At 49.5% G+C, this 70,908-nt stretch overlaps 2 protein-coding genes and 1 pseudogene across 2 annotated transcripts; 1 reads left to right on the forward strand and 2 right to left on the reverse strand.

Moving 5' to 3' along the window:
- Positions 1-9,834: 9,834 nt before the first annotated feature.
- Positions 9,835-14,897, reverse strand: LOC130844539 (myeloid-associated differentiation marker-like; annotated as a pseudogene).
- Positions 14,898-15,111: 214 nt separating this feature from the next.
- Positions 15,112-53,395, forward strand: LOC130844540 (myeloid-associated differentiation marker-like). The gene is made up of 3 exons (XM_057720733.1): positions 15,112-15,157; positions 16,034-17,049; positions 53,357-53,395. The coding sequence occupies exons 1-3, from the start codon at positions 15,112-15,114 to the stop codon at positions 53,393-53,395; spliced, it is 1,101 nt and encodes a 366-aa protein (XP_057576716.1).
- LOC130845530 (myeloid-associated differentiation marker-like) lies at positions 44,697-45,635 on the reverse strand. The gene has a single exon (XM_057722871.1). It carries the CDS (start codon positions 45,570-45,572, stop codon positions 44,697-44,699), a length of 876 nt encoding a protein of 291 aa, XP_057578854.1. The 5' UTR covers positions 45,573-45,635.
- Positions 53,396-70,908: the final 17,513 nt, after the last annotated feature.

Consider the following 70,908-nt stretch of genomic DNA (forward strand, 5'->3'; position numbering starts at 1 on the left):
GGGGACTGTCTCTGCTCCAGGGCAGGAGGCCCCGGGAGTGACTCTGCTGTCCTGGGTGGTGAGGACCAGGCCCTGAGACCATGATAGACCCCGGCAGGATGGCAGCGTGAGGAGGGGGAGGAGGAGCAGGCAGTGGGGATTCCCAGCTGGGGTGGCGGTGGGGGGGCATCGGACATCCCCGTCCTGGCAGGGCACTCGTGCCCTGTGCTCTCACCTGAGCCCGTGGGAAGGTCCTGCCGCCTCCCCTCCTGCCCTGGTGGGCCTGCGGGTGAACCTAGAGGGGGAGGGTGATGAGTGTGGTCAGGGCCTCTGCTCCCAGGCTCATGACCGAAATACCTAAGAGAGGCCCGTCCAGGAGTAAGGAAGTCACTGCGGCCTGATGTTTGTCAGAACCGGGAGTGCAGGCCTGGCTGCACTGGGCCGTTGCCACTCAGCCCATCTGAACTTGGCTGTGCAGAAACGCTGGCCCATGGGAACATCTTCAAGGCTGTGTCTGGAGCACAGGCCACCAGGTTGAGACCTGAACCCTAGTCCACCTCCCATCTGCCACGTGACTCCTTTCACCTGGGAGCCATGGACCCTTGGCCTGAACGTGTCCAAGGACAGACGATTCATGGTCTGGAAAGCACTCCTCAGAGGGTTGGGGTCCTTGATTTACACACACAGGGCTTTCTGCGTTGAAGTTTCCACCCAGGATAAATCCAGGGTCTCCTCTACTTGGTGACTGTCACCCATCTTCATATCACCTTCATGTTTCTCATCTCAACCCTGAGTCTCTGACTTTCCAGTTTAAATGTCCCCAATGTCTTCAATGTTTTCCCCTTATGTGGAGCCTGACCCGTTTCCCCTCTGCCCCACCACCCACCCCAACACCCTGGCCTCCCCGTCCCTTCTCTGCCCCCGTCCCCAACCCCATTCTCAGTGGATTCTTAACAAATGAGTCAAATAGACACCAGGACTCAGCTGAGCCAGGGAACAAGCAGCGTCCTCCAGCCCAGGGCTGGCTTTGGAAAGACCTGTGTGTTCACGGGGCTCTGGCAGAATGAACTATGACACGGGGACGGGGTCACCTCCTGCCACCTCACCCTGAGGGCATCAAGGAGAATCCGGGGTGTCTGGAAAGGACAGTCCAAAACGGCCCTGCCTCGCTGAGCACACCTGAGTCACCTCTGACTCAGACCTGTTTGCTGCCAGAGGGAGAGGATTAGAAAGGGTGCCCACCCCTCTCAAACCCCATAGCCTTCCCTCCTTCCCTCCCTCCTCTGCCCCCAGCCCAGCCCAATGCAGAAAAGAGCTTCTATTCAGGGAAAGGATTCTCTAGCCTGACCTGCTGTCTTCAGGCACACGCCCCGTGCCTGCTCCCCAGCGCCCCGCCCCATCCGAAGGCCCACTGTCTCCAAAGGTGAGGATGCAGCCCAGCCTGGTCCCAGGAGTGGGAGGAACGCTGACCGCTTCCTGCCCAGTGTGCGGTGGGCTGGCCTGGGCTCCGCGGCCAAGATGCTTACCAACTCCTGGAACAATTCCTCCTCTATATGGAAAGAATATATGTATTCCTGCTGGGGGATCAGAGGGTTTGAGTAGCTCTGTGGAGACGTGGAGGAAAAGGGAAACACTGGCCTGACCCCAGCACCCTGAGCTCAATCGTTGCGCTGTGTCTCCTGATAGAACTGCTGGCCTCTATTCCCAGGTGCTGGGGAGCCCAGGGGACGCTGGTCGGGACCTTGGTTTAGGGCTCTGAGCTGGTCCCTCGCTCAAGACTGTGCATCCTCACCTCTTCATTGTCCTGCACATCCCCCAGTGTTTAGGGCTCAGACACAGGGAGAGGGATGCAGACTCCGCCCTGCCAGCCGGTCCCAGCTCTGCCCCCGTGGTGTCCTCCAGTGGAGGCTGGGGCAGTTCTGCTTGACGGACCCCCATCCAAAACTCTCCGTCTGGAGGAAGAGCTCAGGCTGAGGGGGAGCTGGCAGGGCCTGGTGGTTCAGATCTCACTGCACCTGGGACTCAAAGGATTTTACAGTGAGGAGGGGCAGATTTTTAATGAAAATTCTTTCTATGTGAGCTAGCATCTTTCCTCTAAGGGACAGGAAAAGGCTGGAAGACAGCGACCATGGCTGAAGCTCCCCTGCCATTTGGAAGCCCCAGGAACCTGGCCCGAGGTGCAGCCGAGGGAAGGGCAGGACCTGGTGGGCAGAGGGCTGGAGGCCATGCCCCCACTCAGTGGTTTCGGGGCTGGCAGGTCCTGAGCTCTAGCCCCGCTGAGGTCCTGGTTCCTGATCTGTAGACGGGTGGTAATAATAACCCTCCCAGGGTGAGTGTGAGGGTCAGAGACAGTGAAGTGAAGGGCCAAGCACAGAGGGGGGCCCAGTGAAAGGCAGCCTGGAACACACATGCACCTGTGGTCCATCCCTCCCCTCACCTGTGCTCCTGCCATAAGCTGCCAGCTGATGCCTCTGTTTCCATTCGTTCCCTCAATGTCTGCTTGGACTGAACTGAAACTAAGATACTTTTGAAGGCTTCTCTTAGGATGAAACCTAAACTCCAAAACGTCCCTCCAAAGCCCTGCCAGCTCTGAGCCCTTTCTCCCCCTGCAGCCTCATCACCTCCCTCTCCAGCCACTGAGAACTTCTTCCCATTCCTCTTTGTCATCTCAGGGCCTTTCCCCTAACATGTCAAGCCCACTCCCATCCCTGAGCTGAGACCAGAGCACATCCTGGTACATGGTAGTCCTGTGCTCAGTCAATGCCACTCTAAGCCTTAGTTTCCTTAGCCAGAAAATGGAGATAATAATGTCTGTTTTTAGTCATGAAGATTCTTGATCACACCCTGAAGAGACCATCTCTGGCACCTTAAGCAGAGGACAACTGTACCAGAAGGATGCTGGGTAGCTTGGAGAATTTTTACAGAGGGACCAGGCTCAGAACAGGCTCAGACCAGGAGGAAGGGGTGCTGGGCAGCCAGGGCACAGCCAAGGGCAGCTGGTCCAGGCACCGTGGCCATTGGAAGCACACACTGGATGCTATTGCAGGTCCCAGTAGAGGGAATTTTGACTTGACCTGGTGTCTCTCTGTCACCTGCTCCTTAATAGTGTGTCCAAGCCTCATCTGTGGGTCAGGTCAAATATTTTTCTGGCCTTTTAATTTTGTTATTAGGGTGAGGCCCAGTCTCTCATCAAGACTCACAGGAGGGGGGACATCCTCAAATGTGGTGGGGAGTTCAGGTTCTCAGTGCATCCATGCAGGGAGGCGTCCATCTCACAGCACCTTGGAGGTGTTAGGAGGATGAAATGACATAACACACGAATCACTGATTCTCAAACATTTCCCGTAAAGGCGGAAGGGATGGAATGTATTCAGGTCAGGAGGTCCAGCCTGGAGCCGGAAGCTGTAAGCTCTTGTAATATTCATTCAACAAACACCTCAATGTGCCAGGCCCTCTTCTCAGCACTGGGAAAACATCAGTGAACAAATGTAATGATACCTCTGCTTGGTTGATCTATATTCTAGTGTTTATCCTTGAAGGCTCGTGTTTTACTTGAAAGCGAATGTAGAGTTTTGCATTTTATTTTGTAATAGGGTAATAATGATGTTACAGGGAGGAGCTAAATTGGACTCCATGTTAGATCTGTTTGTTTTACATTAACCTTTGTATTCTATTGCTTTTGTTACAAATACAGAATGTTACTTTATAGCCTGAAATATGCAGGATAGCCCATTCTCAAACCTCTGACCTTTAAAATTGCAGAACAGAGAATAACATTTGCCTTGTTGGAGGTTTACAAGAACACTGTGACCTGACCTACGTGGACAGCTGCAAGAACAAAAGATTCTGGCACTGAGAAATCTGCAATAACCAATAACACCCCCTCCCCTTCTTAGTATAAAAGAAGCCTGAATTCTAACTCAGGCAAGATGGTTTTTTGACAGACACGAGTCTGCCATCTTCTCGGTCTGCTGGCTTTCCAGATAAAGTCGTATTCCTTGCCTCAACACCTCGTCTCTGATTCTTTGGGCTGTCGTGCGGCGAGCAGAGTGAGCTTGGACTCAGCAACAATAATATCCCCATAACATGTTAGGGCTTGTTTCAATACAAAAGTTATGACTTCCTACTAATGGGCTGGTGGCTGTGCTGCCACCAGAAGATACAGAAAATTGTGTCTTTATGTGCCTATATTTAAGCAAACTCTGGTTGACACCAAGAACAAAGCTTAAACTGAGTTTGGGGTGGAGGAGTAGAAAGTGAGGGTGCCAAGGGCCTGCGGGAGGGGTCAGAGGGTGAGAGGGATGATGGAGAGATTTGGGGCCCTGCCAGCCTCTGCAGAGTCCAGGAACAGAATATTCTGGAAGTGCCTCCTCCTGCCTGAAACACCAGAAAGCATCACAAGCTCTTTCTTTTCAGAGATTTGCACAAGGAGTGGTCAGACTAGCAACAAGAGTGTCACTGGGGGCAGTGGTCAGGGCTGATGGGCAGCTGGCCCAGCTCACCACGGACCTGGACCACTGTGGTCCCCAGGGGGCCTGAGGGATGGCGTGCTGCTGGCAGCAGTGGGCAGACGGGAGCCCGAGGGGCAGGCGGGCTGCAGCTGGGACAAGGGGAGTGACTGCCCTTGGCGGTAGTGCTAAGAGGGTTTGTCAGGGTCAATGCAGGGAGGGAAGGAGGCCCAGAGGGACCACCCACACCCACCCCATGAGCAGCCTCATTTCCCAGATGGGTGGTTTTGGAGAATTTTGTTGCCTAAGGAAGTTCACTCTCCTTCCAGGCAAAGCACTGGAGGGATATATGGGAACAGATGCTGGTTGGAGTGGGAATAAAGGGATGGCCTTGATCTAAGTTCCGCATCCCCGTACCCTTGGGCAGGAGCAGACCCAGAAAAGACCTGATAAGTAAATCCTCAGCAGCCCAGCCTAGCTCCAGAAGAGGCCTCAGGTTAGAGCACACAGGTTTTCTCAGCTAAGAAAGGGTCCCTGAGGACTTGCGCTGTAGCGGGGCAGGTGTTGACCCAATTCTGAGAGGTCACACGTGTCGTGCTCGCTGCAGGTCAAGCACTGCTCTGGATGCATTTGTCCCTCCCAGCAGCCCTATGAGCTCTGTGCTCACTGTCCCCATCTTCACAGGCACAGAGAGGGTAACTGCCCAGGATCACACAGGTAGTAAGAGGCAGAGCTGGGATTTGAATCCCTCATGTGGATTCAGAATCTAAAACTCTGCTTGTCATTCACATTGCACCTTATACTCAAGAGAGATAGAGTAGCCAATATTTTTTTCAGCAGCAACAGTCTGACTAGGTGACATATTTCATTTCTCTATTTCATTTCATCTTCAGGAACATTGTTATTGTCATTCCCATTTTATAGGTGATGAAACTGAGGCTCTGAGTGTACATTATGTAATTTAAACAAAGTCACACAGTTACTCCCTGGCAGAGCCTGGATTTGAATACAGGTCTGTCTCACTGCAAAGCTCAGAAGGTAAATGCTAAGCCCCTTCCCTCCTCTCTTGGGTCCTGGAATCATCTCATGGCTCCTGTGAGTCCTGATCTGGCTGCAGCACCCCCACCTCAGCCAGACCACATCACTAGCAAGCCAACGGAAAGCGCCAGAGAGAGCTTGGAGACCTTCGGCAGGACCTGATGGAGACTTGACACTCTCTCCTCGGCCCACCAGCCTCCTTACAGGGCCCTGTGGACGGGACTCAGTGGCACAGACAAGGGCCACATTGATTAAGAGCTGAAGCTGTCCCCTCCCAAACCCAGGCTGGTAGCCAGGTACCTGAGGCCCCAGGAGGGAAGGGCCCCTCCTCGCTCCTCTCAAAGGTGGATTGAGGAAGGCTGGCTCTGATTTTTCCAAGAAGCTGGTGCAGAGCCAGAGAATGGGAACACCTGTGCCCTGGGCTCTGTTCTGGTTGCGGCTCAGGCCACAGTCTGGGGGTGGCGTCAGCTGGAGTCACCCCTGCGTGGAGGAGGCTCTGGCTGGCTGATGAGGGCAGCCTCTGGCTTCTGCCCTGGGAGACAGGAAGTCCTGCCAGGCAGGGAGCACTGAAAAGACCTGAGGCTTGGGTCCTGGGGACTGATTCATTAACTGTGTGCTAAAGGGCGGGGGGAGGCCCTGACCGCCCAGCAGGTGGGCTTGGGGGCCGCAGCTCCCCTCCCCAGACCCCTGGACCCAAGGCACCTCCCTTCCCTCTGCCTTTGGAGACAGACTTGTGTGGGCATCTCTCAGCTCCTCCCCCAGCCTGTCCATCAAGGCTGCAGGGAATATGGAGACCATCTGGCCAACTCTCCCTCCCCTGACCCTTCTTCTCCACTTGGTATATTTTTCAAACTTAAACTTTATTTTCTTAAAAAGGTAATATATGTTCATGGTTCGAAATCTAAATGCTCTAAAAAGCCACACATTGAGAAACCTCCCTTCTACGTGTGGCCCCATCCACTCTCCCTGCAGCTCCCTGCCCCCATCAGTACCAGGTAACTGCTCCACTGCACTTACCTGGGCCCTTCCTGTGCTTCTTAATGCAAATCAAACATATACAGATGTCTTTAATTTTATTTCTCCCCCTTTAATTACATAAAAAATAGCATCTTCTACATTGATCTGTATCTTAGTGTTTTCACTTAATATATCCTGCAGATATTTCCTTATCATTACTTGAGAGCATCCTCACTTTTTCCAGCTGTACAGGATGGAAACCCTCTTATGGCTCCACCATGGTTGGTTTGTTAACTGGAATCCTGAAGATGAGCACTTGGGTTTTTTCCAATTTTTCCAAACTTATTTTCAAATGAGATCTTGAGTGGAAGCTTGATGCATGCCAGGCTGCTCTGGTTACAGAAAGTGGTTGGTGACACCAACACACTACTTAAAATCCCCACCAGCGCACCAGAACCTAGGGCTTCAGATAGCACAGCTCAATAAATTATGATTTTAGCCTAATCTTTTTGGATGGAAAACAGCCTCAGATAAGGGACAAGACTCACTTGTGGTCAGGAGTCATCTTGTGCCAGCATTGCAGGTAGAAAGCAGATCTCTTGGGCTCTGCTCTGCATGCTACTCATGGTTCATCCCAGGGGGACCAGACCAGGGCTGTCGGGCCACGTGACTGGAGAGTCAGGACCACATGTGACTGTGGACCCAGCCGTGGTCCCAGATCTGCCTCTCTCTCACTCTGGGCTTCCGTTTCCTCTTCTCCTGCTTGGGATGAGCTCCTCTGTAATTGCAGCACAAAGAACTTTGCATTTCCTAAAGGAAACACGAGCTCCCCAAACAGGGCGAGAGCATAGAGGCTGCTGAGCTGGACTCTGAAGAAGTGGAAAGTCAGGAAAGTGCAGGAACAAGGGTGTCTGGGAGACCTTAGCCTGTGGAGGCACCTGGAAGCAGTCTGTATTTTTTTTTTTTTTAATTTTATTTATTTATTTATTATTTTTGGGGGGGTACACCAAGTTCAATCAACTGTTTTTATACACATATCCCCGTATTCCCTCCCTTCCTTGACTCCTCCCCGCCTCAAGTCCCCCCAGCAGTCTGTATTTTTGAAAAGCATCACTGGAGAGTTGTACCACTGATAAGGGACTGAGGAAACCCATGTTATGAAAGACGAACATATTTACTGTCAAGCAGAGGCTATGGGGAAGGAGGGTCTGTCTAATCAGGAAGGATGGAACCAATAAACCGGACTCAGCAGGCAAGAGGGAAACAAGCAGAGAGGATGCACAGAGGGGAGGGACCAGCGTCCATCTCTGCATCTGTCTCCAAGACGGGCACAGTCCAGGGGCACCGGGAAGAGGCAGGGTTGGGGGGGGACCAGGGGTCTCTGGCACCCCCTTCCCCATCTTGTAGATGAGGAAACTGTCTCACCCAGCAGTGGGTGACCTCCTCAGGGTGACGTGGCAGAACTAGGGTGGATGGGGCAGAGTCCCAGCCTGGAGGATGCTGCTGCCACACTTGGAACAGGCAGCGTGGGTCAGAGGGAAGACAGCCGGCCTGGGAACCGGGAAACCTGGGTCCTGTCTCTGACTCTGCCAGACACAAGGTGACTCTGGACACGTCCTGCCCTCTCCCTGGGGCCCAGCTGCACCTCCTGTATGAGGAGAGGGTTGGACTAAGCAGAGGACTTTACACTTTCTTTTGAGCTCCAAAGTGCAGGGACTGGACTTTGCCTTGGAATTGTGACTAATGACCCTTAACCCCCCAAACAGGAGGGGTGGAGCAGCTGCCCTCAGGAACCACGGGGCTTGGACAATGGGCACCTCAGGTGAGCCCTTTACTCAGCAATTCTTTTACTAAACCTCAGAGGCATGTCCATCCTCCTGGGAAGTGGGGTCCATGGGTGGTGTTCAATTTGATTCATGAACAGGTTAGAATATGATATTCCTGGCACCCAGGCTTGCGGAGGTCAATGAATACCTGCTTTTGTGGATGAAAATTTAGTCAATAGTCAATCTAAGAAAGAAATGGAAATCTTATTGGAGCCAACCTGAGGGTTATGGTCAGGCAGGCAGTCTCTCAGGAAGCTCTGAGGACTGTTCTGAACAGGTAAGCAGGGAGGCCAGCATGTGTGTGTCTTGGGGGAAGGGGTGCCTGCAACCAAGCACACAGCCTGGGACAGGTTACTGCCCTTCAGGAGGGACAGGCATCTTAGTTAACGGTTTTAGTGCTTTTCTAAGTATGGGAAGATGCAAGAGACTGTGTTCATAAAAAATTCTCCTGCAAATACTTCACTGTCTGAGGGCCGATTCTGCCAGTTTTCCCGGAGCACAAAGTGCCTTATCTTGATATTTTCTGTGAATTCCTTTCACGGTGGACTGTAGGTCAGCAACTGCGGTGGCTAATGCCTTGATTCTTGTAGGACTGGGTGGTGGGTAACAGTCTTTATTACACAATCCCCTCCATTCCTGTGTTAATTTCAATCAAGGTTTGGGAAGCATTTTTGACCATTTTGTGCCAGGGCTAGGAATGCTCATTCCCAGATCGGGCGAGGATTTCACTGCTAGGCCACTCAAGTGCTGTTACTCGGCAAGTCCTGGTAACAGGAGCCAAAATCCTCTGGACCAGCTGCCTTACTCGTCTGTCACCTCCAGGAAATGGTTCCCTCCTGTTGCTTCTTCCCATGTCTAGTGTCACACTATTACAATCCTGGGTCTTATACATCAGGTCAATGGTTTCAAGTCGCTTGGTCATCGTTATTTTTATTGGAGGCTCAACCACAGACTTTTTAAAGCAAGAAACAATAATCTTAGAAAAAACACACAGTACAAATAATATAGCCTGTGACATGAATGAGGTCATAAGTGTTATCTTCTAAGGATTACATGGCTGGGGCCAGAAGAAGAAAATTCATCTTTATGGTGGAGCAGGTATTTCTGCCCTTGGGAGGCCTGGTTAACACACACTGCAGATGCACACTGCACGCTAGAGGGGAGGGAGGAGGCCCAAATGGGCAGAGAATAGTTTTATGTTTAAATTTTTCTTGTGTTGCCTTAAATATGAATTTTATTTCATTCCTTCTTAAGATTTTCCTGCCACAGTGACCTCCTGGGAGCCCTCCCCATCCACCCAACCTGCCACTGGGTGAAGGTCCCATGCTCCGTCCCAGTGCAGGAGTGAGTGGCAGCAGTGGGCGTCCTTCCCCTGCCCCTCCCCCACAGCTCTGCTGGCCTGGCCCCTCTGGCCCTGGGGACACGAGGATGCTGGGCTCTGAGCCTTTGTGGCTGAGATTAAATGAGGAAGGAGGCTTCAGGTGACTTCTGGGCCATCCGTTACTGGAAAGTGCTGCAGGTCTCAGGGCACACATGCACAGGGACACACACGTGCGCCCACATACAGCGTGCACACAGGCACACCTTTAACGAGAGGCATCCAGGAGCTCACGGGGCCCCTTCAAGATCTAGGGGGCAGGATATTGGGCATTGAGGGGACCCAACCTCTGCTCTCCTAAGGCTGGGACACTCCACAGGCTCTGGCTGAGGTGGGGGGGAGGCGGTGGGCTGGGTCACAGAAAGGGCGGTTTGGGTGAGGAGGGAAGGCTGCTGGGCTGCCTCTGAGCTCTAGGCAAAGCTGAGGCAGTTACGATTAGGGGATTCTGTGGGTTTGTGTTTCTTTCTTTCTTTTATCTTTAAAAGCTTAAACAAAAGAACATTACGGATTTGGGATAAGGGACAAGACTTTATTATGACTGGCTGAAGGGGCTGATGGGAAACAGCAGTTCTGGGGAATTAAAAATATATATACACATTTCATAGATCACATTGTACTTGAGTCCCAGAGAAGCAGGAAGAGCAGCAGAAAGCAAGAGGCCGGGACACACTCAAGCAGGGCGGTTCCTCTGACTGTGGCTGCAGCAACACCCACCCCCACCCCCACCCTGCCTGCCCGAGAAAATATGAAAAGAAACCTCCCCTTTAAGAACAGGGTCTCCCAGGGACTTCCCTGGTGGCACAGTGGTTAAAAATCTGTCTGCCAATGCAGGGGACACGAGTTCGAGCCCTGCTCGGGGAAGACCCCACATGCCGTGGAGCAACGAAGCCCGTGTGCCACATCCACTGAGCCTGTGATTTAGAGCCGCACAAGCCACAACTAATGAGCCCGTGTGCCACAACTACTGAAGCCTGTGCGCCTAGAGCCCGTGCTCCCCAGCAAGAGAAGCCACCCAATTGAGAAGCCTATGAATCACAATGAAGAGTAGCCCCTGCGCGCCGCAACTAGGGAAAGCCCATGTGCAGAAACAAAGACCCAATGCAGCCAATAAGTAAATAAATAAATAAATTTAAAAACAACAGAGTCCTCCAGTAATTTTTGCCCTAGCGATCAGAAAAAAGAAAAGGAAAATAAAACACCCAGGCTGACATCAGCTTTACGGCTGGCAGTGGCCATGTTCCTCTCCCTGCAGAGGCAGGACATGCTGTTGTGAACACGGAGGCAGGAGGGCCGCATCGCTGCGCCTCACCAGCACTGCAGACTGTGGTCTTCAGGACCCTGGGGTTCTTCGCCAGCTCCTTTCTGGATGCCCTAGAGAGTGTTCCCTTTCTTCCTTTAAGATGCCCTCTAGGTGGTGGGTGTTTAGGAAGCCTGCAAACATCCTGGAGCCCATCTCACGTGGGGCTGAGCACCAGGTGGGGCCCCGGGACCCAAGGTCTCTGCTTTAATCCTGCTGCGCACTGGAAATTGCTGACCTCCAGGGATGTTTTTTAATTAAAGGGGAAGCGCAATGTACACACCCCTCCACTGGGAGAAACTGAGGCCCAATGCCTAGCTGCCCACCCCTACCAACCCCCGCGCCCACACCCACACACACCAGCTAACGCACCACCAGGGGGACAGCAATGCTTTGGCAATGAGGCCCCTCAGAGGCCCAGGGTGTGAACCGCTGCACAGAGGGCTGTGTGATATGGAGTCAGCACCTTAGGAGGTGGGAGGGAGGCGGTGGGCAGAGAAGGAAGACGTCTCAGGGTCCCGACTGATCAGAAGAAGGAAAATAGGAAGTGGTGGTCAGGATACAGGAGAGGAGAAAACAAAGGATGACCAGAAAAGGGCCAAAAAGCAGAAAATGTAAAAAGATGGGAGCAGCAAGAGAAAGACGCAGAACAGGGTATGGGCAACTACACACAACAGAAAGGAGACAGGGCAGAAGGAAGGAAGCAGGAAAGAAAGCAAATGAATGGGGAAGGATGTGAGGAGAGAGTGGAGCCAGGAAGAGGACATCAGAACTTGGTAAAGAAACTTCCAATTAGAAAAGGAATAGGGAGCCCCGGGTCAATCCTTAGTCCCTACAAAATCCCTTTGGGCCAAGTATGTCCTGTCAGCCATGTAAATCAGCAGGTTAATGGCTGTCAAGATCACCATGGCTAACAGCCAGTTGTTGGTCCCAGATGTACAGCAAGGAGGTGAGCCTGTCACAACAGCTTATGTCTCTGGACCGCTGGGGCTGCCCGCCAAACTTCACATCAAACTGGTAGAGGGGCCAGAAGACCACGGCAGTGGCATAGAAGAAGATGGAGAGCACAGTCTGCTCCGACAGGAAACGGGGGAAGGAGACAGGCAGCTTTTTATCTTTGTCGCAGTTAGACCTGTTCACCGTGAAGTTCACAGCCCCCAGGATGAAGCAGATGGAGTACACGGCCACACTCCACACCAGGGACGGCTGGTGCAGGTACAGGCAGGGGCTGCTGATGTAGGTGAAGACGACACAGGCCACAAAGTTCTCCAGCATCCTCAGCGTGCCTGGCAAGGTGGGCACAAAGCAGACCATGTCTTCAGGCCGGACACAGCCCCAGGTCACTTCGGTGGCGTAAAGCGCAGCAGCCACGCAGGCGAATGCAGTGGTGGTGATGGCGTGGTTTCTGGTGGTGCCTGGAGACAAGAACCGGATGTAGGTGGTGCCGAAGATGATGGAGGCTGAGAGGCAGACGATGGCGAAGTAGAAGGCGTGGGCATAGAGAAAGGCATCCCAGGAGCAGGGAAGACGGGGCTGGAGCCCACATAACGCCACTGTGAAGATGAGGACGGTCACGGCGAAGCAGAAGCACCAGATGAACGTGCACCAGTTAATTACGCCTCCACTCAGAGTGTCCTTACTGGCCAGCAGTGAGAAGGGCACGCAGGTGGAGAGCAGCTGCCCCAGGTGGAGGAAGAAGCCCACGATGCGCGTGGAGCCCAGGCCTGAGGACGCGCACATGGTGATGGGGATGGTCAGGCAGGGCTCCCTCAGGGGTGTTGTAACCTCGCTTGTTTCACAACCAAAGGCTTGTGAAGAGTTAAGCATGTCTCCGGGGTTTGATGGACTGGTTCCTGTTTTGCTTTGCCTGTTTTGACTTGTTCCTCTCTTTGTCCTTTTTTCTCTAGAAATACATGATCACTGACCCCTAGAACATCGACCCTCTGATCAGGACAATGTAAGGACCACACTCACGTTTTCACTCCAGCAGGGTGCGTTGTGATTAATGTAAACTTCTCAAACATAGAAGAGCAGGGCCAGCATGCAGCCTGCATCCTTTCCCGCTTCCCTTCTTGTGTATGTCGTGGCTAAACCTTGAGGTTTGGGGAGCTGGTGCTTCTGAGCAGTAAATCACCTTCTCCCTTGGTTGCTGGCTTCCCTAAGATAAAGCTACTTTTCTTCTAGTCAACCCTTATCTCTCACCATTGGGTTACTCGGGGACAAGCAGCCGAGCCTGAGCTGGGTGACAGTGTTGTGCAGCCGGGCACAGTCAGGTCCCCAAAGCCCTGGAACTCCACCTGGTCCTGGGGCGCGGAGGGGAGTGCGGCTGGGAAGGTCGGGGCGCCAGCTGCTGCCTGGGAGCATCTACAGGTATGTTCTAGCAGCTGCTGAACTTGTTAGTTTCAGGAAGTTTCCCTCCCCACTTACAGCCCCTCCCCACTCATAGCTCACAGCCTGTTTTTGCTTTCTGTTGATAGAAGGCAACTGGCCTTCGAAGGACCAGCTGAGCCCTTGACGGAGTGAGTAGAGGGGTGTGCCCCCCGGGAGCCCCCTGCCCCCCCGTTTGGGCATCTTCTTTGTCCTTTGGAACTTCGGGGTCATTCTGGACACCGCAGGAGGGGGAAGTGACTTGTCTGGGACTCTGTACCAGTCTCTCCCCAGGAGAGAATTTGTTTGTTTGCTTGAAATCTGTTCTGGGGAAGCCAGTGAAGTGAAGTGGGGGTCTACATCCATCTCTTCTCGAAGTCCACTGGGCTGGACCTTGGCAGACTGGCAAAACTATAGCTATGGCCCTGTCACCATGGAAGAAAACTTCCTTTTCTTTTTTTTTTTTTTTAATTATAAAACAACCTGGCCCATGTAAGTTTTCGATTCTGAAGAACGGTGAAGAATGGGTCTCTAAATGATGCCACTATTTTGCAGTTAGAGCTGTTTTGTCAAGGACCAGGTGAGTGGGAGGAAATTCCCTGTGCAGGCCTTCCTGGTGCTCCCTACTGAGTGTTCTTCCAACTAGGGCACTAAATTAATGCTTCAAAGGGAGAAACTGAACTGTGAAAAGCCTACCCCCTTTACAGATGAGTCTCTGCGGGCAAGGGAGGAAGAAGAGGGTCAGCTTCTTGGGAATTGAATCCACCCCAGCCGCTGTGGTTCCCATCCTGATGCCCCAGGCAGGGGCTACCCAGGGTCCGCGGCCTCCCTCCCCCCAGTCTCTGGAAGGAGGCGGAGTCCCAGTGCACCAGGCACAGCCTCAGCGCCCCCACAGTATGAGGAAGAACGTGGTCTGAAGTAGCCTCTCCCTTTAAGACCCTACAAGGCACTCAGTTTGGCCAGAGTGTGTCCCCTACTGGGGGAAGGGGAGGAGTGGGGATGGATTTCCACTAAGAGAATTCCCCGCAGGAGGTCTGAATGCACAAGGACAGTTAGTTGACTATTACAGGACTTATACTCTGTTTTCCACCTCACACCTCCTAAACTGGAAAAACGCCCATCCTGCATACCCAGGTGATCCACAGTAAAGGGTGGAAACGTTCATTAGCATTTTTTCACCCACCGCCCAACATGGGCTGATGCACGGACGCTGGTGACGATTATGTTGGCAGTGATGAAGGGCGCCCTGTTCTAGACAAAGCCCAACACCTGTCTCTCCGTGTTTGGCTTCTTGAGTGAAGAGCAGGGAAGCCTGAGTTGGGTAACACTGCCACAAGCTAAGGGGCCCCCAGAAGCTAAAAGGGGCAAGGATGGTCCCTCCGCTGGAGCATCAGAGACAGCACAGCCCTGCTGACACCTTGGTTCAAAATTCTGGCCTCCAGACTGTGAGGGAATAAATTCCTCTTGTGATGAGCCAGGAGGCTTGTGATAATTTGTTGCAGTAGCCCTGGGAAACCAAGAGGAATTTCCAGAAGTGAAGAAAATATTCTTTGACATATTTTTAAAAAGTTTCCAAGAAAGTTTGCTGACCTCCTGCTCCAGAGCATGGTGGGCACATGGATCCAAGGACCCCTTGTCATAACCCTGTGGTCCCCAGTGTCTGAGACTCACGGGGGAGGATCCACTGATCTAGAGAAGGGTGGTCAGTCCATGCACAGGAGCCAGGAGGGAAGGTGATAAGGGAAGGGGATGGAGAGGACTAAGGCCCCCTGGAGAGGACCAGCTGCATCTGTCGGGGGTGGTAGAAAAGCAAGATGCAGTATGGGTGACACGGTCTCGTGTTTATTAAATGGGAAAAAATCTACAGGTACCCCTAAAAACATGTGTACATATATCTACACACATGTATAAATATGATGTGAGAGCATGTGAAGTGTGCTGAAGGCTGTATGTGAAGTTGAGGACATGGATGCTCCCTGGATGGAGGGGTGGACGCTCCTGTGAGCAGGCAGGAAGGCTGGCCACGCCACAGAGGGGAGACCGGGCACATGTGAGATGATCAGAGTCCTGCTTTATGTCAATTATACATGAGAAGAAGAAATTATAGAAAATCCTAAACACAGATGAGAATGGAAAACAATGTAAAGTAAAGGGCATAGCAGCTGCTCAGCTCCAGCCACGCCCCCTCCTAAGGGAACACATTCCAGGGACACCACATCTCCTGAGGCTTCAAAAGGAGCTGGAAATCTGGGTTCTCAAATGAAATGAATACACTGAAGCTACCAAACACTTTAGAAAGAAATGTTATGGATTCTACACCGTCTCTTCCTGAAAATGCTGTGAAGGAGCATCAAACACATCCCTGGGCCACCTCCAGTACAAACTGGTTTGCAACCCCTGACCTGGAGCAAATCAAGCTTGCACATGCTTATGTCCAGAGTGTGGCCAGGGCCTTCTGGGGAACCTTTTGAGGGGGAGGGGGAGGGGGAGGGGGAGTGGAGGGGGAGGGGGAGGGGGAAAGGTAGCTGGTATGAACTGTGTCCCATGTGCCAGTCTCTCTGATGAGCCCTTCACATGCTTTTATTCATTCAATTACCACAAAGTAGGTAACAAGCCCATTGCACAGATGGAGAAACTGAGATACTGTTAAGTAACTTGCCCAGGATCATCCAGCTATGAAGTGTCTCCTCCAGGCCCCACAGCCTCCTTATAACTCGCCTCCTCCTTTTTTCCTTTGTCCCAGCCATAAGCTTCCCAGCTTACTGTCTTCCGAGTCTGCATGCCTGGCTGCTGGGCAGGCAGGGCTCAGCCACATCAGCGAAGACCACTGCCATTGCATTGAAGGAGACGCTCACGACCATGTCCACTGCCACCCCCGCCACAGCATCTGCCTCCGGTCTGTGCTCCCCCATCCAGATCCTGAGACTCTTCCGCGTCCTGCAGCTGCTCTCCACCTGTGCGGCCTTCTCCCTGGTGGCCAGCGTGGGCACCTGGAGGGGTGCCATAAGTAACTGGTACATATTCACCTGGGCCTTCTGCTTCATCGTGACCCTCTTCATCCTCATAGTCGAGTTATGTGGGCTCCAGTCCTGCTTCCCCTTCTACTGGTACAACTTTCCCATCAACTATGCCTGCTTTGCCACCCTCTTCTGCCTCTCGGCCTTCATACTCTTTGGCACCACCTACAACCAATTATTGTCTCAGGACCACGCCATCACTGCCACTGCATTCTCCTGCATCGCTGCTGTGGCTTATGCCACTGAAGTGGTCTGGACCTGGGCCTGTTACCTGCCAGGTGATGTCACCAGTTTTATGGGCACCATGTATGGCTCGCTCAAGCTGCTGGAGAACTTTGTGGCCAGTCTCATCTTTGCCTTTATCAGCGGCCCCCATGTGTACCAGCCCCAGCCGGCCCTGTTGTGGTGTGTGGCCGTGTACTCCATCTGCTTCATCCTGGGGACCGTGGCCCTCCTGCTGGGCCTGGTTGACTTCGACAATAGGCAGCCTGTCCTCTTCCGCATTTCCCTACTGGGGCTGAGCCTGCTCTCCGTCCTCCTCTACACCAGCGCTGTGGTCCTCTGGCCGCTCTACCAGTTCAGCGAGAAGTTGGGTGGCCAGCCCCAGCGGTCCAGCGATGTGAGCTGCAGAGATGAGCTCCCCTCCACGATGTGCATCTGGGACCAACAATTGGCTGTGGCCATCCTGACAGCCATCAACCTGCTGATTTACGTGGCTGACACGGTGTACTGGGCCCTCCAGGTATTTGTCAGGGACCGAGGATCAGCCCAGGGGCTCCCAATTCCTGCTTCCCTCTGAGTTCTTACGTCTTCTGATGTCCTCTTTCTGTCCCCTCTCTCCCTTCTCACATCCTTCCCCACTCATCTCGCTCTCTCTTCAGTTTCCTTCCCTCCTGCTCTGTCTGCTTCCTGTTGTGTGTGGGGCCCACATTCTCTTTTGCCTCTTTCACTTGCTGCTCTTCAGTTTTTCTACATTTTCTGCTTTTTGGCCCTTTTCTGGTTGTCCTTTGTTTTCTCATCTCCTGTGACCTGACCACCTCTTCCCATTGTCCTTCTTTTGATCAATTGGGACCCCGAGACTTCTTCCTTCTCTGCCCACCACCCCCTCCCACCTCCTAAGGTGCTGACTCCACATCACGCAGCCCTCTGTGCAGCTGTTCACACCCTGGGCCTCTGGAGGGACCTCATTGCCGAAGCATGACTGTCCCCATGGCGATGCCCTAGTTGTGGTGTGTGTGGGGATTTGGGGGTGGGGGTGGGTAGCTAGGGATTTGAACCTCTTTCTCCCAGAGGAGAAAAAAAAAAAATCTCTGTAGGTCAATGATTTCTAGTGACAGGAGGATTAAAGCAGAGACCCCGGATCCCTAGACCCTAACTGGTGCTCAGCCCCACCTGAAATTGCCTCCAGAATGTTTGCAGGCTTCCTAAACCCCACAGCCTAGAGGCCATCTTAGAGGAAGACAGGGGTGGATGCCTTCCATCCTAACTGGTCTCTGGGGAGTCAGAAAAGGAGCTGGCAGAGAACATCATGGTTTTGTGGGTATATGTCTTGCCTTGTGTGTGTTTGTTTGCGTGCAGTGTGTGTGTGTGTGTGCACGCGCGCGTGCCCCTGTGCTCATGTGCATTGAGACCAGCAGGCCTTTACAGTAACTGGTGGCCAGAAATGCATCACAAGCCTTCGTCCTCTCTTATTCTCAGCTGGCATGCTTCAGAGCCCAGCATCCTCGTGTGCCCAGGGCCAGAGGGGCCAGGCCAGCAGAGCTGTGGGGGAGGGGCAGGGGAAGGACCCCCACTCTGCCACTCACTCCTGTACTGGGATGACGCATGTGATTTTCATACAGTAGCAGATGGGTGGATGGAGAGGGCTCCCAGGAGGCAGTAAGCATGGCAAGAAAATCTAAAGAAGAAATGAAATAAAATCGCTTTTTAAGGCAAGAAAAATTTAAACATAAAAATTTTCTCTGCCCATTTAGGCCTCCTCCGTCCCCTCTAGTGTGCAGTGTGCATCTGCTGTGTGTGTTAACCAGGCCTCCCCAAGGGCAGAAATACCTGCTTCACCATAAAGATGAATTTTCTTCTTCTGGTGCCAGCCATGTAACTCCTAGAAGATACCAATGCTGACTCATGACTTTACTACTATGACTAGCTACACTACTTGTATTCCGCCTATGTTACAAGGTTATTGTTTCTTGCATCACCAGATGTGTCACTGAGCCTGTGATAAAAATGATGATGAGGAAGTGACTTGAAACGATTGACCTGATGCATAGTCTCTAAGACCCAGGACTGTGATAGTGTGACTCTAGATATGGGAAGAGGCAACAGGAGGGAACCTTTTCCTGGAGCTGACAGACGAGCAAGACAGCTGGTCCAGAGGCCCTTGGTTCCTGTTACCAGGACTAGGTGAGTAACAGCACCTTGAGCGGCCTATCAATGGACTCCTCACCTGACCTGGGAATGAGCGTTCCTAACCCTTGAGACAAGTTGGTCAAAGATGCCTCCCAAACTTTTACTGAAACTAAAACTGAAAGGGAGGGATTGTGTAATAAAGACTACTGCGCACCACCCAGTTCTACAAGAATCAAGTCCTCAGCCACTGCAGTCGCTGACCTGCAATCCACCCTGGAAGGAATTCAGGGCTAAGAGCAGGATGGGGCACTTTGTGCTCTGGGAAAGCTGGCGGAACCAACCCTCAGCTAGGTATCCACGGGGGAAAGTTTTATGAACCCAGTTTCTTGCATCTTCCCAGACTTAGAAAAGCACTGGACCATTAACTAAAGTGTCTGCTCCGAGCAAATAACGGTAACCTTCTAACAAGACGTGTGCTTGACTGCACGCGCCCCTCACCAAGGTCACAGACATCCTGGCTCCCCGCCCCTTCCCTCTTCCGAACTGTGCTCAGAGCTTTCTGACAGGCAGTGTCCCAGGTTCTGATCCTCAGGTTGGCGCGCATAAAATTTCCATTTCTTTCTTAGATGGAGTATTGATTAATTTTTTTCATCGGGAAAGCAAGTATACATTGATCCACAAGTCTCCATGCAAGGAATTTCACATTCTTATATTTCCCAAATCAAATTGAACACAACCCTGGGACCAAATTCCCAGGAGGAGGGAAATTCCTCTGTGGTTTAGTAAATAATTGCATAGTTGCCCAGGAAGGGCTCACTAGAGGTGCTCATTGTCTAAGCCTTATGGGTCATCAGGGCAGCTGCTCTATCCCTCCTGTTTGGTGGGGATTAAAGGTCATTTGTCAAATTTAAGACAAGGTCCAGTCCCCTCACTATGGAGCTGAAAAGAAAATTTAAATTCCTCTGCTTAGTCCAAACTTCTCGTCATAGAGGAGGTGCAGCTGGACCCCAGGAGGGGGCATGACGTGTCCAGAGTCACCCTGTGTGTGGCGGAGTCAGAGACAGGACCCAGGTTTCCCGGTTCCCAGGCTGGCTGTCTTCCCTCTGCCACACGCTGCTTGTTCCAAGTGTGGCAGCAGCATCCTCCAGGCTGGGACTCTGCCCCATCCACCCTAGTTCGGCCACAAACCTGCCACGCCACCCTGAGGAGGTCACCCACTGCTGGGTGAGTCAGTTTCCTCATCTACAAGATGGGAGAGGGGGTGCCAGAGACCCCTGGTCCCCCACCAACCCTGCCTCTTCCCGGTGCCCCTGGACTGTGACCGTCTTGGAGACTCAGATGTGGAGATAGAAGCTGGTCCTCCCCTCTGTCCACCCTCCCTGCTTGTTCTCCTCTTGGCCGCTGGGTCCTGTTTATTGGCTGCATCCTTCCTGATTAGACAGATCCTGCTTCCCCACGTCCTCTGCTTGGCCGTAAATGTGTTTCTCTTTCACAACATGGGTTTCCTCAGTCTCTTAGCAGTGGTCCACCCTCCAGTGATTCTTTTCAAAGACACAAACTGCTTCCAGGCAGCTCCACAGGCTGAGGTCTCCCAGATGCCTTTGTTCCTGCACATTCTTGACTTTCCTCTTCTTCAGAGTCAAGCTCAGTGTCCATTAATAAAAGCCATTACTTTTTTATTGAAACAAGGCCTGACATATTAGGGCCCTATTACAAAGTAGAATGTAAAATCTGATTCACTTTCAATAAAACATGAAGCTTCAGAGATAAACACTATAAAAAGATCCACCAAGTAGGGGTATCTTCCCCTTTGTTCACTGATGTCCTGCCAGTCTGAGAAGAGGGCCTGGCACATGGCAGGTGTTTCCCAGGCCCAGGTCCTGAGGACCTGAGACACTCAGACGATGGGAGAGGAGGAGGAGGAAGAGGGAGAGAAAGATGGAGGAGAGGCTGAACAACAGGAGGTGAATCATTCCAGGGAAGGTTTCCTGACTCAGGTGAGTGATGCTGAGAGACCTAGTGATGAGAAGGTACATACATCTTGAGTTGCCAATGTGGTACTCACTGGTGACTAGTGAGAATGGTTCCATGGAGAGGTGGGAACAGAAAGCAAAGATGGGGTTAGAGCCAATGAGAGGAGGGAAAATGGAGAGGGAGGTGTAGGTCATGTTCAAGATGCTTGTGTGGAAGGATGCAAAGGAGGATAGCTGGGTGAGTGTAGGTTAGAGAGTTTGCTTTTGTTTTGTTTTAAACTGCAAGATACTACAATGTGACTTGCACGTGATAGGTGCCAATATATGTTGGTTAAATTCCATTTTCTCATGTCTGGGCTTGAAACTCAGGCCCACTGAATGCTGACCCTCACTCTCTCATTGTTCTGGGATACTTTCTTCTCCAAGCCAGGGATGGGCCTTGTGCTGCTGCAGAAGGAGAAGAGATTTGAGTTGTCAGTTCTCCTACACAATGAGGAATTCCCAAGCATCTTTTCCCCTAACAGGAATTCAAGTCCTGGACCTACCACTGAATCCCTCTATGGCTTTGGCCAAGTAACTTAATCTCCCTGTACCTCAGCTTCCTCATCATAAAATGAGCAGAAAAATTGCATTTTCTGTAAATGACATCATACATGTGATGCATCTAGAACTGTGCCTGGTGCCCAGCAAGCCCTTGATAAATGTTGGCCACTGTGTTATCTGGTCCTCATGCTGTGCTGGGGTGTGTGACATGTACTCGCTCAGGGAGGAGAGGAGCTCTGTCAGGTGGGGGAGCTTAAGGAGGAAGGATGCTTAGCTCAGACACGAGACCTCTTATTCCAATGTCAAGTGAGAATGGTTTCATCCCTCGTCCGTCCTTCCTCCCATCACTCCATCCTTCTCCTTCCTCACCGGCAGAGCACCAGGGCCTGGGGCAAGTTCTGGGAATAATGAGATGAGCAGAGGAGCAGCCCCGACCTCCAGGACCTCAGAGGAGAGCAGCGGAGGAGGAGAGAGGGAAACCCAGTAGCACAACCCAGAGAGGGCTACGTCGGGAGAGAGGTGGGGGCAGCCTGGGGAACAGCCAGCTCCTCCTCCTCCTCCGTGACTCCCCAGGGCCCGGGACAGCCCTCAGCACCCAAGAGATGCTCCGTAAACATGTGCTGAGGGAAGAGAAGCTTGATCATCACACTTTGACGACTGTCTTTCGAGCACTTGCTGTGAGCCAGGCCCTGGTGGGTCAACTCATCCCCATACCTACTCTCTGACGAGGCCCCGTGAGTGCCGTGCTGAGAGGAAGCAAAGGCTGGAGAGGGTCTCTGAGATTCTGCTTGTCTGAGACAGGCTCAGGGAGGTGAACTGACGTCCCCAGCGTCTCGGAACAGAGGCGAGTGGTTCTACCAGGAGACACAGCAAGCACATCGATTGAACTCAGGGTGCTGGGGCCAGGCCAGCATTTCCCTTTTCCTCCACGTCTCAGCAAAGCTCCTCACAGCCTCTGATTCCCCATCAGGAAAAGCATATATTATTTCCATATAGAGGAGAAGTTGTTCCAGGTGTTGGTGAGCTTCTTGGCTGCAGAGCCCAGCCCAGCCTGCAGCACCCAGGGCAGGAAGCGGGCAGCGTTCTTCCCGTTCCAGGGACAGGACCGGGCTGCATCCTCACCACGGAGAGACAGCTGGACTTTGGATGGGGCCTTGGCACTTGGGAGCAGGGGCGGGGTGTGTGCCTGAAGACAGTTAGCAGGTCCGTGCACAGAATCCTTTCCCTGAATAGAAGCTCTTTGCTCCATTGGGCAGGGCTGGGGGTAGAGGAGGGAGGGGAGGAGGGGAGACGGTGGGGTTTGAGAGGGGCAGGCGCCCTTTCCAGTTCCCTCACTCCACCAGCAAACAGGTCTGAGTCAGAGGTGACTCCGGTGAGCTCAGTGAGGCAGGGCCACTTTGGACTGTCCCTCCAGACACCCCAGATTCCCCTTGGTGCCCTCAGGGTGAGGTGGCAGGAGGTGACCCCGTCCCCTTGTCATAGTTCATTCTGCCAGAGCCCCATGAATGTACAGGTCTTTCCAAAGCCAGCCCTGGGCTGGAGGACGCTGCTGGGTCCCTGGCTCAACTGAGTTCTTGTTCTCTTCGCATCTTTTCCTCATTTGTTAAGAATCCACTGAGAATGGGCCTTAGGGGACATGGGTGGAGAAGGGACGGGAGCCCAGTGTTGGGGTGGGTGGTGAGGTAGGAGGAAATGGGGTCCACGTGGGGGAAAACATTGAAGAAAATGGGGACATTTAACCTGGAAAGTCAGAGACTCAGGGTTGAGATGGAAAACGTGAAGATGATGTGAAGATGGGTGACAGGTCACCATGTGGAAGCTGGATTGTGTTTACCCTGGGTGGAAGCTTTAGTGGGAAAGGCCTGCGTATATAAATCAGGGACCCTAAGCCTCAGAGGAGCACTTTCCAGACACTGAATCGTCTGCCCTTGGACACATCCAGGCCAAGGGTCCATGGCTCCCAGGTGGAAGGAGTCAGATGGCAGGGGAGAGGTGGACTAGAGCTCAGGTCTCAACCTGCTGGCCTGTGGTCCAGACACAGCCCTGAAGATGTTCCCATGGGCCAGCATTTCTGCACAGCCAAGGTCAGCTGGGCTGAGCGGCAAATACCCAGTGCACCTGGGCCTGCATTCCCAGTTCTGACAAACATCTGGTCTGGGTCACTCACGTGTTCCTGGAGGGCCCCTTAGGCATTTGGGGTGTGAGCCTGGGAGCAGAGGCCCGGACCACACTCATCACCCTCCCCCTCTCTAGGTTCACCTGCAGGCCCACCTGGGGCAGGAGGGGACGTGGCAGGACCTTCCCACAGGTGAGAACACATGGCATAAATGGCCGGCCAGGACTGCGAGGCCAGATGGACCCCACCTGGCTGGGACCCCCACTGCCTGCTCCTCCTCCCCCTCCTCACTCTACCATCCTGCCAGGGTCTATCATGGTCTCAGGGCCTGGTCCTCACCACCCAGGACAGCAGAGTCACTCACGGGGCCTCCTGTCCTGGAGCAGAGACAGTCCCCAGGGTGTTGGGGGCCCAGGAAGGGCCCCAGGGCAGGTGCTCTGTGAGCTGAGATGAGGGACAGCGTGAGGATGTGCGCCCTCCCCCTGGCCCAGGAGGACGGCCCAGGGCAGGATGCTGACAGCAGAGGGGCAGAGGGAGGGTGGGGTAGATCAGGGGACAAAGGGGGCTGGACACTCACCTGGGGAAGCACAGTGGGGCAGCTAAAGGGCTTGGGAAGAAGAGACTGGAAGGCAAGGTGGTGCTGAGAAGCCCAGCTCTCCCCACTCCCTGTTGCCTGGGGTGGACCCTGACCTGCACTTTTCAGAACTGAGGGCAGAAGCCCAGGAGGGAGGGGCCTCCATGGGGAGGAGATTCCAGCTGATGCCTGAACAGGCTGGGGCAGGTTTCACCCTGGCCCCATTTGTTTCTATGACAGCTCCGGGAGTTGGGACTAATACCCCCATTTCACAGAGGAGGAGACTGAAGTGGGAGTTTCCCAGGGAGGAGTAGAGCCACTAGATAAGAGCAGGGCTCCCGGATGTGCCCCAGGTCTGCTCTCCGAGAAGCTGATCCAGGCCACCAGGAGGGGGTCTACTGGGGAGCACAGAGCTTGAGCTCACTGGTCAGACTTGGTTCCTATTTGGTAAGATATGAAATAAACCAGCCCCCGGCAGGGTCCCTGGAGGACAGTGTAAGATGACATGTGTGAAGCACAGAGCCCAGAACTACTCACACAGCAGCCACTCAGCAAACAGCACCTTCCCTGCCTCCTTCCTTCACAGCCTCGGTGAGGAAACCCATCATTTGCAGGCATCAACCCCAAGTGTGTGGGGACCCAGGTAGGTCAGGCGTCTAGAGGGGCAGCAGGAGCAGCTCTTCCTTTCATCGGGGTCAGGGGTGACAGTGCTGTTTATGGGTCCCCACCACCCCCAGCCTGGTGCTGGGCCCCCTGCCTGTGGGATCTCAGCCCCCTTCTCAGCCCCTCTGATGGACGGGGACCCTGAGCTCACAGAGGGAGACACTCCAGCCAGGTGGGCTGACGGACGCTGGGGTCTCTCTAGAGCATCAACCCCTGTGCCTCCCACATGACTGTGCCTCCCCCCACTGAGAAGCTGGCTGTGCAGGAGGCAGGGAGCTCGTGCTCTGAGAAGCACTGCCTGAGCATCAGCTGACTGTGATGTGCGGCCATGGATGAGCCCTGATCTAAGGGCTGAGCACTTCCAGGGGACACCTGCCAGAGGTCCAGCCTCGTTCCCCCCACCCCCGTCTCCTTTGGCTGCCTGTTCATGCAGAGAGAGGGCAGAACTCTGCAGGACATGTCCTAAATAGGCCACTACATGGATGAGGGGCTCCAGGTGAGGTTAAGAGCCCAAGGGATTCAAATCCAGGACCATCTGAACCCAAACGCTAGTGCTTTTCACACAGACAGCTCAATGGTGGTACCACTATTGCAGCACTGACCTCTGGGAACCTGGTCTGGGAGGGCGGGGAGGTGCAGCCTGACCTCTTGGTGTCTCTCCTGCCCTGGCTCTAGGGTTTAGGGTCTTGACCTCATTATTTTTATGAACCTTGAAAGCTGCTGGCTGTGGCTGCATGTCTGACTGTGACTGTTCACCAGGTGGAGCCCTTGGGACGTCTTTCCTGCAGGCAGCTTTGCAGGGTGAATCAGCATGAGGGACACTCTGGCAGGAGGTGTGAGGGGCTGGGTCTTTAGCATGGTTAGGGGGCTGCTCCAGGGACCCTCTAGATGCCCTCACTCTGCCAGTGAGCTGAGGCTCAGAGGGGGCCGCGGCAGTGGTGCAGCCTGGCCTGGAAGGTGACCCCAGGCTCCCTGACTCCCAGCCCAAGGTTCCTTCCAGGGCTTCAGGCTTCCTTGAAAGGAGAGGAACCAGGATTCCAACAGGAAAAGCTTTCCCAAAGGAAATCTCTAAGCTGACTTCCTGCTTCTGGTTCTGGTGTTTGGATGCCCCCAGGGGTGAGAAAAGCTGGGGAGGCACCCACCCTGCCTCCCAGGTGGGCCCCGAGGTGAGGGTCAGGCCCCAGAGGGCAGCGTGTGCTGTGGCCCCGCCCCTCTCCCGGGCTCCCTGCCTCCTGCACAGCCAGCTTCTCAGTGGGGGGAGGCAGTCAGGTGGGAAGCACAGGGGTTGATGCTCTCGAGAGACCCCAGCGTCCGTCAGCCCACCTGGCTGGAGTGTCTCCCTCTGTGAGCTCAGGGTCCCCGTCCATCAGAGGGGCTGAGAAGGGGACTGCGATCCCACAGGCAGGGGGCCCAGCACCAGGCTGGGGGTGGTGGGGACCCATAAACAGCACTGTCACCCCTGACCCCGATGAAAGGAAGAGCTGCTCCTGCTGCCCCTCTAGATGCCTGACCTACCCGGGTCCCCACACACCTGGGGTCGTGCTGGCTAGGTTTCCCTCTCTCCTCCTCCGCTGCTCTCCTGTGAGGTCCTGGAGGTCAGGGCTGCTCCTCTGCTCATCTCTTCATTCCCAGAACTTGCCCCAGGCCCTGGTGCTCTGCCGGTGAGGGAGGAGAAGGATGGAGTGATGGAAGGAAGGAGGGCCGGAGGGATGGATCCATTCTTACCCGACATTGGAATAAGAGGTCTCGTGTCTGATCTAAGCATCCTTTCCTCCTTAAGTTCCCCTACATGACAGAGCTCCTCTCCTCCCTTAGCGAGTACACGTCGCACACCCCAGCACAGCATGAAGACCAAGTAACACAGTGGCCGACATTTATCAAGGGCTTGCTGGGCACCAGGCACAGTTCTAGATGCTTCACATGTATGAGCTCATGTACAGAGGATGCTATTATTCTGCTCATTTTCGGGTGAGGAAGCTGAGGTACAGGGACCTTGAGTAACTTGACCAAAGTCATAGAAAGATTAACTGGTAGGTCTGGGACTTGAATTCAGATTAAGGGAAAAGATATCAATACTTGGGAATTTCTCACTGTGTAGGAGATCTGACAAACTGAATCTCTTCTCCTTCTGCAGCAGCACAAATCACATGCCTGTCTTGTAGAGGAAAGTATCGCAGACTGATGGGAGAGTGAGGGTCAGCCCTCAGGGAGCTTGGTGTCAGCACCAGGCACTGGAAAAGGGAATTTCACCAACATCTATTGGCACCTATCATGTGCAAGGCATGTTGCAGCCTTTCCTAGTTTAAAACAAAAGAAAACCCTTGATCCTACACCTGCCAAGCTATTGTCCTTTGCACCCTTTCTCTACAAGCATCCTGTACACAACATACACACCCTCCTCCATTTTCCCTCCTCTCATTTGCTCTAACCCCATCTTTGCCTTCTGTTCCTGCCTCTCCATGGAAACCATTCTCACTGGGTCCCCAGTGAGCACCACGTTGGCAACTCAAGATAAATGTACCTTCTCATCACTAGGTCTCTCAGCATCACTCAGCTGAGTCAGGAAACCTTCCCTGGAGTGATTCTCCTCCTGCTGCTCAGCCTCTCCTCCATCTTTCTCTCCCTCCTCCTCCTCCTCTCCCATCATCTGAGTGTCTCAGGTGCTCAGAACGTGGGCCTAGGGAACACCTACCATGTGCCAGACCCTCTTCTCAGCACTGGGGATACATCAGTGAGGAAAGGAGAGGACACCTCTACTTGGTGGATCTATATTCTGGTGTTTATCTTTGAAGCCTCATGTTTTACTTGAAAGTGAATGCAGAATTTTGCATTTTGTTTTGTAACAGAGCCATAATAATATACCCATAACCTTTCTGGGCTTGTTTCCATACAAAATTAGTGCCTTCCTACTCTTGGGCTAGTGGCTGCCCTGCCTATTTGCTCAAAGATGCAGAAAACTGTGATTTCATCTGCCTATGTTTGACAGCAAGAACAAAGCTGTCCTGGGATTGTGGGAGGGGAGAAGAGAAAGCTTGGGTGCCTTGTCCCTTGGGATGGGGGCAGAGGGTGAAAGAGATGATGGAGGGATCTGGGTCCCTTCCAGCCTCTGCAGGGTCCAGGAACAGAATATTCTGGAAGTGCCCCTTTTTTCCCTAAAGCACCAGAAAAAGCCACAGACTTATCATTAAAAAGTCTGCAAATAATAAATGCTGGAGAGGGTGTGGAGAAAAAGGAACCCTCCTATGCTCTTTGTGGGGATGTAAATTGGTACAGCCACTTTGGAAAATGGTATGGAGGTTCCTCAGTAAACTAAAAATAGAGTTGCCATGTGGTCCAGCCATCCCACTCCCTATACTAAGCTATAATTCGAAAAAGTCACATGCACCCCCAATGTTCACAGTAGCACAATTTACAGTAGTCAAGACATGGAAGCAACGTAAATGTCCATCGTCATATGAATGGATAAAGAAGATGTGGTGTGTGTATGTATATATATATAAGGCAATGTTACTCAGCCTTTAAAAGGAATGAAATAATGCCATTTGCAGCAACATGAATGGACCTAGAGATTATCATACTAAACGAAGTAAGTCAGACAGAGAAAGACAAATACCTAAGGATATCACTTATATGTGGAATCTAAAATATAACACAAATGAACATATCTACAAAGCAAAAACAGACTCAGATACAAAAACAGACTCAGATACAAAAACAGACTTGTGGTTGCCAAGGGGGACAAGGAGTGGTGAGGGATGGATTGGGTTTTGATTGAGCAGATACAAACTATTATATATATAGAATGGATAAACAACAAGGTCCTACTGTGCAGCACAGGGAACTATATGCAATAGTGATAAACCAAAATGGAAAAGTATACAGAAAGGAATATAGGTACATGTAATGAACTCACTTTGCTGTACAACAATTATAACACAACATTGTAAATCAACTATGCTTCAATAAAATGAATAAAAAAGCCACAGTTTTTCTTTTAAGGGATTTGCATAAGGAGGGGTCCCAGACTAGCAACAAGAGTGTTACTTGGGGCAGTGGTCTGGGCTGATGGGCAGCTGGCCCTGGCTCAGCATGGACTTGAGCCACTGGGGTCACCAGGTGGCCTGAGGGGTGGTGTGCTGCTGGCAGCAGTGGGCAGCCAGGAGCCCGAGGGGCAGGTGGGCTGAAGCCTGGACAGCTCCTGGAAGGGGAGTGACTTCCCTTGGCAGTAATGCTAAGAGGATGATTGGCCCTAAGGCTTGTCAGGGCCAATGTAGGGAGGGAAGGAGGCCCAGAGGAGCCCACCCACCTCATGGGCTGCCTGGTTGCCTAATGGGTGGTTTTGGAGAACCTTTTTGCCTGAGGAAGCTCATTCTCCTTCCAGGTAAAGCACTAGACTGATTTATGGAAAACAGATGCTGGTTGGAGTTGGGGGTGACAGGATGGGCGTGAACATCCCTGGTCAGGAGCAGACCCAGAAAAGAGCAACTAGGCAAATCCTCAGCAGCCCAGCCTGGCTCCAGGAGAGACCTCAGATTACAGCTCACAGGTTTTGTCATCTAAGAAAGAGTCCATGACGACTTGGACTGCAGTGGGGCAGGTGTTGACACAGCAATTCTGAGGTCATGTGTGTTGTGTTCACTGCAGGTCAGCCTTGCTCTGGATGCATTTGTCCCTCCCAGCAGCCCTATGAGCTCTGTGCTCACTGTCCCCATCTTCACAGGCACAGGGAGGTTAACTGGCCCAAGATCACACAGGCAGTATGTGGCAGAGCTGGGATTTGAACCCAGGCACTTGGCTTCAGGATTTTTAACTCTGTTTGGCATTGACATTGCACCTTATACCTAAGAAACAGAGTTGTCAATATGTTTTCAACACCAATTGTCTCACTTATTACCTCTGTTTTATTTCATCTTCAAGGATATCATTATAGTCATCCCAGTTTACAGGTGGTGGAACTGAGGCTCAGAGGGTATGTTATGTCATTTCTTCAAGTCATACAGCTACTTCCTGACAGAGCCTGGGTTGAATACAAGACTGTCTCACTGAAGAATTCAGCACGTAATAGAACCTCAGTAAATGCTGAGTCCCTACCATCTTCTCTTGGGTACAGGAATCATCTCTTGACTCCTGTGTGTCCTGGTCTGGCTGCAGTGTCCCATCCAGAGGTCCTGCAGCAGCAACCCCATCTCAGCCAGATCACTTCCTTTTGCCAAAGCAGCCAGGAAGAAGGATTGAGAACATGGAGACCTTAGAGAGAGCCTGACTGGAGCCTCTTCACCTGTCATCTCCCACCTGCCTCCCTACAGGGACCAGCCACACAGACAAGGGCCACATGGAATGGCTGCCTGCACTGGCCCCTGAGGCGGGCAGCCAGGTACCTAAGACCACAGGAAAGAAGGGTCTCTCTTCTTTTCACTCAAAGATGGATTGAAGAAAGTTGGCTCCGAGATTTTTCCAAGAAGCTCATCCACAGCCGGAGTATGGGAATATCTGTGCCCTGGGCTCTGTTCTGGATGCGGCTCAGGCCATAGTCTGGGGCTGGTGTCAGCTGGAGTCAGCCCTGCATGGAGCAGGCTCTGGGTAGCCGGCTGATGAGGGCAGCCTCTGGCCGCTACCCCGAGAGACAGGGAGCCCAGGCCAGGCAGGGAGCATTGGGCGTCTTGTCCATCAACTGTCTGTGCTAATGGGCTGGGGAAGGCCCGGGCCACCCAGCAGTTGGGCTTGGGGCCACAGCTCCCCCTCCCCAGACCCCTGGACCCAAGGCGTCTCCCTTCCCTCTGCCTTTGGAGACAGGCATGTGCGGGCATCTCTCAGCTCCTCCCCCAGGCTGTCCATCAAGGTGGCAGGGAATATGGAGACCATCTGGCCAACTCTCCCTCCCCTGACCCTTCCTCTTCACTTGGTGTATTTTTGAAAGTTAAATTTTGTTTTCTTAAAAAGGTAATTTACTTGCATGTTTCAAAATCAAAATGCTCTAAAAAGCCACACATTGAGAAATGTCCCTTCTGTCTGTGTCTCCATCCACTCTCCCCTCAGCTCCCCTCCCCCACCAGGAATAAGTAACTGCTCCGCTGCACTCGTGGGGGTCCTTCCTGATTTTCTTGATGTAAATCAAGCATATACAATGTCAATTTTTATTTCTCCCCCTTTTATTACACAAGATAACACACTACACATCAATCTGTATCTTACAGATTTTACTTAAATATCCTGGAGGTATTTCCTTATCATTATTTTGACAGCATCCTCATTTTTTCCAACTGTATAATACTCCTTTTTTTGGCTACACTGTGGCTTTTTTCTTTTTAAAAGCTCTTTATTGAAATATAATTGCTTTACACTGTTGTACCAGTTTTTGAGGTACACCAAAGTGAATCAGCTGTACTTATACATATATCCCCATATCTTCTCCCTCCCATGACTGCCTCCCACCCTCCCTATCTTGGCCCTCTAAGTCATCACCCATCATTGAGTTTATCTCCCTATGTTATATAGCAACTTCCCACTAGCTATCTATTGTACATTTGGTAGTGTATATATGTCAATGTTACTCTCCCACTTTGTCCCAGCTTCACCTTTGCCGCGCCACCCTGTGTCCTCAAGTCCATTCTCTACATCTGCATCTTTGCTCTTGCTGTGTCACTGGGTTCATCTGTACCATTCTTTTAGATTCCATATATATGAGGTAGCATATGGTATTCGTTTTTCTCTTTCTGGCTTATTTTGCTCTGTGTGACAGTCTCTAGGTCTATCCACCTCATTACATACAGTTCAATTTCATTCCTTTTTATGGCTGAGTAATATTCCATTGTATATATATATATATATGCCACATCTTCTTTATCCATTTATCAGTTGATGGGCGTTTAGGTTGCTTCCATGTCCTGGCTATTGTAAATAGTGCTGCAATGAGCATTATGGTACATGTTGCTTTTTGGATTATGGTTTTCTCTGGGTTATATGCCTGGCAGTGGGATTGCTGGGTCATATGGTAGTTCCATTTTTAGTTTTTTAAGGAACCTCCATACTGTTTTCCATGTGGCTGTACCAATTTACATTCCCACTAACAGTGCAGGAGGGTTCCCTTTTCTACGCACCCTCTCCAGTATTTATTGATTCTAGATATTTTGGTGATGGCCATTCTGACTGGTGTGAGGTGATACCTCATTGTGGCTTTGACTTGCATTTCTCTAATGCTTAGTGATGTTGAGCATCTTTTCATGTGTTTGTTGGCCATCTGCATGTCTTATTTGGAGAAATGTCTATTTAGGTCTTCTGCCCATTTTTTGGATTGGGTTATTTGCTTTTTTGGTATTAAGCTGCATGAGCTGCTTATATATTTTGGAGATTAATACTTTGTCAGTTGCTTCCTTGGCTAATATTTTCTCCCATTCTGAGGGTTATCTTCTTGTCTTGTTTATGGTTTCTTTTGCTGTGCAAAAGCTTTTCAGTTTCATTAGATCCCATTTGTTTATTTTTGATTTTATTTCCATTATTCTAGGAGGTGAGTCAAAAAGGATCTTGCTTTGGTTTATGTCATAGAGTGTTCTGCCTATGTTTTCCTCTAAGAGTTTTATAGTGTCTGGCCTTACATTTAGGTCTTTAACCCAGTTTGAGTTTATTGTTGTGTATGGTGTTAGGAAGTGTTCTAATTTCATTCTTTTACAAGCAGCTGTCCAATTTTCCAAGCACCACTTATTGAAGAGGCTGTCTTTTTTCCATTGTATGTTCTTGCCTCCTTTATCAAAGATAAGGTGCCCATACGTGTGTGGGTTTATCTCTGGGCTCTCTATTGTGTTCCATTGATCTATATTTCTGTTATTGTGCCAGTACCATACTGTCTTGATTACTGTGGCCTTGTAGCACAGTTTGAAGTCAGGAAGCCTGATTCCTCCAACTCCATCTTTCCTTCTCAAAATTGCTTTGGCTGTTTGGGGCCTTTTGTGTTTCCATACAAATTGTAAAATTTCTTGTTCTTGTTTTGTGAAAAATGCCATTAGTAATTTCATAGGGATTGCATTGAATCTGTAAATTGCTTTGGGTAGTATAGTCATTTTCACAATGTTGATTCTTCCAATCCAAGAACATGGTATGCCCCTCCATTTGTTTGTGTCGTCTTTGATATTTTTCATCTGTGTCTTATAGTTTTCTATGTACAGGTCTTTTGCCTCCTTAGGCAGGTTTATTCCTAGGTATTTTATTCTTTTTGTTGCAATGGTAAATGGGAGTGTTTCCTTAATTTCTCTTTTTGCTCTTTTGCTGTTAGTGTATAGGAATGCAAGAGATTTCTGTGCATTAATTTTGTATCCTGCTACTTTACTAAATTCATCGATTAGTGCTAGCAGTTTTCTGGTAGAGTCTTTAGGGTTTTCTATGTATAATATTGCATCACCTACAAAGAGCGACAATTTTACTTCTTCTTTTCCAATTTGGATTGCTTTTATTTCATTTCTTCTTTGATTGCTGTGGCTAACACTTCCAAAACTATGTTGAATAATAATGGTGAGAGTGGACACCCTTGTCTTGTTCCTGTCCTTAGAGGGACTGCTTTCAGTTTTTCACCATTTAGAATGATGTTGGCTGTTGGTTTGTCACATATGGCTTTTATCATGTTGAGGTAACTTCCTTCTATGCCCACTTTCTGGAGAATTTTTATCATAAATGGATGTTGAACTTTGTCAAAAGCTTTTTCTGCATCTATTGAGATTATCATATGGTTTTTATCCTTCAGTTTGTTGATATGATGTATCACATTGATTGATTTGCTTATATTGAAGAATCCTTGCATTCCAGGGATAAACCCCACTTGATTATGGTGTATGATCTTTTTCATCTACTGTTGGATTCTATTTGCTAGTATTTTGTTGAGGATTTTTGCATCTATATTCATCAGTGATATTGGCCTGTAATTTTCTTTTTTTGTGACATCTTTGCCTGGTTTTGGTGTCAGGGTGATGGAGGCCTTGTAGAATGAGTTTGGGAGTGTTCCTCCTTCTGCTGTATTTTGGAAGAGTTTGAGAAGGAGAGGTGTTAGCTCTTCTCTAAATGTTTGATAGAATTTGCCTGTGAAGCCATCTGGCCCAGGGCTTTTGTTTGTTGGGAGATTTTTAATCACTGCCTCAATTTCAGTGCCTATGATTGGTCTGTTCATATATTCTATTTCTTCCTGGTTCAGTCTTGGAAGATTATATTTTTCTAAGAATTTGTACATTTCTTCCAGGTTATCCAACTTATTGGCATATAGTTGCTTGTAGTAGTCTCTCATGATCTTTTGTATTTCTGCAGTGTCCATTGTTACTTCTCCTTTTTCATTTCTAATTCTGTTGATTTGCATCTTCTCCTTTTTTTTTCCTGATGAGTCTGGCTAATGGTTTATCAATTTTGTTTATCTTCTCAAAGAACCAGCTTTTAGTTTCATTAATCTTTGCTAATGTTTCCTTCATTTCTTTTTCATTTATTTCTGATCTGATCTTTATGATTTCTTTCCTTCTGCTCAGTCTGGGTTTTTTTTTTCTTCTTTCTCTAATCATATTAGGTGTAAGTTTAGGTTGTTTACTCAAAATTTTTCTTGTTTCTTGAGGTATGATTGTATTGCTACAAACTTCCGTCTTAGAACTGCATTTGTTGCATCCCATAGGTTTTGGGTCATCGTGTTTTCATTGTCATTTGTTTCTAGGTATTTTTTGATTTCCTCTTTGATTTCTGCAGTGACTTCTTGGTTGTTTAATAGTGTATTGTTTAGCCTCCACGTGTTTGTATTTTTTACAGTGTTTTTCCTGTAATTGATAGCTAGTCTCACGGCATTGTGATTGGAGAAGATGCTTGATATGATTTCAATTTTCTTGAATTTACTGAGGCTTGATTTGTGACCCAAGATGTGAACTATGCTGGAGAATGTTCCGTGTGCACTTGAGAAGAAAGTGTAATCTGTAGTTTTTGGATAGAATATCCTATAAATATCAATTAAGTCTAGATGGTCTAATGTCTCATTTAAAGGTTGTGTGTCCTTATTTATTTTCTGTTTGGATGATCTGCCCATTGGTGTAAATGGGGTGTTAAAGTCTCCTACTATTATTGTGTTACTATCGATTTCCCCTTTTATGGCTGTTAGCATTTGCTTTATGTATTGAGGTGCTCCTATGTTGGGTGCATAGATATTTACAATTGTTATATCTTCTTCCTGGATTGATCCCTTGATCATTATGTAGTGTCCTTCCTTGTCTCTTATAATAGTTTTTACTTTAAGGTCTAATTTGTGTGATATGAGTATTGCTACTCCAGCTTTCTTTTGACTTCCATTTGCATGGAATATCTTTTTCCATCCCCTCACTTTCAGTCTGTATGTGTCCCTAGGTCTAAAGTGGGTTTCTTGTAGATAGCATATAGAATGGTCTTGTTTTTGTATCCATTCAGCCAGTCTGTGTCTTTTGCTTGGAACATTTAATCCATTTACATTTAAAGTAATTATTGACATGTATGTTCCTAGTACCATTTTCTTAATTGTTTTGGCTGCATTTTTGTAGGTCTTTTCCTTGTCTTGTGTTTACTGCCTAGAGGAGTTCCTTTAGCAGTTGTTGTAAGGCTGGTTTGGTGGTGCTGAATTCTCTTAACTTTTGCTTGTATGTAAAGATTTTGATTTCTTCATCAAATCTGAGTTAGATTCTTGCTGGGTAGAGTATTCTTGGCTGTAGGTTTTTCTCTTTCAAGACTTTAATTATCTCCTGCCACTCCCTTCTGATCTGCAGAGTTTCTGCAGAGAGATCAGCTGTTATCCTTATGGGTTTTCCCTCATATGTTATTTGCTGCTTTTAATATTTTTTCTTTGTGTTTAATTGCCATTAGTTTGATTAATATGTGCCTTGGTGTGTCTCTCCTTGGGTTTATTCTGTATGGGACTCTCTGCACTTCTTGGACTTAGTTTACTATTTCCTTCCCCATTTAGGAGAAGTTTTACACCATAATCTCCTCAAATATTTTCTCAGACCCTTTCTTTTTTTCTTTTTCTTCTGGGACACCTATGATTTGAATGTTGGTATGCTTAATATTATCCCCAAGGTCTCTGAGACTGTCTTCCATCCTTTTTATTGTTTTTTCTTTTTCCTGCTCTGTGGCAGTTATTTCCCCCATTCTATCTTCCAACTCACTTACTTGTTCTTCTGTCTCAGTTATTCTGTTGTTTATACCATCTAGAGTATTTTTAATTTCAGTTATTGTGTTATTCATTACTGTTTGTTTGCTCTTTAGTTCTTCTAGGTCCTTATTAAATGTTTCCTTTATTTTCTCTATTTTTTTTTCGAGATTTTGGATCATCTTTACTGTCATTACTCTGAATTCTTTTGTAGGCAACTTTCCTATTTCCTCTTCATTTATTTGGTCTTGTGGGTTTTTATCTTGCTCCTTTGCCTGCAGGTGTTTCTTTGTTTTCTCATTTTGTCTAATTTATACTATTTGCTGTCTCCTTTCCCTATGCTGCCTAGTATTAATTCCTCTTATCTCTGTTCTGTTTGGCTTGAGGTGTCAAGCACTGGAGCTTGCTGGCCTTTGGTTGGGTTTGGAGCTTGGTGAAGAGAATGAGAACTCTTGGGGAGCACTTGCCAATTAATATGCCATGGGGCCAGGAGTTCTCTTGTGGTCCAATGCCCTGAATTGCATTCTGCTCTCTCAGAGGTCCAGGTTTGACCCCCGGCTGGGGCACCAAGACCCTGGAAGCTGCACGGCATGGAGAAAAAGGAGGTAGAAGTACAGCAAAGGAAAAAAAGGAAGAAAAAAAAGGAAGAAGGGAAAGGACAGACAGATCCCCAAGACTGGTGGTAAAAGCAACACTAATCAGTCAAAATCACAGAAGGAGATGTGCGCACTTGCACTTGCAAAAAGGGAAGAGGAAAAGAAACCAAAGAGAAAAAGATAGAGCAAAGAAAAGAAAAAAGAGAGCACTCATACCAATTACAAGCACATCCACATACAAATATATACAGTAAAGATTTAACTAACATATACCTAAAACCAGCAACAAAACAAACATAACAAGAATTCCTCTAATACTTCTAGGTAGGGCTCTGCACCTGCTGTAGAGAGGACTATGGAGAGCTTAGGTTGTGATCTGGTATTAGTCCTGTGTGTATTTGTCCCCACAGTCCCCAGTTGCCAACTATATCTATAGTCTCCTTTGGCGAAACACTCGTCTATTCAGGGAATCCACAGATGCAGGGTCTACCAAGCCTATTGTGGGCATTAAATCTGCTCCTCCTGCTGCTGTTTCTCTTTCTCTTCCTTGGTCCTGCAGTCCTCAGGGATCACTTTTGGTTTTGGTCCCTACTTTGCATGTAGGTTGCTCTCAGGAGTCAGTTCCCTGCCCAGGCAAGAGGGAGCAAAAGAGGGTGATTGGGGCTCATTTGCAACTTCAGCTCGGGGCGGGGGGAAGGGAGGGATATGGCAGTCTAATTGAAATCTGTGGGAGTGCTTGTAGCAGCAGAGGTCAGCGTGAGCCTGAGGTGTGCTGTGTGTTCTCCCAGGGAAGTTGGTCCTTATCATGGGAGGCTTGGTGTTGGTGAGCTTCACCTGCTGCCAGCAGGGTGTGGCCAATGACTTGCCTTACACACAGGACCCTTGGTGGCAGCAGGTGGGCAGGCAGTGGGGCCCAGTGTTGCAAGGCAGGGGAGGGGAGTGGAGCAGCGGGCAGGTGAGTGGGCAGTAGGTGGGGCCAGTGATGTGCAGCAGGGATGGGGCACAGGGTCCTGCAGGTGGGCTTTTTGATCCAGTAGCCATGGGTCGTGCAGCTTGGCAGCCTGTGAGTTCACAGAGAAGGAAGCTCCTCACAAGCACTCCAAAACTAAAGTCCCCTGCCTCTCTGTCTGGCCCAGGATTTTCCCCAAACTCCCTCCTAGCTTGCTGGTGCACCTGCTCCCCAGGCTGTTCTCATGCAGCCAGCCCCAGCTGTCTCCCCAGTGTCTGTTCTCCGAAGTCCAAGCCTTGATACCCAGCCCCCACCACTGCCGTGGGTGAGCAGATTAGCTTCTCTGGCTGGGGAGTTCTGCCTGATTCCTCCATGCAGGGATCTCTCTGCTCTGCCCTTGGCACATCTGCCATTGCTTTCTCTTCTGGGGGTGCTGAGGCTCCCCCTGTCCTTCCCAGCCAGTGATGGGCTCCCCAGTGTGTGATAGCCTCTCCCCTCACAGCTCCCTCCCAGAGGGTCCGGTCTCCTCAGGATTCTTTGTCTCTCTTTTTCCATTCTTTCCTTTGTGCTACCCAATTATGTGGAAATTCTCTTGCCTTTTTGGCAGTCTGAGGTCTGTCGGCATTCAGAAGGTGTTCTCCTGGAGCCACTCCCCAAGTAGTTGTATTTTTGATGTGTTTGTGGGGAGGAAGGTGATCTCCATGTCCTACTCCTCCGCCACAGTGTGGTGTCTACACTGTGGCTTATTAAGCTGCATCCTAGAGATGAGTCCATGGGTTGTTTCCAATTGTTCTAATCTTATTCTTAAATGAGATCATGAGTGGGAGCTTGATTCAGGCCAGGCTGCTCTGGTTACAGAAAGTGGTTGGTGACACAAAGACACTGCTTAAAATCCCCACCAGCACACCAGAACCCTAGGGGTTCAGATAGCTCAGCTCAATAACCTATGATTTTAGCCTAATACCCTCTTCTGTAAATGGAAAACAGGCTCAGATAAGGGACAAGACTCACTTGTGGTCATGAGTCATCTTGTGGTAGCATTGGAACTAGAAACCAGATCTCCTGGGCTCTACTCTACATACTACTCATGGTTCGTCCCCAGGGGGACCAGACCAGGGCTGTGGAGCCAGGTGACTGGAGTCAGGAGCAGATGTGATTGTGGACCCAGTCATGGACCCCAGATCTGCCTCTCTCTCACTCTGGGCTTCTGTTTCCTCTTTCCCTGCTTGGGACCAGCCCTTCTGTACCCCCAGCAGAAAGGACTTTCCATTCCCTAAAGAAAACACCAGCTCCACAAAGAGGGCGAGAGCATAGGGGCTGCTGAGCTGCACTCTGAAGAAGTGGAAAGTCAAGAATGTGCAGGAACAAGGGCATCTGGGAGACCTCAGACTGTGGAGGTGCCTGGAAGCAGTTTGTTTTTGAAAAGCATCACTGAGAGTTGGACCACTGTAAGTGATGAGGAAACACATTATGAAAGAGGAATATGTTTACCTCCAAGCAGAGGTTGTGGGGAAAGAAGGTCTGTCTAATCAGGAAGGATGGAACCAATAAACAGGACCCAGCAGCCAAAAGGGAAACAAGCAGAGAGGGTGGACAGAGGGGAGGGACCAACTTGCTTCTCCTTGTCTGAGTCTCCAAGCCTGACACAGTCCAGGGGCACCAGGAAGAGGCAGGATTGGGAGGGGAACACAGGTCTCTGAAACCCCTCCCCCATGTTGTAGATGAGGAAACTGACTCACCCAGAAGTGAGTGACCTCCTCAATGTGACGTGGCAGGTTTCCGGCAGAACTAGGGTGGATGGGGCAGAAACCCAGCCTGGAGGATGCTGCTGTCATACTTGTAACAAGCAGCATGGGGCAGAGGGAATACAGCTGGCCTGAGAACCAGGAAACCTGGGTCCTGTGTCTGACTCTGCCAGACACACGGTGACTCTAGACAAGTCCTGTGCCCTTTCTTTGTTCCAGGTGCTCCCCCCGACCATGAGGAGAGGGTTGGGCTAAGCAGAGGACTTTACACTTTTTTTTGAGCTCCAAAGTGAGGGTACTGGACCTTGCCTTGCAATTGTGACAAATGACCCTTAACCATCCCTCCAAACAGGAGGGGTGGAGCAGCCGCCCTTAGGAACCATGAGGCTTGGACAATGAGGCCTCAGGTGAGCCCATCCTGGGCAATTCTTTTACTAAACCACAGTCATTTCCATTCTTCTGGGAAGTGTGGTTCTGGGGTTGCATTCTATTTGATTCAGGAAAATATAAGAATATGAGGTTCCTGCACTGAACTTGTGAAGATAAATGCATACTCTCTCATATTGATGAAAAATTAATCAATAGGCAGCTTAGAAAGAAATGGAAAATTTTATTCGAGCCAACATAAGAATTGTAACCAGGATAGCTTCCTCCACAAGAGGGCAGACAGCAGTATCAAGCAGTATCAGCAGGATTTTGTCTTGTGCAACTGAAAACCACAGCCACAGAAAGAAAGAGAAAATGGAAAAGCAGAGGACTTTGTACCAGATGAAGGGACAGGATAAAACCCCAGAAAAACAACTAAATGAAGAGGAGATAGGCACCCTTACAGAAAAAGAATTCTGAATAATGATGGTGAAGATGATCCAGGACTTTGAAAAAAGACTGGATGCAAAGATCGAAAAGTTAACCAAAGACCTAGAAGAATTAAAGAACAAACAAACAGAGATATGCAACACAGTAACAGAAATGAAAAATACACTAGAAGGAACCCATAGCAGATTTACTGAGGCAGAAGGGCAAATAAGTGACCTGGAAGACAGAATGGTGAAAATCACTGATGTGGAAAATAATAGGGAAAAAAGAATGAAAAGAACTGAAGACAGCCTAAGAGACCTCTGGGACAATGTTAAATGCACCAACATTTGCATTATAGGGGTCCCAGAAGGGGAAGAGAGAGAGAAAGGACCCAAGAAAATATTGGAAGAGATTATAGTTGAAAACTTCCCTAACATGGGAAAGGAAATAGCTATCCAAGTCCAGGAAGCACAGAGAGTCTCAGGCAGGATAAACCCAAGGAGAAACACGCCAAGACATATAGTAGTCAAACTGACAAAAACTAAAGACAGAGAAGAGTTATTAAAAGCAACAAAGGAAAAATGGCAAATAACGTACAAGGGAACTCCCATGAGGGTAACAGCTGATTTCTCAGCAGAAACTCTGCAAGTGAGAAGGGAGTGGCATGATATATTTCAAGTGATGACAGGGAAGAACCTACAACCAAGAATACTCTACCCAGCAAGGATCTCATTCAGATTCGACGGAGAAATCAAAAGCTTTCCAGACAAGCAACAGCTAAGAGAATCCGGCACCACCAAACCAGCCCTACAACAAATGCTAAAGGAACTTCTCTAAGCGGGAAACATAAGAGAAGAAAAGGACCTACAAAAACAAAAACAATTAAGAAAATGATAATAGGAACATACATATCAATAATTACCTTGAATGTAAATGAACTAAATGCACCAACCAAAAGACACAGACTGGCTGAATGGATACAAAAACAAGACCCATATATATGCTGTCTCCAAGAGACCCACTTCACACCTAGGGACACATACAGACGGAAAGTGAGGGGATGGAAAAAGATATTCCATGCAAATGGAAATCAAAAGAAAGCTGGAGTAGCACTAGTCACATCAGATAAAATAGACTTTAAAATAAAAAATATTACAAGAGACAAGAAAGGACATTACATAAAGACCGAGGGATCAATCCAAGAAGAAGCGATAACAATTATAAATATATATGCACCCAATACAGGAACACCTCAGTACATAAGGCAAATGCTAACAACTATGAAAGAGGAAACTCAAGGCAGAAATAGAGACACAGATGCAGAGAACAAACATATGGATACCAAGTGGGGAAAATGGGGAGGGCTGGGGGGAAATGAACTGGGAGATTGGGATACCAAATTGTACACTCTAAATATATGCTGTTTGTTGTCTGTTAACTGTATCTCAATAAAAGTTCTTAAAAAAAAATAAAGTCCTTAAAGAAAAAAAAGAGAATTGTAACCAGGGAGACAGCCTTTCAGAAAGCTGTGAGAACTGCTCTGAAGAGTTAAGTGGGAAACCAGTATATCTGTGACTTGGGCAAAGGGGTACATGCAACCTAGCACACAGCTTGGCAAAGTTATTGCTCTGTGAATGGACTAGATACTATAGTTAATGGTTTTAGTGCCTTTCTAAGGATGGGAAGATGCAAGAAACTGGGTTTGCAAAAATATCTCCTAAAAATATCTAACTAACTGAGGGCTGGTTCTGTCAGTTTTCCCAGAGCACAAAATGCCTCATCCTGACCTTACCCCTGAATTCCTTCCAGGGTGGATTGCAGGTCAGCGACTGCAGTGGCTGAGGACTTGATCCTTGTACAACTGGGTCTTGAACCACATTGCTTATTACACATTCCCTTCATTTCCCTCTTAATTTCAACCAAGGTTTGGGAGACATTTTTGACCAATTTGTCCCAGGGTGCTAGGAATGCTCATTCCCAGGTCAGGAGAGTATTTCATTGATAGGCCACTCAGTGGCTGTTACTCACCTAGTCCTGGTAACAGTAGCCAAAGCCTCTGGACCACCTGTCTCACTAGTCTGTCAGCTGTAGGAAATTGTTCCTGCCTGTTGCTTCCTCCCATATGTAGAGTCACACTATTCCAATCATGGCTCTTATAGATTATACATCAGGTCAATCGTTTCAAGTCACCTGGCCATCATGATTTCTATCAGCGGCTCAATCACACATTTGTTAGTGCAAGAAACAATTATGTTGTAAAAAAAGGCAGAGTACACATAATATAGCCTTTGACATGAGGGAGGTCATAAGTAAGCAGTGTCATCTTCTAAGGAGTTACATGGCTGGGGACAGAAGATCAGTAATTGATCTTCATGGTAGAGCAGGTATTTCTGCTCTTGGGAAGTCTGGTTAACAGACACTGTAGATGCACACTGCATGCTAGAGGGGAGGGAGGAGGCCCAAGTGGGCAGAGAAAATTTTATGTTGAAATTTTTCTTGTCCTGCCTTAAAATTTGAATTTTATTTCATTACTTCTTAAGATTTTCCTGCCATGGGAACCACCTCCTGGGAGCCCGCCCCCTCCATACAATCTGCCCCTGGGTGAAGATCACCTGCTTCATCCAGGTAGAGCAGTGAGTGGCAGCAGTGGGGGGCCTTCCCCTGCCCCTCCCCCACAGCTCTGCTGGCCTGGCCCCTCTGGCCCTGGGGACACAAGGACGCTGGGCTCTGAGGCTTTGTGGCTGAAATTAAGTGAGGAAGAAGGCTTGGGGTGACTTCCAGGTCACCAGACACGGAAAAATGCTGCTGGTCTCAATGCACACACGCACAGGGACACATACACCCAGGAGAGTACACTGAGGTGCGCACAGGCACACACCTTTATAGAGAAGCATCCAGGAGCTGGCAGGGCCCCTCTGAGAGTTAGGGGGTAGAATGTGGCCAGTGGTCTGGGGCCCAACATCTTGTGTCCCAGGCTGGGCCACACCCCTAGGCTCTGGTTCAGGGGTGGGTGGGGCTTCAGTGGGAGGGGCTCCCAGAAACCTAAGTTTGGGTGAAAATGGAAATTAGCTAGGATTCTTCTGAGCTCTAGGCAAATTGGGAGCAATTAGAATATGTGGATTTTGTCTTTTGTTTTTTCTTTTCTTTGTTTTCTTTCATCTTTATATGAGATTAAAAAGAATGTTATGAATGTGGGAGAGGGAACAAGTCTTTTCTCTGTGATTGACAGCAGGGCCTGATGGAAACCAAAAGCTCCGGGGAATTTTTCTAAGCTATAAGTATTAATATAGTTCACATTATGCCCGAGTCCCAGAGAATCAGGAAGCAGCAACAGAAAGCAATTGGCACTCAGAAATCCATGTGTGTGAACCTCACACTCAAGCAGTGCAGTTTATTTGACAATGGCAGCAGCAATCCACCCCCCAAATCACCTGCCCAAGAAGTTTTGAAAAGAAACTTTGCTTTTACGAATAGCATCACCCAGTAATTTTTGCCCTCTTGGCCAGAAAAAAGAAAAGAAAAGAATAGGAAAAAACAAACCAGGCTAACATCAGCTTTAAGGCTGGCAGTGACCATGTTCTCCCTGCAAAGGCAGGACATGCAGTTTTTTCTTTTGTTTTGTTTTTCTCTCAATCTTTATTGGAGTATAATAGCTTTACATGGTTGTGCCAGTTTCAGCTGTACAACAAAGCACATCAGCTGTATTTATACATATATCCCCATAATCCCTCCCTCTTGAGCCTTCCTCCCACCCTCCCTATCTCCACCCTCTCGGTCATCACCAAGCATCAAGTTGATCTTCCTGTTTTATGCAGTTCTGTCCCACGAGCTAGCTATTTTACATCTGGTAGCGTAGAAATGTCACTTTGTCCCAGCTACTACCCCCACCCCACCCCATGTCCTCAAGTCTGTTGTCTACATCTGTGTCTTTACTCGTCCTCTGCCACTGAGTTCATCAGTACCATTTTTTTAGATTCCATATATAGGTGTTAGCATATGGTATTTGTTTTTCTCTTTCTGATTGACTTCACTCTGGATGACAGAGGCTAAGTCCATCTACCTCACTACAAATAACTCAGTTTCATTGCTTTTTATGGCTAATATTCCATTGTATATATGTGCCACATCTTCTTTATCTGTTCATTGGACATGCTGTTTTGAACACTGAGGCAGGAGGGCCGCATCGCTGCCCCTCACAAATACTGCAGACAGGTGACTTCATGACCCTGGGGTTCTTAACCACCTGCGTTTTTATTTACCCAGAGAGCATTTGGGGTTCCTCTAGGGACCCCAGCTTTAAGATGGCCACTAGGCAGTGGGTGGTTAGGAAGCCTGCAAAAATTCTGAAGCCAGTCTCTGATGGGGCTGAGCACCAGGTGGGGCCCAGCAATCCAGTGTCTCTGCTTCAAGACTCCCACCCACAGGAAATTACTGTCCTCCAGAGATGTCTTTTTAACTTAAAGGGGAGGCACACTGTACAACCCCCTCCACTGGGAGAAATGGGGGCCAATCCCTAACTACCCACCCCATACCTCCAACCCACACACACACACCAACTAAGGCACCGCCAAGGGGACAGGCAATGAGGCCCCTCCAGAGGCCCAGGGTGTGAACAGCTGCACAGAGGGCTGTGTGATGTGCAGTCAGCACCTTCGGAGGTTGGAGGGGGCGGTGGGAGGAGAAGGAGGAAGTCTCAGGGCCCTGATGGATCAGAAGGAGGACAATGGGAAGAGGTGGTCAGGACACAGAAGAGAATAAAACAAAGGATGACCAGAAAAGGGCCAAAAAGCAGAAAATGTAAAAAGATGAGAGTAGCAAGAGAAAGAGGCAAAACAGAATGTGGGCCTCACACACAACAGGAAGGAGACAGAGCAGAAGGAGGGAAGGAAGCAGAAAAGAGAGCGAGAGGAATGGGGAAGATTGTGAGAGGAGAGGGAGGAGACAGGAAGAGGACATCAGAGGATGTCAGAGCTCTGTAAAGATACCTCCGGTGAGCAGAGAGGATCAGGTACACTGGGCACATCCTCAGTCCCTGCAGAAACCTGGCGGGCCCAGTACACCAGGTCGGCCGTGTAAAGCAGCAGGTTGATGGCTGTCAAGATGGTCACAGCCAGTCGTTGGTCCCAGGTGCACATGTTGTAGGTAAGCTCATCAACGCAGTCCACATCACTGGACCGCTGAGGCTGCCCACCCAACTCCTCGTTGAACTGGTAGAGCGGCCAGAGGACCAGAGCACTGAGGTAGAGGAGGATGGAGAGCAGGGTGAGCCCAACCTGCAAAATGGGGAAGGGGACGGGCAGCCTGTATTCCCATTCACCCAGGGTCAGCAGGAGGATCACGGCTGCCGGGATGAAGCAGATGGAGTACACGGCCACGCACCACCCCAGGGCCGGCTGGTGCAGGTACAGGGAGGTGTTGCTGAGGAAGGCGAAGATGACACCAGCCACGAAGGTCTCCAGCACCTTCAGCAGGCCAGGCACAGTGTGCATGTAGCAGGTGATAGCATCCAGGAGGTAGCAGTTCCACATGCAGGCCACTTCTATGGCATAAAGCACAGAGGCGATGCAGGAGAATGCAGTGGCGGCTATGGCCCGGTCCCTGTAAGGACCATCAGGGAGGAACTGGACGAAGGTGATGGAGTAAATGATGGAGGCCGAGAGACAGAGGAGGGCGGCGTAGCAGGAATAGGTGACGGGGAAGTTGTACCAGTAGAAAGGAAAGCAGGGCTCAAAGTCATAAAACTCGACTATGACTATGATGAGGGTCATGGCAAAGCAGAAGCACCAGATGGACATGCACCAGTTTCCTACGGCCCCCCTCCAAGTGCCCATGCTGGCCACCAGCGAGAAGGCCACGCATGTAGAGAACAGCTTCGGCAGATGGAGGCACCACCATACTCGGCAGAAGTCGTCCATGTCTGACACTGTTGCCCTGGTGGGCATGATGCTGTGATGGTCAGGCAGGTCCCTGTCACTGGTATGGCAGTGGTCTTCACTGAGGACCCACCAAAGAAAGATCCAGCTCTGGAGGGGGATGAAGTCAGACGCCTGGAAAAGGCTCGGGGGCCTGTGATGGCTGAGGCTCAGGATCTGCGGAGTGTATACCAATGGCTCAGACACGTGGGTAACAGCACAGCTACTCCAGAATGATTCTCCCACCCATCACCCTTGGCCTTGTCAGGAGACTTGTCATGTCTCACAGCTGGGTTGGGTCTGGCCTCAAACCATGAACACTTGGCATCTCTCTGAGCTGTGAGCCATTATCCATGGAGAGACATCTAGCCTGACACACGCAATCCCAACCCTTCATGTCTCTCAAAATTGAAAACAAATTTTTCAAAACTGTTTGGAAATAAAATTTGGCCTGAACAGACATGAAACAAGTTATGATCTGTACTTCTTTCGCTGAGTGTGAATGTTCAAAAGTTTAGTTGTGGATATACTAATGTGTTTGATTACAAGGTGCTTTCAGATCCCTGTGTGGTGTCCTGTCATATAGAGTAGACATGCCACCTGTCTGCAGCTGAAAAATTCTGAATTCTGGAGCATATCTGACCCTAAGGGTTTCAGAAAAGGGACTGTGGATTGTACTGCTAATCCTGTTTTGCAGATGAGAAAACTAAGGTTGGAGAAATTAAGTCCTTCCCTACGGAGGCATGACGAGGGAGTGGGAACCCAGATAAAAATGCCAAAGCTGTGAGTCTGATCCCTTGGGCCTAAAGCTCAGCATAGCAGCAGGGCCTGTGGGCAGGAGCCCAGGACCAGAACTCAGGCTCTGGGACCCAGGACATGCCTTCAGGGCCACGGCCTCCTTCCACAGCACCCTGAAGAGACAGTGTCCCTGCCTTTCCTCCCTGCAGCCATTGCTAGAAGGAGCTGCCATCTGAGGTGACACAGCCCCACCCGGAGGAGGGCAGCTTCAGGGGTGAACAGGGAGGAGCCACGGGGTGAGAGCAAGGCCGTGGGGACAAGGTGATATGGGGAGTAGGAACAGTTTTGATCCCCCCTTAAATTTGCCTTAACATGTGACTCTTCCACTTGGGATGGAAGACCCAAACCCAGCAGGACTCCAAGGTGCAGCGTCATAGAGGAACCAAAGAATAAGTTAACATAATGTTTGGCTTATAAGCTCCAAAGCTGCCATCCAGGTGTGAGTCTGGAAAGATCTAGGAGTAGTCCTACCTGAGTGAGGATTTTTCTGGCCTGGGAGACTGGGTAGCAGCTTCCAAGCTGGGAAGAAGGGATTGGAAATGAACAATGATGCTGTGTCTGGAGGCTGATGTGGAGCCTTTCAGGGCATCCCAGGGAGGGGGTGGTGCATGGATGGATGATCGGCCCCCTTTGAAGGGCAGGAGCTGAAAGAGGAGGCACCTGCTGGACCCCTGGGAGGTGACAGCCCTGAGGATGCACCCGGGACTGGGGTGAGGGCGGGGGACAACAGAGTGGAGATGGTTGGGGGGATCCCAGGGTCCAAGTGGCCCTGAGGCAGCCCAATTGGTGTCTTCTGACCCAGAAGGGATGCTGGCCTGGAGCTCACCTTCCCCACGGAGGAGGAGCCTGGCATGGAACTGAGAGAGGAGAACAGGGGCCTAAAGGGGTTTCAGGGCCGGGACAGGGGACACATGGCGAGAGTGGCAGGGACCATGGAGACTATGGACTTGCCCAGGTCACCTGCCCAAGACAGGCCCCACAGCCAGGGCCCAGTCCTGCCTCCCACAGGGGCCTCCTGCGAGGGTCCCCGTGTGTGGGGGGAGCGAGAGCCCCTCCCAGCCTGCTCCCTCCTCAGGGACAGCTGCCCTGTTTCAGAGGGCCTGTTTGCTGAGAGGCCCCCAGGGCTGAAGGGCCCGCACCCTGAGCCCGCAGCCAGCCTCCTGCCCTCAGGGGCCTTGTCACCTTTGCTGATAATAAACCCGGGGAAACGCCGAGGCTGGAAAGAGGAACACAGAGCAAAGCCCGAGAAACTACCTGGACTCACAAAGCTTCTTCAGCCCCAGTTGCCAGTGGAGCCTGGAGCCTGCTGGCCTCCCAGTGGGCACTGCCGGGGGTAGGGGAGGGGCACTGGCTGTGAGGGAGGCTGGGGTGTCATGCTGTCTGTCCCCCAGTTTATTCCAACCAACCTCCCAGAGGTCACCCTGAGATTCCCACCTAAGACTAAAGACGAATTTGGATGCATTTAGTGCCACAGAGGGCGGGCCTGGGGAAGGAGAGGTGTGGGGCCTCCAGCTGTGTGACCCTGGGTGAGGCCTGTGCCCTCTCTGGGCCTCAGTTCCCCCACCTGGAAAGCAGGAGGTTTGCCTGAGTTTCCCCAGCAGCCCCTCCTCCTCTGTAACCTGTGAGCGTGGAAATGGGGCCCCCGTCAGAGCACAGCCTAGATGTGGCTGAGCCCTGCCTGCCCAGCAGCCAGGCCTGTGGACTCGGAAGACAGTGAGTTGGAAAGGTCATGGTCAGGACAAAGGAAGGAAAGAGGTGCAAGAAGGGCAGAGACAGAGGAGGGGAGATGGACAGTCAAAGTGACAAGGAGGCTATGGGGCCTGGAGGAGACATTTCATAGCTCGATGATCCTGGAAAAGTTACTCATCACAGCCTCAGTTTCCCCATCTGTGCAATGGACTTAATACCGACTTTGTGTCAACTAAATGCATGAAAGAATGTGAAGGGCTCATCAGAGGGCCTAGTACATGGCCCACTCAATAAATGCCTGTTCCCCTCCCCTCTCCCCCTCTAACAGGACCCAGAAGGCCCTGGCCCCACTCTGGCCTTAAGCACATGCCAGCTTGATTTGTTCCTGATCAGGGGTTGCAAACCAGTTGGGAGTGCTGGTGGCCCAGGGATGTGTTTGGTTTTCCTTCACAGTGTTTTCAGGAAGAGATGGTATAGAATCAGTATTACTACTTCCCTAAGTGTTTGGTAGCTGTTGTGTTTTCATTTCACGTGAAAATCCAGATTTCCAGCTGATTGAAACCTGAGGAGATGTGGTGTCACTGGGCTGTGTTCCCTTAGGAGGGGGGCAGGCTGGAGCTGAGGAGCTGCTACGCCCTTTACTTTATATTGTTTCCTTTCTTATCTTTGTTTAGTATTCTCTATATTTCCTTATTGTCATGTATAACTGACATAAAGCAAGACTCTGATCATCTCACATGTGCCCAGTTTCCCCTCTTGGGTGTGGCCAGCCTTCCTGCCTGCTCACAGGAGCGTCCACTCCTCCATTCAGGGAGCATCCATGTCCTCAACCTCACATACAGCCTTCAGCACACTTCACATGCTCTCACACCATATTTACACATGTGTGTACATACATGCACACATGTTTGTAGGGGTATCTGTGGATTTTTTCCTGTTTTATAAACATAAGACCATATCACACACACTGCATCTTGCTTTTCTACCACCCCTGACAGGTGCAGCTGGTCCTCTCCAGGGCGACTTAGTCCTCTCCATCCCCTTCACTTATCTCCTTCCCTCCCCGATCCTGTGGGCATTTGGACTGACCACCCTTCTCTAGATCAGTGGATCATCCCCCATGAGTCTCAGACACTGGGGACCACAGGGTTATGACAAGGGGTCCTTGGATCCATGTGCCCACCATGCTCTGGAGGAGGCGGTCCGCAAGCTTTCCTGGAAACTTTTAAAAATTATGACAAAGAATATCTTTTTCATTTCTGGAAATTCCTCTTGGCTTTCCAGGGCTACTGCAACAAATTATCACAAGCCTGGTGGCTCATCACAACAGGAATTTATTCCCTCACAGTCTGGAGGCCAGAATTTTGAAACAAGGTGTCAGCCGGGCTGTGCTGCCTCTGATGCGCAGGAGAGGGTCCTTACTTGCCCCATTTAGCTTCTGGAGGCCCCTTAGCTTGCAACAATGTTATCCAACTCAGGCTTCCCTGCTCTTCACTCAAGAAGCCAAACGCTAAGAGACATATGTTGGGCTTTGTCTAGAACAAGGCACCATTCATCACCAATGCCTGTGCATCAGCCCATGCTGGGTGGTGGGTTGAAAAAAATAGTAATGAACATTTCCGCCATTTTTTGTGGATCACTTGGGTATGCAGGATGGGCGTTTTTCCAGTTTAGCAGGTGTGAGGTGGAAAATGCAGTAGAAGTCCAATAATAGCCAACTGGCTGTCCTTGTGCACTCAGACCCTCTGAGGGGAATTGTCTTAGTGGAAATTCACTCCCACTCCTCCCCCTCCCCCCGTAGGCCACTCTGGCCAAACTGAGTGCCTTGTCGGGTCTCCCTAAAGGGAGAGGCTACTTCAGACCTCGTTTCTTCCTCACATTGTGGGGTCCCCCGAGGCTCTGCCCAGTGCACTAGAACTCCTCCTCCTTCCAAAGACTGGGAGGAGGGAGGCCATGGGTCCCCTGGGGGGCCCCTGCCTCAGGCATCAGGATAGAAACCACAGCGGTTGAGGTGGATTCAATTCCCTGGGAAACTGATGCCCTGTTCTTCCTCCCTTTCCTGCAAAGGCTCATCTGCAAAGTGGGTAGGCTTTTCACAGTTTAGTTTCCCTTTTTGTACCCTTAATTTAGTGCCCTTTGGAAGCAAGTAAATGTCCATCAACAGGTAAATGGATAAAGAAGATGTGGTACATATATACAATGGAATATTACTCAGCTGTAAAAAGGAACAAAATTGGGACATTTGTAGAGACATGGATGGACCTAGAGTCTGTCATATAGAGTGAAGTGAGTCAGAAAGAGAAAAACAAATATCGTATATTAACACATATATGTGGAATATAGAAAAATGGTACAAATCAACCGGTTTGCAAGGCAGAAAAAGAGACAGAGATGTAGAGAACAAACATATGGACACCAAGTGGGGAAAGCGGGGGTGTGGGGGCATCTTGGGGGGGCACTGAATTGGGAGATTGGAATTGCCATATATATGTTACTAATAAGAAAATAATATCAAATTGTTCAGTGTAAGAAAAAAAAGTTTAGTGCCCTTGTTGGAAGAATCCTTAGTAGGGAGTAACAGTAAGCCCAGCACATGACATTTCCTCCTGCGTATCAGATCTTTGAGAAAACAATTCTAATTGCAAAATAGTGGTGTAATTTAGAGACCCATTCAGGGGCCACTGTTCTTCACAATCGAAAACTTACATGGGCCAGGCTGTATTATAATTTAAAAAAATTTAAAAAAAGGAAGAAAGAAAGAAAGAAAGGAAGAGAAAGAAAGAAAGAAAGGGAAAGAAAGAAAGAAAGAAAAAAAAGAAAGAAAGAAAGAGAGAAAGAAAGAAAGAAAAAGAAAGAAAGAAAGAAGGAAAAAGAAAGAAGAAACTTTTTTTTCTTGGTTACAGGGTCATAGCTATAGTTTTGGCAGCCTGCCAAGATACGACCCAGTGGATTTCTAGAAGGGAAGGATGTAGACCCCCACTTCACTTCACTGGCTTCCCCAGAACAGATTTCAAACAAACAAATTCTCCCCCAGGGAGAGACTTGTACAGACTCACAAACAAGCCGTTTCCCAGTCCTGCAGTGTCTAAACTGACCCCAAAATTCCACAGGGCAAAGAAGATGCCCAAATAGGTGGGCAGGGGGCTCCCGGGGGGCACACCCCTCTACTCACTCAGTCAAGAGCTGGGCTGCTCCTTCAGACGCCAGTTTCCTTCTCTAAACAGAAAGCAAAAACAGGCTGTGAGCAACGACTGGGGAGGGACAGGGAAAGTTCTGGAAACTAACAAGGTCACAGCTGCTAGAACATAGCTGTAGATCCTCCCAGGGAGTGGCTGGCGCCCCAACCTTCCCAGCCGCACTCCCCTCCATGACCCAGGATGAGGTGGAGGGGCCGGGGCCTCAGGGACCTGACTCCTGCCTGGCTGCACAACGTTGTCACCCATGTTGTCACCCAGCTCAGGCTCGGCTGCTTGTCCCCAAGTAACACAATGGTGAGAGATAAGGGTTGAGGAGAAGAAAAGTAGCTTTATGTTAAGGAAGCTGGAAACCAGAGGAGAAGGTGGTTTACTACACAAAAGAACCAACTCCCAACACCCCAAGTCTTAGCCAGGATTTACACAAGAAGGGAAGCTGGAAAGGCTGCAGCCTGCGTGCTGGGGGTGCCCTGCTCTTCTATTCTTGAGACATTTACATTAACCACGAGGTGCCCTGCTGCCTTTTAAACTTGAGTCTGGTCCTTACATTGTCCAGATCAGCACATCAGTTCTAGGGGTCAATGGTCATATATTTCTGGAAAAAGAACAAAGACAGAAATAGTGAAAGTGAAGCAGAAAGCCCAGAGCCGTGTTTAACTCCTCACAAGCCTTTGGTTGTGAAACAAGTGAGGTCACAACACCCATGATGGTGACCTGCCTGACCATCCCCGTCCCCATGTTCTCGTCCTCAGGCCTGGGCTCCACGCGCATCGTGGGCTTCTTCCCCGCCTGGGGCACCTGCTCTCCACTGCGTGCCCTTCTCACTGGTGGCCAGTGAGGACACCTGGACTGAGGGCGTGGTTGACGGGTCTGTGTTCATCTCGTGCCTCTGCTTCAGTGGGATCCTCACCATCTTCATAGTGGAGTGAAGTGGCTCCCATCTCACGTCCCCTCGTCCTGGGACTTCACCTTCTACTTCACTCTCTTCTGCCTCTCAGCCTCCATCCTCTTTGGCACCACCTGCTTCCAGTTCTTGCCTCAGGGCCGCACCCGGAACCGGGCCGTCACCGCCACGGCATCCTCCTGCATCAGTTCTGTGCTTATGCCCCTGAACTGGCCTGGACCTGTGCCCTGACCGGCAATGTATCCTGCTCTGAGCCTGCTGGTCCAGGCGCGCTCAGGAGCCTGTCGATCTTCCTGGCCTGTGTCATTTTCATCTCCATTTACAGCAGATTTGTCAGCGGCGTCACCCATTTCCAGCACCCGTCTGCCATGGGGAGGCATGTGATCCAGTGCTCCATCTGCTTCTACCTGGGGTTCGGGCCCACCCTATTGCTCAAAGATGACAAAACAGATACCCATCCACTGTCCTTTACTGTAGAGGGAGACTGTGCTCTCTGTCCTCCTCTACACCAGCGCTCTGGTCCTCTGGCCACTCTACCCCTTTGCTGAGAAGTTCAGCAGGCAGTCCCAGCTGTGGTGGGAACCCTAGGAGCTCTAGGACCCAGAGCCCATAATTCAACTGGAAAGACATGTAGCTGGGTCCAGGTGTTATCTATTTGTGCCTGTTTACTCTGTAACTCCTCTTTCATGTTTCCTGCATACCTCTGTTACTATGTAGCCCTTGTAACCCTAAAAGGGCCCAGAGGCCATGAAAGAAAATTATCCAATCAAATCACTTGCTACCTTCCTTGTTACATTATTTGGGGGACAAAGAAAGCCTAATGTATAGGAGCTTAACAAAAGGTATAAAAGACAATGCCCCGTGGTGTTCAGGGCTCAGCCTTTGGATATGAATCCTCTGAGGCTGTGCCAGCACATGTAAACGCTGCTTCCTGCATATAGCCTCCGTGTCTTGCTTTACTCTGTAAAATCCCTCAACACAAAGATCCAGGGATATGAGGTACTATTTTAAACTCACCTCCTTGGTGTGCAGTCTGGGACCAACAACTGGCTGTGGCCATCTTGACAGCCATCAACCTGCTGATTTACTTGGCCAAACTGCTGTACTTGACCCATGAGGCCATTGTAGGGACTAAAGATCAACCAAGGGGCTCTTGATTCCTCTTCTCATCTGCAGGTTCTTCACTGAGCTCTGACGTCCTCTGACGTCCTCATCCCATCCCTTCTCTCCCTTCGCACATCCTTCCCCATTCATCTCTGTCTCTTTTCTGTTTCCTTCCCTCCTTCTGCTCTGTCTCCTTCCTGTTTTCTGTAGTTGCAGACATTCTATTTTGCCTCTTTCTCTTGCTGCTCTCATCTTTTCTACATTTTCTGCTTTTTTGGTGCTTTTCTGGTCATCTTTTGTTTCCTTGTTTCCTGTGTCCTGACCTCCTCTTCCTACTTTCCTTCTTCTGATCCATCACAACCCTGAGACTTCTTCCTTCTCTGCCCACCACCCCCCTCCCACCTCCTATGGTGCTGACTCCACATCACACAGTTTTCAATGCAGCTGTTCACACCCCGGGCCTCGCCATGTCCTGCCTCTGCAGGGAAAAGAATATTGCCCAAGCGTTCCTGTCCCCCTGATGGTGCCTTAGTTGCTGTCTGTGTGTGGGGCGGGAGGGGATTGGGGTTGATGTGTGTATCTAGGGATTGGGCCCCCTTCCTCCCACTGGAATTGGTTGTACAGTGCACCTACCCTTTAAGGTAAAAACAAATCTCTGGAGGTCAGTAATTTCCAGTGGTCAGGGAAATTGAAACAGAAACCCTGGGCCCCTTGGTGCTCAGCCTCACCTGAGATGGACCCCAGAATTTTGGAGGCTTACTAAACCCACTGCTTAGAGGGCATATAAGAGGAAACAATGGATGCATGCCTTCCATCCCAACTACTCTCTGGGGAATCAAAATAAAAGCTGGCAGAGAACTGCACCATCTTGAAGACAATTGTCTGCCGTGTTTGTGAGGGGCAGCGAGGTGCCTTCCAGCCTCAATGTTCAAAACAGCACGTCCTGCATCTGCAGGGAGAAGAACGTGGCCACTGCCAGCCATAAAGGTGATGTTAGACTGGGTTTTTTCTTTTCTTATTTCTGATCACAAATGCTGGTTGGCCATGTTCTTTAAGAGTAAGTTTCTTTTCAATATCTTTTTTGGGGGTGGATTAGGGGGTGGGGATTGGTCCTGCCGTAGTCAAAGGAACTGCAGTGCTTGAGTGTGCGGTGACACACGTGTGTTTCTGTGTCCCAGTTGCTTTCTGCTGCAGCTTTCTTCTTCTCTGTGACTCACACATAATGTGATGTATAGAAATGTATGTATATTTAATTCCCTGGAGCTTCTGGTTCCCATCAGGCCTTGCTGTCAATCATAGAGAGAAGTCTTGTCCCTTCTCCCACGTCCATAATGTCCTGTTTTATTAAACTCTTTAAACATAAAGGAAAAAACAAACAAAGAAACAAACAAAAACAGAAGAAACACAAAACATAAAAAATCCACAGATCCTAATGTCCCCAATTTGCCCAGAGCTCAGAAGAGGCCTAGCAGATTTCTGTCCTCACCCAAACCACCTCTATGAGAGCCCCTCCCAGTGTCTCCCCACCCCCACTTTAGCCAGAGCCTAGGGCAGGGCCCAGCCTTGGAAAAGTGTCAGTTGAACCCTGACCCAAAACCCAACAGTTTGTCCTCTAGCTGTTAAAGGGGCCCTGACAGCACCTGGATGCCTCTCTTTAAAGGTATGTGCGTGTGTGTAGGCTCAGTGTGTGTGTGTGTGTGTGCACGTGTGTGTCCGTGCTCACACATGCATGGAGAACAGCAGCTCTTTACACTAACTGGAGGCTATGAAGGTACCTCCAGCCTTCTTCCTCTCAGCCACAGAGGCTCAGAGCCCAGCATCCTAATGTCACCAGGGCCAGAGGGGCCAGGCCAGCAGAGCTGTGCGGAAAGGGGAGGGGAAGGCCCCCCGCTCTGCCACTCACTCCTGTACTGGGATGAAGCATGGGACCCTCACCCACTGGCAGCTTGGATGGATGGGGAGGTCTCCTAGGGGGTGGTCCCCATGGCAGGCAAATCTTAAGAAGCAATGAGATAAAATGCATATTTTGAGGTAAGACAGAAAAAATTTAAACAAAAAAATTTTCTCTGTCAATTTGGGCCTCCTCCCTCCCCTCTAGTGTGCGTTGTACATCTGAATTGTGTGTTAACCAGACCTCCCCAAGGGCAGAAATACCTGCTCTACCAAAAGAATCAATTTTTCTATTCTAACACCAGCCATGTAACTCCTTAGAAGATAACACTACTTATTTATGACCTGATTAATGTCACAGACTATATTACTTGTATTCTATGTGACAATATTATTTTTTCTTGCATTAGGAAATTGTGATTGAGCTTCCAATAAAAATAGTGATGACCAGGTGACTTGAAACGATTGACCTGATGTATAGTCTCTAAGACCCAGGACTGTGATAGTGTGACTCTAGATATGGGAGGAAGCAACAGGAGGGAAGCATTTCCTGGAGCTGACAGACTAGTGAGACAGCTGGTCGAGGGGATTTCGGCTCCTGTTACCAGGACTAGCTGAGTAGCAGCACTCAAGTAGCCTATCAACGAAATCGTCTCCTGACCTGGGAATGAGCATTCCTAGCACCCTGGGACAAATTGCTCAAAAATATCTCCCATACCTTGATTGAAATTAAGAAGGAAACAGAGGGGATTGTGTAATTAAGACTGTTGCCCACCACCCAGTTCTACAAGAATCAGGTCATTCGCCACCGCAGTCGCTGACCTGCAACCCACCCTGGAAGGAATTCAGAGGTAAGATCAGGATGAGGCACTTTGTGCTCGGGGAAAACTGGCAGAACCGGCCCTCAGCTAGTTAGGTATTTTCAGGAGAGATTTTTATGAACCCAGTTTCTTGCATCTTCCCATATTCAGACAAGCACTAAGACCACTAACTAAAATACCTGTTCCTCTCACAGATGGTAACCTTCTACCAAGTAAGTGCTTGGTGCCTGTGCCCCTTCCTCCAGATCACATGCATAGTGCCCCTGCCCACCATCCCTTACTTCTTTGCAAGAGTTCTCAGAGGTTTCTTTCTTTTTTCTTTTTTCTCTTTTCTTAAATTGAATTATACTTGATTTACAATGTTATCTTTCAGAGCTTTCTGAAAGATTCTCTCCTGGGTTATAATCCTCAGTGGCTTGATAAAACGTTCCCGATTAATGATTGACAACGTTTTCTTAGATTAATGATTGATAATATTTTCATTGGCAAAAGTAAGTAAGCCTTGACCTCTAAAGTCTGGGTGCAAGGAATATCGTATTCTTCTATTTTCCTGAATCAAATGGAACACAGCCCTGGAACTTCACTTCCCAGGAGGATGGAAATGCCTCTGAAGTTTAGTAAAAGAATGGCCAGGATGGGATGACCTGAGGTCTCATCGTCAAAACCTCGTGGTTCCTGAGGGCGGCTGCTCCATCCTTATTGATGGGTTAAGGGTCGTTTGTCACAATTCCAAAGCAAAGTCCAGTCGCCTCACTTCAGAGCTCAAAAGAAAGTGTAAAGGTCTTCTGCTTAGTCCAACCTGCTCGTTAAAGAGGAGGTGCAACTGGACCCCAGGGAGGTGGCAGGACGTGTCCAGGGTCACCCTGTGTGTGGCAGAGTCAGACACAGGCCCCAGGTTTCCCGGTTCCCAGGCCGGCTGTCTTCCCTCTGCCCCACGCTGCCTGTTCCAAGTGTGGCAGCAGCATCCTCCAGGCTGGGATTCTGCCCCATCCACCCTAGTTCTGCCACAAACCTGCCACGTCAGGCTGAGGACGTCACCCACTGCTGGGTGAGTTTCCTCATCTACAAAGTGGGGGAGGGCGTGCCAGAGATCCCTGGTCCGCCCCCACCCCCCACCCCCCCACCCCCGCCACCTCTTCCCGGTGCCCCTGGACTGCGCCAGTCTTGGAGACTCAGACGTGGAGATGGAAGCTGGTCTCTCCCCTCTGTCCACCCTCTCTGTTTGTTTCCCTCTTGGCTGCTGGGTCCTGGTTATTGGTTCCATCCTTCCTGATTAGACAAGACCCTCTTTCCCTACAAGCGCTGCTTGGCAGTAAATAGGCAGGAAATATATTTCTCTTTCATAACATGTGTTTCCTCAGTCCCTTACCAGTGGTCCAACGGTCCAGTGATTCTTTTCAAAAACACAGACTGCTTCCAGGTGCCTCCACAGGCTAAGGTCTCCCAGATGCCCTTGTTCCTGCACATTCTTGACTTTCCATCTCTTCAGAGTCCAGCTCAGCAGCCCCTATGCTCTCGCCCTGTTTGGGGAGCTTGTGTTTCCTTTAGGGAATGCAAAGTTCTTTGTGCTGGGAGTACAGAGGCGCTGATCACAAGCAGAGGAAGAGGAAACAGAAGCCCAGAGTGAGAAAGAGGCAGGTCTGGGACCACGGCTGGGTCCACAGTCACATGTGGTCCTGACACCACTCAAGTGGCCCCACAGCCCTGGTCTTGTCCCCCTGGGATGAACCATGAGTAGTATGGACAGCAGAGCCCAAGAGATCTGCTTTCTAGTTCCAGTGCTGTCACAAGATAACTGAAGACCACAAGCGAGTCTTGTCATTTATCTGAGGCTGTTTTCCATTTACAAGAGGAGGAAATTAAGATAAAATCGTAGGTTATTGAGCTGTGCTATCTGAAGCCCTAGGTTCTGGTGCGCTGGTGGGGATTTTAAGTAGTGTGTTGGTGTCACCAACCACTCTCTTTAGCCAGAGCAGCCTGGCCTGAATCAAGCTCCCACTCATGATCTCATTAAAGGATAAGATTAGAAACATTGGAAACAACCCATGGGCTCATCTTTAGGATGCAGGCTAATAAACCACCATGTAGCCATAAGAAGGAATATTATACAGCTGGGAAAAATGAGGAGGTTCTCACAATAATGATAAGGAAATATGTGCAGGATATTTAAGAAAAAACCGTAAGATATAGCTTGATGTGTAGTGTGCTATTCTGGGTAATACAAGGGGGAGAAACAAAAATTGACGCTCCCTGTATGTGCCTGATTTGCATCGAGAAGACCAGGAAGGACCCCCATGAGTCCACTGGAGCAGTCACCTGGTCGTGGTCGGGAAGGAGAGTTGAGGGCAGAGTGGATGGCACCACAGGTAGAAGGGAGGGTTCTCAGTGTGTGGCTTTTTACAGCTTTTAGGTTTTGAACCATGTAAATGCATTACCTTTTTAATAAGATTTAAGTTTGAAAATATACCAAGTGGAGGACAAGGGTCAGGGGAGGGACAGTTGGCCAGATGGTCTCCATGTTCCCTGCAGCCTTGATGGACAGGCTGGGGGAGGAGCTGAGAGATGCCCGCACATGCCTATCTCCAAAGGCAGAGGGAAGGGAGGTGCCTTGGATCCAGGGGTCTGGGGAGGGGAGCTGAGGCCCTCATGCCCACCTGCTGGGTGGCCAGGGCCTCCCCCAGCCCTTTAGCACACACGGTTGATGGACAAGACCCCCAGTGCCCAATCCTCAGGCCCTTCCCTTGCTCCCTGCCTGACCTGGGCTTCCTGTCTCCCAGGGTAGTGGCCAGAGGCTGCCCTCATCAGCGGGCCAGACAGAGCCTCCTCCACGCAGGGGTGACTCCAGCTGACACCAGCCCCAGACTGTGGCCTGAGACACATTCAGAACAGAGCCCAGGGCACAGATGTTCCCATTCTCCGGCTCTGGATGAGCTTCTTGGAAAAATCACAGAGGCAGCTTTCTTAATCCATTGCTGGGTCAAGAGAAGAGAGACCCTTCTCTCCTGTGGTCTTCGGCACCTGGCTGCCCACCTCAGGGGCCAGTGCATGTGGTCATTCTATGTGGCCCTTGTCTGTGCGGCTGGTCCCTGTAGGGAGGCAGGTGGGCTGATGACGGGTGAAGAGGCTCCAGTCAGGCTCTCTGTAAGGTCTCCATGCTCTCAATCCTTCTTTCTGACTGGCTTGTCAGCAGGAAGTGGTCTGGCTGAGATGGGGACGCTGCTGCAGGACCTCTGGGTGGGGCACTGCAGCCAGACCAGGACACACAGGAGCCAGGAGATGATTCCTGGACCCAAGAGAGGAGGGAAGGGGCTCAGCATTTGCTGAGATTCTATTACCTGCTGAGATTTGCAGGGACATAGACTTGTATTCAACTCTGTCAGGGAGTTGCTCTGTGACTTTGAGCAAATGACATAAGGTACTCTCTGAGCCTCAGTTTCACCATCTGTAAATTGGGATAACTATAATAATATCCCTGAAGATACAATAAAACAGAGGTAATAAGTCAGACAGTTGGTGCTGAAAAAATATTGGCTACTCTATCTTTCTTAGGTATAAGGTGAAATGTCAGTGCCAAGCAGAGTTTAACATCCTGAACCCAAGTGCCTGGGTCCAGATCCCAGCTCTGCCACTTACTCCCTGTGTGATCCTGGGCAGTTACCCTCCCTGTGCCTGTGAAGATGGGGACAGTGAGTACAGAGCTCATAGGGCTGCTGGGAGGGACAAATGCATCCAGAGCAGGGCTTGACCTGCAGTGAGCACCACACGTGTGACCTCTCAGAATTGGGTCAACACCAGCCCCGCTGCAGCCCCAGTCCTCAGGGACCCTTTCTTAGCTGACAAAACCTGTGCACTGTAAGCTGAGGCCTCTTCTGGAGCCATGCCGGGCTGGTGAGGGTTTGACCCAGATGGTCTTTTCTGGGTCTTCTCCAGACCAGAGGTGGGGGAGCTCAGTTTATGGCCATCCAGTCATCCCGACTCCAGCCATCATCCCTTTTCCATAAATCCCTCCAGTGCTTTACCTGGAAGGAGAATGAGCTTCCTCAGGCAAGAAGGTTCTCCACACCACCCCCATCTGGGCAACCAGACTGCCCTTGTGGTAGGTGGATCCCTCTGGGCCTCCTTCCCTCCCTACATTGGCCCTGGCAAGCCTTAGGGCCAATGACACCCTCTTAGCACTACTGCCAAGTGTAGTCACTGCCCTTCCTCTTGTCCCAGCTGCAGCCAGCCTGCCCCTTGGGCTCCTGGCTGCCCACTGCTGCCAGCAGCACGCCATCACTCAGGCCACCTGGGGACCATAGTGGTCCAAATCCATGCTGAGCAGAGCCAGCTGCTCATCAGCCCAGACCACTGCCCAAGTAATACTCTTGTTGCTAGTCTGGGACCACCCCTTATGCAAATCCCTTAAATTAAAGACTTGCTTTTTTATTTATTTTATTGAAGTAGAGTTGATTTAGAATGTTGTGTTATAATCGTTGTAGAGCAAAGTGACTTCATTACATGTATATATATTCCTGTCCATATTCTTTTCCATTTTGGGTTATCGCTATTGAATATAGCTCCCTGTGCTGCACAGTAGGACCTTGTTTATCCATTCTATATGTAATAGTTTGTATCTGCTCATCCCAGACTCCCAATCCATCTCTCACCACTCCCTGTCCCCTCTGGCAACCACAACTGTGTTCTCTATAACTGAGTCTGTTTTTGTTTCACAAATATGTTGATTTGTGTTGTATTTTATTTTATTTTTTAAATAAATTTATTTATTTAAATTATTGGCTGCTTTGGGTCTTCGTTGCTGCGTGCAGGCTTTCTCTAGTTGCAGAGAGCAGGGGCTACTCTTTGTTGCGGTGTGCAGGCTTCTCATTGCAGTGGCTTCTCATGTTGCAGAGCACAGGCTCTGTGTTCACGCGTGGGCTTCAGTACTTGCAGCATGTGGGCTCAGTAGTTGTGGCACACAGGCTTTGTTGCTCCGCGGCATGAGGGATCTTCCAGGCCCAGGGCTTGAACCCGTGTCCCTTGCATTGGCAGGTGGATTCTTAACCAGTGCATCACCAGGGAAGCCCGATTTGTGTTGTATTTTAGATTCCGCATATAATTGATATCACACGGTATTTGTCTTTCTCTGTCTGACTTACTTCATTTAGTATGATAATCTCTAGGTCCATCCATATTGCTGCAAATGGCACTATTTCATTCCCTTTAAAGGCTGAATAATATTCCACTGCATAAATATGTATATACATATATATAGCACATCTTCTTTATCCACTCATATAACGATGGACATTTACATTGCTTCCACGTCTTGGCTATTGTAAATTGTGCTGCTGTGAACATTGGGGTGCATGTGTCTTCTTCAGTTACAGCTTAGTATAGGTTTATGCCGAGGAGTGGGATTGCTGGACCACATGGCAACTCTACTTTTAGTTTACTGAGGAACCTCCACGCTGTTTTGCACAGTGGCTGCACCAATTTACATACCCACAAACAGTGTAGGAGGGTTCCTTTTCTCCACACCCTCTCCAGCATTTATTATTTGTAGACTTTTTAATGACAAGCCTGTGGCTTTTTCCAGTGCTTTAGGGAAAAGGAGGCACTTCCAGAATATTCTGTTCCTGGACCCTGCAGAGGCTGGAAGGGACCCAGATCCCTTCATTACCTCTCTCACTCTCTGCCCCCATCCCAAGGGACAAGGCACCCAAGCTTTCTCTTCTCCCCTCCCACAACCCCAGGAAAGCTTTGTTCTAGGTGTCAAACATAGGCAGATGAAGACACAGTTTTCTGTGTCTTTGAGCAAATAGGCAGGAGAGCCACCAGCCCAGGAGTAGGAAGGCACTACTTTTGTACGGAAACAAGCCCAGAAAGGTTATGGGTATATTATTATGGCCCTGTTACAAAATAGAATGCAAAACTCCGCATTCACTTTCAAGTAAAACAGGAGGCTTCAAAGATAAACACTAGAATATAGATCCACCAAGTAGAGGAATCCTCTCCTTTCTTCACTGAAGTATCCCCAGTGCTGAGAATAGGGTCTGGCACATGGCAGGTGTTTGCTAGGCCCACGTCCTGAGGACCTGAGACACTCCAATGATGGGAGAGGAAGAGGAGGAGGAGGGAGAGAGAGATGGAGGAGAGGCTGAGCAGCAGGAGGAAAATCACTCCAGGGAAGGTTTCCTGACTCAGGTGAGTGATGCTGAGAGACCTAGTGATGAGAAGGTACATGTATCTTGAGTTGTCAATGTGGTACTCACTGGGGACCTGGTGAGAATGGTTTCCATGGAGAGGCGGGAACAGAAGGCGGAGAGGGTGTTAGAACAAATGAGAGGAGGTAAAATGGAAAAGGGTGTATAGGTTGTGTACAGGATGCTTGTAGAGAAACAGTGCAAAAGACAATAGCTGGGAGAGTGTAGGATCAAGGGTTCTGTTTTGTTTGAAACTGGGAGATGCTACAACATGCCTTGCACATGATAGGTGCCAATAGATATTGATGAAATCTCCTTTTCCAATGCCTGGTGCTGAAACCAGGCACTCTGTGGGCTGACCCTCACTCTCCCATCACCCTGGGATAATTTCCTCTACAAGATGGGGATGGGATCTGTGCTGATACAGAAGAAGTGATTTGGTTCGTCAGTTCTCCTACACGGTGAGGAATTCCCAAGTATTGATATCTTTTCCCTTAATATGAATTCAAGTCCCAGATCTACCAGTTAAATTTCCTATGACTTTGGTCAAGTTACTCAAGATCCCTGTACCTCAGCTACCTCATCGGAAAATGAGCAGAATAATAGCATCTTCTATACATGAGCTCATATGTGTGAAGCACCTAGAACTGTGCCTGGTGCCCAGCAAGCCCTTGATAAATGTCTGCCACTGTGTTACCTGGTCCTCATGCTGTGCTGGGGTGTGTGGTGTGCTGTCGCTCAGGGAAGGAGAGGAGTTCTGTCAGGTGGGGGAGCTTAAGCAGGAAAGAATGCTTAGGTCAGATACGAGACCTCTTATTCAAATGTCGGGTAAGAATGGATTCATCCCTCTGTCCTTCCTACTTTGCATCACTTCATCCTTCTCCTCCCTCACCGGCAGAGCACCAGGGCCTGGGGCAAGTTCTGGGAATGATGAGATGAGCAGTGGAGCAGCCCCGACCTCCAGGATCTCACAGGCGAGCAGCGGAGGAGGAGAGGGGGACACCTTGCCTGCAGGACCCCAGGTGTGTGGGGACCCGGGTAGGTCAGGCGTCTAGAGGGGCAGCAGGAGCAGCTCTTGCTTTTACTAGGATCAGTGGTGACGGTGCTGTTTATGGGTCCCCACCACCCCCAGCCCGGTGCTGGGCCGCCTGCCTGTGGGACCTCAGTCCCCTTCTTAGCCCCTCTGATGGATGGGGACGCTGAGCTCCCAGAAGGAGACACTCAAGCCAGGCGGGCTGACGGAAGCTGGGGTCTCTGTAGAGCATCAACCCCTGTGCTTCCCTCCACTGAGAAGCTGGCTGTGCGGGAGGCAGGGAGCTTGTACTTTGAGAAGCACTGCCGAGCATCAGGTGACTGTGACGTGAGGCCACGGATGAGCCCTCACCTAAGGGCTGAGCACCTCCAGGGAACACCTGTCACCAGTCCAGCCTCACCCCCCCCCCATCTCCCTTGGCTGCCTGTTCATGCAGAGAGAGGGCAGAGCTCTGCAGGACGTGTCCTAAATAGGCCACTGCATGGATGAGGGGCTCCAGGTGAGGTTAAGAACCCAGGGGATTCAAATCCAGGACCATCTGAACCCAAACGCTAGTGCTTTTCACACAGACAGCTCAATGGTGGTACCACTATTGCACCACTGACCTCTGGGAACCTGGTCTGGGAGGGCGGGGAGGTGCAGCCTGACCTCTTGGTGTCTCTTCTGTCCTGGCTCTAGTGTTTAAGGTGTTGACCTCTATTCATTATTTTTATGAACTTTGGAAGCTGCTGGATATGGAAGCATGTCTGGCTGTGACTGTCCACCAGGTGGAGCCCTTGGGCCATCTCTCCCTGAGGCTGACTTGCACACAGAACCAGTCTGAGGGACACTCTGGCAGGAGGTGTGAGGGGCTGAGTCTTTAACATGGTTGGGGGCTGCTCCAGGGACCTTCTAGATGCCCTCACTGTGCCAGTGAGCTGAGGCTCAGAGGGGGCCGGGGCAGTGGTGCAGCCTGGCCTGGAAGGTGACCCCAGGCTCCCTGACTCCCAGCCCAAGGTTCCTTCCACGGCTCCAGGCTTCCTTGAAAGGAGAGGAACCAGGATTTCCAGGAGAGGAAAAACTTTCCCAAAGGAAATCTCTAACCTAACTTCCTACTTCCGCCTCCAGGGTTTGGATGCCCCCAGGGGTGAGAAAAGCTGGGGAGGCACCCACCCTACCTCCCAGGTGGGCCTCGAGGTGAGGGTCAGGCCCCAGAGGGCAGCGTGTGCTGTGGCCCTGACCCCTCTCCTGGGCTCCCTGCCTCCTGCACAGCCAGCTTCTCAGTGGAGGGAGGCAGTCACGTGGGAAGCACAGGGGTTGATGCTCTACAGAGACCCCAGCGTCCATCAGCCCACCTCCCTTGAGTGTCTCCCTCTGTGAGCTCAGGGTCCCCGTCCATCAGAGGGGCTGAGAAGGGGGCTGAGGTCCCACAGGCAGGGGGCCCAGCACCAGGCAGGGGGTGGTGGGGACCCATAAACAGCACCGTCACCACTGATCCTAATAAAAGCGAGAGTTTCTCCTGCTGCCCCTCTAGACACCTGACCTACCTGGGTCCCCACACACCTGGAGTTGTGCTACTGGTTTTCTCTCTCTCCTCCTCTGCTGCTCTCCTGTGAGGTCCTGGAGGTCGGGGCTGCTCCACTGCTCATCTCATCATTCCCAGAACTTGCCCCAGGCCCTGGTGCTCTGCTGGTGAGGGAGGAGATGGATGGGGTGATGGAAGGAAGGAAGGATGAGGGATGAATCCATTCTTACCCGACATTTGAATAAGAGGTCTCGTATCTGATCTAAGCATTCTTTCCTCCTTAAGTTCCCCCACCTGACAGAGCTCCTCTCCTCCCTGAGTGAGCAGATGTCACACACCCCAGCACAGCATGAGGACCAGGTAACACAGTGGCCGACATTTATCAAGGGCTTGCTGGGCACCAGGCTCAGTTCTAGGTGCTTCACATGTATGAGCTCATGTATAGAAGATGCTATTATTCTGCTCATTTTCGGGTGAGGAAGCTGAGGTACAAGGAGGTTGAGTAACTTGCCCAAAGTCATAAGAAGATTACCTGGTGGGTCTGGGACTTGAATTCATATTAAGGGAAAAGATATCAATACTTGGGAATTCCTCATCTTGTAGGGGAACTGACAAACCAAATCACTTCTCCTTCTGTAGCAGCACAGATGCCATCCCCATCTTGTAAAGGAAATTATCCCAGGGTGATGGGAGAGTGAGGGTCAGCCCACAGAGTGCCTGGTTTCAGCACCAGGCACTGGAAAAGGGAATTTCACCAATATCTATTGGCACCTATCATGTGCAAGGCATGTTGTAGCCTCTCCTAGTTTAAAGCAAAAGAAAACCCTTGATCCTACACTTTCCAGCTGTTGTCCTTTGCACCCTTTCTTCACAAGCATCCTGAACACGACCTACACCCGCCTCTCCATTTCCCCTCCTCTCATTTGCTCTAACCTCCTCTCTGCCTTCTGTTCCCACCTCTCCACAGAAACCAGTCTCACCAGGTCACCTGTGAGTACCACGTTGGCCACTCAAGATATATGTACCTTCTCATCATTAGATGTCTGAGCGTAATTCACCTGAGTCAGGAAACCCTTCTCTGGAGATTATTTTCTTCCTGCTGCTCAGGATCTCCTCCGGCTTTCTCTCCATTCTCCTCCTGCTCTCCCATCATCTGAGTGTCTCAAGTCCTCAGGACATGGGCCTAGCAAACACCTGCCATGTGCCAGACCCTCTTCTCAGCACTGGGGATACATCAGTGAAGAAAGGAGAGGAAACCTCCACTTGATGGATCTATATTCTAGTGTTTATCTTTGAAGCCTCCTGTTTTACTTGAAAGTGAATGCAGAGTTTTGCATTCTATTTTGTAACAGGGACATAATAATATACCCATAACCTTTCTGGGCTTGTTTCCATACAAAAGTAGTGGCTTCCTACTCTTGGGCTGGTGGCTGCTCTCCCTATTTGCTCAAAGACACAGAAAACTGTGTCTTCATCTGCCTATGTTTGACACTAAGAACAAAGCTCTCGAGGACATGTGCTCACTCCCTCTTGCAAGAGCACCAGAATTACAACTAACTGCTGAGCAATCATCAACAGAAAGACACTGGAACTCACTAAAAAAGACACCCCACATCCAGAGACAAAGGAGACGCCACAATGAGACTGTAGGAGGGGTGCAATCATGTTAAAATCAAATCCCATAAATGCTGGGTGGGTGACTCACAAACTGGAGAACAGTTATACTGCAGAAGCCCACCCACTAAAGTGAGGGTTCTGAGCCCCACGTTAGGCTTCCCAACCTGGGAGTCCAGCAATGGGAGGAGAAATCCACAGAGAATCAGACTCTGAAAGCCAGTCTGATTTGATTACAGGCCCTCCACAGGACTGGGGGAAACAGAGACTCCACTCTTGGAGGGCACACAAAAAAGTGTACTCACCAGGACCCAGGGGGAAGGAGCAGTGACCCCATAGGACACTGAACCAGACCTACCTGCTGGTGTTGGGGGGTTGCCTGCTGAGGCGGGGGGCAGCTGTGGCTCACCGAGGAGACAGGGGCACTGGCAGCAGGGCTTCTGGGAAGTGCTCACTGGTGTGAACCCTCCCAGAGTCTGCCATTAGCCCCACCAAAGAGCCTGTAGGCTCTGGTGCTAGGTAACCTCAGGCCAAACAACCAACAAGGTGTGAACACAGCCCCACCCATTAGCAGACAAGCAGATTAAAGTTTTACTGAGCTCTGCCCACCAATTCGGATTAAAGCCTTACTGAGCTCTGCCCACCCAGCCCTACCCACCATCAGTCCCTTCCATCAGGAAGCACACACGAGCCTCCAAGATAGCTTCCTCCACAAGAGGGCAGGCAGCAGTATCAAGCAGTATCAGCAGTATTTCATCTTGTGGAACTGAAAACCACAGTCACAGAAAGATAGAGAAAATGAAAAAGCAGAGGACTTTTTACCAGATGAAGGGACAGGTTAAAACCCCAGAAAAACAACTAAACGAAGAGCAGATAGGCACCCTTCCAGAAAAAGAATTCAGAATAATGATGGTGAAGATGATCCAGGACTTTGAAAAGAGACTGGATGCAAAGATGGAAAAGTTTAACAAAGACCTAGAAGAATTAAAGAGCAAACAAACAGAGATATGCAACACAATAACTGAAATGAAAAATACACTAGAAGGAACCAATAGCATATTAACTGAGGCAGAAGGGCGAATAAGTGACCTGGAAGACAGAATGGTGATACTCACTGATGTGGAAAATAATAGGGAAAAAAGAATGAAAAGAACTGAAGATAGCTTAAGATACCTCTGGGACAATGTTAAATGCACCAACATTCGCATTATAGGGGTCCCAGAAGGAGAAGAGAGAGAGAAGGGACCTGAGAAAATATTGGAAGAGATTATAGTTGAAAACTTCCCTAACATGGGAAAGGAAATAGCTACCCAAGTCCAAGAAGCGCAGAGAGTCCCAGGCAGGATAAACCCAAGGAGAAACACGCCAAGACATTTGGTAGTCAAACTGACAAAAATTAAAGACAGAGAAATGTTATTAAAAGCCACGAGGGAAAAATGACAGATAACATACAAGGGAACTCCCATAAGGTTAACAGCTGATTTCTCAGCAGAAACTCTGCAAGCCAGAAGGGAGGGGCATGATCTATTTAAAGTGATGCAAGGGAAGAACCTACAACCAAGAATACTCTACCCAGCAAGGATCTCATTCAGATTTGAGGGAGAAATCAAAAGCTTTCCAGACAAGCAACAGCTAAGAGAATTCAGCATCACCAAACCAGCCCTACAACAAATGCTAAAGGAACTTCTCTAAGTGGGAAACATAAGAGAAGAAAAGGACCTACAAAAACACAAACAAAACAATTAAGAAAATGGTAATAGGAACATACATATCGATAATTACCTTGAATGTAAATGGACTAAATGCACCAACCAAAAGACACAGACTGGCTGAATGGATACAAAAACAAGACCCATATATATGCTGTCTCCAAGAGACCCACTTCAGACCTAGGGACACATACAGATGGAAAGTGAGGAGATGGAAAAAGATATTCCATGCAAATGGAAATCAAAAGAAAGCTGGAGTAGCAATACTCATATCAGGTAAAATAGACTTTATTTATTTATTTATTTATTTATTTATTTATTTTTTGATGATTGGCATGCACTTTTTTTTTAATTGGGATAATTTGCATCTTTTTTTCTCCCTAAGCCTGCACATGTATTTTTTTTTTTTAGAACTTTTATTGAGATGCAGTTAACATACAATAAACTGCATATATTTAGAGCATACAATTTGGTATCCCAATCTCCTAATTCATTCCCCCTGCAACCCTCCCTGCTTTCCCCACTTGGTGTCCATATGTTTGTTCTCTACATCTGTGTCTCTATTTCCGCCTTGCAAACTGATCAATTTGTACCATTTTTCTATAGTCTGCATATATGTGTTAATATACGGTATTTGTTTTTCTCTTTCTGACTCACTTCATTCTGTATGACAGTCTCCAAGTCCATCCATGTCTCTAGAAATGTCCCAGTTTCCTTGCTTTTTACAGCTGAGTAATATTCCATTGTATATATGTACCACATCTTTTTTATCCATTCATCTGTTGATGAACATTTAGGTTGCTTCCATGTCCTGGCTATTGTAAATAGTGCTACAATGAACAGTGGAGTGCATGTGTCTTTCTGAATTATGGTGTTCTCTGGGTATATGCCTAGCAGTGGGATTGCTGGGTCATATGGCAACTCTATTTTTAGTTTTACAAGGAACCTCCATACTGTTCTTCATAGTGGCTGTATCAATTTACATTCCCACCAACAGTGCAAGAGCGTTCCCTTTTTCCCACACCGTCTCCAGCATTTACTGTTTGTAGATTTTCTGATGATGCCCATTCTGACAGGTGTGAGGTGATACCTCACTGTCGTTTTGATTTGCATTTCTCTAATAATTAGTGATGTTGAGCAGCTTTTCATGTGCCTCTTGGCCATCCGTATGTCTTCTTTGGAGAAATGCCTAGACTTTAAAATAAAAAATGTTACAAGAGACAAGAAAGGGCATTACATAAAGATCGAGGGATCAATCCAAGAAGAGATAACAATTATAAATATATATGCACCCAATATAGGAACACCTCAATACATAAGGCAAATGCTAACAACTATGAAAGAGGAAATGCAAGGCAGAAATAGAGACACAGACATAGAGAACAAACATATGGACACCAAGTGGGGAAACCGGGGACAGTTGTGGGAGAATGAATTGGGTGATTGGGATACCAAATTGTACACTCTAAATATATGCTGTTTATTGTCTGTTAACTGTATCTCAATAAAAGTTCTTAAAAAAAAAAAAAAAAGAACAAAGCTCTCCTGGGTTTGTGGGAGGGGAGAAGAGAAAGTTTGGGTGCCAAGGACCTTGGGATGAGGGCAGAGGGTGAGAGAGATGATGGACGGATATGGGTCCCTGCCAGCCTCTGCAGGGTCCAGGAACAGAATATTCTGGAAGTGCCTCCTTTTCCCTAAAGCACTGGAAAAAGCCACAGGCTTATCATTTAAAAATCTACATATAATGAATGCTGGAGAGGGTGTGGAGAAAAGGGAACTGTCCTATGCTGTTTGTGGGTATGTAAATTGGTGCAGCCACTGTGCAAAACAGTATGGAGTTTCCTCAGTAAAAAAAAAAAGTAGAGTTGCCATGTGGTCCAGCAATCCCACTCCTGGCCATAAACCTATACTAAGCTATAATTCAAAAAAGTCACATGCACCCCAATGTTCACAGCAGCACAATTTGCAATAGCCAAGACATGGAAGCAACCTAAACGTCCATTGTCATATGAATGGATAAAGAAGATGTGGGGTGTGTGTGTGTATATATATATAATGCAGTGTTACTCAGCCTTTAAAAGGAATGAAATAATACCATTTGGAGCAACATGGTTGGACCTAGAGATAATCATACTAAATGAAGTAAGTCAGACGGAGAAAGACAAATACCATATGATATCATTTGTATGTGGAATCTAATATACAATACAAATCAACATATCTATGAAACAAAAACAGACTCAGATGTAGAGAAAAGAGTTGTGGTTGCCAAGGGGGACAGGTTTGTGGTAAAAGATAGACTGGGAGTTTGGGATTAGCAGATACAAACTTTTATATATAGAATTGATAAACAACAAGGTCCTATTGTGCAGCACAGGAGCTATATTCAATAGTGATAAACCGAAATGGAAAAGAATATGGAAAGGAATATGTACACATGTAATGAAGTCACTTTGCTGTACGACAAAAATTAACACAATATTGTGAATCAACTATACTTCAACAAAATAAATGAAAAAGCCACGGTCTTTCTTTTAAGAAATTTGCATAACAAATAATCCCAGACTAGCAAGGAGTGTTACTGGGAGGAGTGGTCTGGGCTGATGGGCAGCTGGCCCCGGCTCAGCATGGGCTTGGACCAGTGCGGTCACCAGGTGGCCTGAGGGATGGTGTGCTGCTGGCAGCAGTGGGCAGCCGGGAGCCCGAAGGGCAGGAGGGCTGCAGCAGGACAAGGGGAGTGACTGCCCTTGGTGGTGATCTGGGAGGGACAGCAGTGAGCAGTGCTGAAGAGATCTTAGTTCCCTGCCCAGGAA

The sequence above is a fragment of the Hippopotamus amphibius genome, chromosome 2, assembly GCF_030028045.1.
Source record: "Hippopotamus amphibius kiboko isolate mHipAmp2 chromosome 2, mHipAmp2.hap2, whole genome shotgun sequence".
Lineage (NCBI taxonomy): Eukaryota > Metazoa > Chordata > Mammalia > Artiodactyla > Hippopotamidae > Hippopotamus > Hippopotamus amphibius.

Excerpts from the sequence above, each read along its gene's own strand:
- LOC130844540 (XM_057720733.1), top strand. The coding sequence starts at position 15,112 with ATGGGTGACACGGTCTCGTGTTTATTAAATGGGAAAAAATCTACAG. Across the intron at positions 15,158-16,033 it reads AAATGGGAAAAAATCTACAG|CCATAAGCTTCCCAGCTTAC; the intron begins GTACCCCTAAAA and ends CCTTTGTCCCAG. Across the intron at positions 17,050-53,356 it reads CGGTGTACTGGGCCCTCCAG|GCCATTGTAGGGACTAAAGA; the intron begins GTATTTGTCAGG and ends TTGACCCATGAG.
- LOC130845530 (XM_057722871.1), bottom strand. The coding sequence starts at position 45,572 with ATGGGCACTTGGAGGGGGGCCGTAGGAAACTGGTGCATGTCCATCTGG.